Below are 71,175 nucleotides of genomic sequence, written 5' to 3' on the forward strand. Positions count from 1 at the left end.
TAAAAAAGAAGATTCATAATAAAACAAGACCTAATACATAAGTAGCAATGAGGAAAAGAAAGTATTTAACACTCAGTTTTTAGAGGAGTCACCTCTTGAACCTGCAGGGACATCATGTGCAAGGCAAACACATAACAAAAAACTTAACAAGTTTTAACAGGCTAAAGAACTCACAAGTTTAATGTGAATTCCCAGAACCACTGGCAACCTTTCCTGTCCTGAAAAGTTCTCTCCACTGTGTATAAGCCACTAACAGTGGCAGGAAGTCCAGCCTCATTCCCCCTCCCTAAGCCAAGAGCCCTCAAAGAAATAATTCTTATTTCTCAGAAAGCTTTTTAGCCGATGCAAGAACTGGACAGAAATAATGTGCATTTTTTTAACCTCTCACTGCATACTCCAGTTCTACCTTTGCAGTTCACATTTTTCAGGTTGCAGAACTAGCTACCTTTTGTGAATTTTTGGACAGTGACACAAACAAGAACAAAGTTACTTAAGAAGTAATTCATCATACTGAAACTTGCAAAAAAAAAATCACAAAAAGCAAAGACATTGACACTAGACAGGCGATACTATCTCCCCCCCCCCATTTTCTTTAGCTTGGCAGCTTTTTTTAAAAAAAAAGAAGTATGAAGGCTAGATTTGTTTTTTCTAATAAAAGATCAACTTACAGAAATTAATGACATCTGGCCACTAGAACCCATTTGTTTTAAAATTGCCTCTGAATATCAGCCACATAAGTACACACAAACTCCTCCTTATACATTTCATAATCTGAATAGAACAAGAGATCTTTGTACTCTCTTAACATTGACTGCTAAAATATTTGCTTTTTAATAGGGCTAATTGCTGGACAGACATATATTGATGACAGGGAGGAGGCTCCTGAGAGTAATCTACATTTGATTAACAATTTAACACCAGGCACAGTTTAATAGCAGAACACAATATAAAGTCAAACACTTTCTGTGAGACTTCTGTAACAGGCAGAGTCTCCTCTTCCCAGGTTACTCCCTTGCTGATGTACTGATGTTAAACAATAACATTTTTAACATACCATTTCACACAACACTCTGCAAACCTCAAATCGAGGATTTAGCACTGATACCAACACATTACTACAGCACTTGGCAGTGTATTTCACAAAAGCATTCTTAGACAGATGCCACTAGCCAATATCCTTGAAATTACACTTCGCAGCATACATGCTGTTTTCTCACGAACGTTAGCTCCCATTATTAGTGCGAGTGACTCATTGATTAACTATCTTCTTTATCGGTGCGAAACACTTGACTTTGAGAACAGCCTTCCAGTTATGCTGGTCTGCGTTTAAGCAAGCAGCGCAGTTTCTTCCACGGTGACAGTATGGGTGACGCTAGCCATCGAACACACCCCAGTGCCGGTCCTTCGCTCGATTCAGAGCGGGGTTTAGCTTGTGCTCTGTGCCGCCTACGAGACACGATTCCTGAGTATTAATAAAACAACAATTATAAAGCGTGAGCATGGAAGCTGGCGCCCCTTTCACCCCCCGCAGCTCCTCCACCCAGACGCTCACCCTGCCCCGCACCCTCCTCAGGGAGCCCAGCCCAACCGGGCTGGACCGACCTAAAAGCTAAGCCAGCCCCGACCACCCCAACCACGCCACAGAAGCTGCGGCCCCCCCGGAGCGACGAGCCGCCGAGCCTCACGGCCCTGACCGGACACCAACAGCCCCGCCCCCCCACCGCTGAGGGAGCGGCCTGCCCACCCCAGCGCGGCCGCCTTTATACCCGCCATTTCCCCACCCCGGGGGCGGTGCCGGCGCTGACGCTGACATGGCGGGGCCTGGAGAGTAACTCGGTCCTGGGTCACGTGGTGCTCTCGCCGCGCCGCGCGCGCGCTCCCTCCTCCCCCCCCCCCCCACTTCCCCCCCCCCCCCCCCCCTTCTCTCTCCTGTGGGTGGCGCGGGGCCGGGAGGCCTGTACGATCCCAGGGTGCTGTGCGCGGCGTGGGCTCCGCCATCCCGCTGGGAGAGACGGTCTGTGCCGGGGCCCTGCCAGCGAGACGCCGCACCGAACGAGCGAGCGAGCGAGCGAAGGAGAGGGGAGAGCGCGAGCCCCGCCACCGCTGAACGGCCATGTCCGCGCGCAGCCCCTGAGCGGGACCGGGCTGCCCCTCCTCCCCTCCCTCCCTCCCCCGCGCGGGCGCCCGCCCGCCTCAGCCGCCGCCGCCGCCAACATGGAGGCCGTGAACGCCTTCAACCAGGAGGTGGGAGCCGGGGAGCGGGGGGGAGGGGAACGCGGACTGGGGGGCCGCGGCGGGGCGGGGAGGGGGGGGGGGTGTCACGGTGGCTGCTATCGCTCCCCCCGTGTTACCCGTGCTCAGCTTCCGGCTCTGGGCCGCGCGGGCCCGGTGTGGCGGCGCCTGAGGCCTGCAGTGGGGAGGGCCCGGATAGGGCTCGGCTTGGCTCGGCCCGGGGCCTCCTGCCGGCCTGAGGGGCGGAGGGGGTGGGGGTGGGGGGAGATCGGGTCTCCTGAGTAAAATGGAGGCGAGCGGGGTCAGGCCCGCCGCGGCGGTTGCAGCGGCCTGGAGCGATCCTCGAGCGACGCCGCAGCCAGGGTTCCCACACGGGCCGGGGCGGGGGGGGCAGCGACATTGATGGGATCTTCGGGTCCCCCCCTCTGTGTCCCCTCCTCCCAGTTCCCTCCTCACCCCAGGGGAGAGCGTCCGAGCCGGGATCCCTGTTACAAGGCGTTCCCGCTGCGTGTGTGTTGTTAAGGAGGGGGAAGCCGCGTTTCAGGGCGCGGGGCACTTTTATTTCCTCGCAGCGGTTTGGCGAAAGAGCTGCCGTGTGAACAGGCGGCAAGTAGGATAGGCTGGAGGTTGGATAGAGAGGAGAGCTGCGATGGGAGCTTATCTCTGTATAGGAACGAAACCTGGGGATGGGACTAAGTTATCGACCCCAACATTAGGGACATAGGAGATAGGTTGGGAAGTGTAAGGCGTTCAGGCTGCTTTCACAGTACGCAGAAGGTCCCTGTCGCCTGATGATTTATTTTGGAATTGGAAACAAAATGGACCGTGATTGTTTTTTGCATAACGTATAACAAAATACTCTAGTCTCTACTTTATAAAGTTTTTCATGCATCACTTAAAACGATTCTTAGCTGAGATGATGCTCCTGCCTCAGTTTGACGATTTGACTTTTGCAGATCCTGTATGGACTATAGAACGTGCATATTCTTGTTACAGATAATCAGTTACAGCTAAGCTAGAACCTATTCCAGAATTTGTAATACCTTTTGAAGGTTAGGTTGCTGTGCATGTTTGCTGAACAGAAACAGGAAAAATGGCAGACTGCTCTCATGTGATGAAGTCATTCTGTGTAAAGTTCACTCCCTGCAACTGCTTGTCATAGACACACACAACAGAAAATCTATTTGTCCTTAAATTTATAGAAGTACGGAGTGAAAAGTAGGTAGCGTACGCCTCCTCCTGTTAGCGGTTTTATTTTTATTTATTTGCCCATGTTATGGGTGTATTGTGCTGCTTTGAATCAGTAGTATGGAACGGTAGAAAGCGGCTTTCCCAAATACGTTAAAATAGAATGGCACACATGCGGCATTTGTGATTTTTGTATAAACAGAGAACAGAAATACTTTTTTCCTGCCTAAATACAAACAGAAATTCTAGCAGATGATTGCTTTCATTTCATTTCAACATGTTGCTACCTGATAAAACTTAAGTGTACGGGTAGTGCTTAGTATTTCTCAAACAATAAAACCCACTTCTTTTGCTGATCTGGTGGTGAAAGTATGTGCGGCTTTAGAGTGAAAGCAGTGTTTCTTGGTATTCTGTGACTAATCTCTGTTTTAGAAATGGGCATGTTTTATTTCGTACATCTTCCTCAGATGTAGTAAAAGTGTGATGATTTTGTTTGATACAGTCAGAAATACGAGTGCAATTCTGATGGCTGGCTGCTGAAAGGTAGTGAACCACTGGATTTCATTTGAACATCAGTTATGGGGAAGTTTTATACTTGCTAAAATCCCTGTTCTGCAATCATTTGTATGTATGACTGGTTCCATAGGACTACTTATGCATAAAGCTAGCATGTTAATAAATCTGTATTTATTTTTTGTTTTGTGTATTTTTTTTTTTTTGTTTGTGTAATTACTATCCTGATCTCGGAAGATGTGTTCATGATACTAGCTAAGAACATAGAGTACAGTTCTCAAACTGTTCTCTTAACTTTCCAGCATGTGTTGGCATGAAGCTGTGCATGCAAAACAATACGTACTAACATGAAATGTGAAACATTTTGAACTTTTTTGATGAGGGTAAGATTTACAGTCAGATATTGTTCCATTTCTGGGCTTTTTCAGAGAAAATGAAGAAAGTGAAAGAGCTGTTTTACAAAAGGTTTCAATGTTATTCACAGAATGGTGGGAATAACGCAGGCGAGTGAGCACGTGAGAACTCATTTTGTCTGTAAGACTGTCTTATAATGCGTAGAGTTGCGAGGACTGCAGTCTCTGTTCACTGAATAGTTAATCATTTTTTTGAGAGTGGAATAGCTTCAACAGCGAAGATTGAGTATCTACAGAATACCCTGTAGGTCAAGAATTCCTGAACTTGCTGGCTGTACAATACCATTGTAGACAGAGAATTGTGGTTTTGTAATGGCAACTTTAACTGCAGCAGCCATGAGCTTAGTGCTGGACTTCCCATGTATGCTGGAGGTGGTGTGCTTCCAGCTTTACTGTCTCTTCTGTGGAGGTGGCAGCTGTCAGCTCTTTGCCAGTCTACATGAAGGAGGTGATGCCACTTATTGCTTCAGGTGATACGATCATTTGGGATTTTTTGGGGTGGGTTTGGCGATTACAGCAATTTCTTGAATGGTGAGAGATCCAAGTTCAAATCATGGCTGCAAATTTGGCATCCTCTAAGCTATTAAGTTGGTGTCTTCTTCTCGGACAGAAGAGCTTAGGGAGGAAGAGAAAAGCACCAGCAACACTTCTGTTTACGCAATTTGAAGTGTTTTGTTTTGGCTGAAGCTGTTAATCCAGTCCAGTAGAAACCATTAGTAGTTTTGGCTGACTTTAAGCTGCAGTTCTACTCGGAAGTTCAGTTTCTACCCTTTGGGTTATAGGCTTCTGACAGTATGTATGTGGATGATTATGTTGCAGTGAAGTAACAAGTTTCTGCCTGTCAGCTAGTTGTGATAAGTATGTGATCTTAACTGCCCATCTGAATTGTGAGGTAAAGCTCAAGTGTAGAGGTTTGAGCTAGCACGTTGCACTTAGCAATTGTGGCAATCTAGGAAAGAGCACTGAGAGCCAGTTAGTTTGGCTCTGGCAATGGGTGGTAACTTACACAGGTTGCGTAATTTGATCATGTTTGGTTACGTTCCCATTCCCTTAGTCTTGTCCTTTGTACCTGTATTTTGAATGCAAGTTTACCAGTAAATATGCTTCTTAAAAATTCTCATTTTTCTGCAGGAGCAAGCACACTTTTTGTATTGACAAAACATGTTTGCTGCTTTATTTTTTTCCAGCTGTACTCTGAGCAGGTATTACCAACTCAATAGGTGGGATTTGACAGTAATGTAGTATAGTGTATTTTCCTAGAGGAAATTAGTTCAAACTGTATCCTGGAAGAGTGAGTTAGAATTCATGTATTGTTAGGTGTGTATGTTGTGTTAAATTAATAGTACGGTCCGAGTAAATCACAAAAGGTAGCTGGATAATGGTACAAAACTTTGTAATGTTTTTAAGAAAACAAGTAAACATTTTTCAAAAAAAAAATCCCAAACCGAAAGTACTCTTCTGCCGTGTTTTATAAAGGTTCTAGTCCTTGTCATGTTTTTAATTTAGGGGATATGTTTAGTTTTCTTTAATCTGAAAAACTTGAGGGATAGTTTACTGGTTGTAAAAGTTAGAAATAGAGATTTCTTCACAGTCTTGCTGCTGGAAGTAGAATAAAGTCAGATTTTCTATTTTGTAATCTTATATTTGTATTGAGTAATTCAGTATGTTCACTTAATTGTGTGTGTCAGGTTGGTAATAGTTAATCTGTACCACTGAAACAACTGATATCCAAGTGAAGCGTGCCTGGATCACTAACAGGATTGATATTTGTTGGCTGTTTCTTTAAAAGTCGGAGCTGCAGCTTTCTTCTTTGCTATTTATTCATATTCAGTGAACTGGACAGCTGTGTTTTTGATCTAGTGTAGCTATCTTATGCTAATGGTAAGACATCATTTTTCATGTTCTGTTACAATCTGTTGCTCCATGTTCTTCCCCTCCCCAGGTCCTATAAATAGAGGTTAGCAGGATATCCCTTGCAGTGGTTCTTAGCAGTTACTGGAACTCGTGAACCCCAGTTAGATTCCCTCTATTGAATGGCAACGCAGCAAGGACACACCTACCAGTATTAGTGGTTGGAGGAAAGATGAATGTAGTCTTGTTTGCGTTTTTGCACCCTTTGTCTCTTTAAGAAAACAGTGACAGCTGCTACCTGTTGTAGCTGTCTAAAGTGATTCCCATATTCTAGTAGGTGCAGTAGGCTGTATTTTTAAGTTGATGCTGCCTCCCACGTGTCCTGGGAGAGTGCTTAAGCAGCAGTTCGAATGCTGTTTGGATGGGGTAGAGGCAGGGAAAGATAGGAGAGTGCTGCTAGGGTTTGAGTGATTTTAGTCCCATTTTTCACACTGTGAGACACCGCCTGAAATTACTGCAAAAGCAGCGTGCAGCCCTTTTGGGGTGGAAGTTGCTTTGTTGCTTTTATGACTGTGTCATGGTAATTGAATGGTCATCATCGCTGTGATCGTGAAAGAGCTGTGTCTGTTGCTTCAGTCTCTGGACTGAACTGTTTCCAGGAATATTGAAAGCTGTGGCATTTGAGTATAGATTCTTGGTAAGAGAAGAAATGAGATGAACAGCTTTTCAGGAGACACGCTGGACTTAGGAGCCCAGCAGTGATCCTAAGAGGCAGATAAGTTGCAAAAACATTTGTGTAGAAAAAAATATTCTTCTGTGTACTTCTATGATGTAATTTTCATTTGAGCATCTTTTGTGAAGGTGTTTCTCCTCAGTGATTCAGAATTTGTGAATGGTCTTTCTAGGCCACAGAAATAGCTTAGTTGATTGAGTACTATTTAGGTTCATTGCCCGGGGTTCATATCCGGTCAAATTTAAATCTCACTTCATTTTCCAAAGAGTGTAGCCTGACAGCTGTGATTTTTACAGTCATCTCTTACCTTCATCGGCAGCTAATACTTGGTATGCTTCACAGGATGGTCAAGAATTTAAAACTTGCGTTAGTCCTCTGAGACATAGCTTAGCGACAGAAGTTTAGTAGACATCATTATCTTTCTCCTTTTCTTAGTAGTTCAAGGAAGAAACGGGACCTGAAGAGGAAAGTAAGCAGTGAGTTTTACAGGGGTAGGAAAATGTACGTGGCTAACAGATTTTCTTTGGACCCATGTATATTTTTTAAAACATCTGACCTTTTAAAGATCCGATCATGCATTAATAGTAATGGTGTGCTTGTTAGTCACATCTTCCATAAGCCTTTTTTTTTTTTTCTGTAGGCACATAAACAAATAACTACAATTATATGTCTATAGGTGACTTGTAGTTTGACTGTATTGGGTGGTTTCCAAAGGCATAAATAAAATATATTAAAAAAAATTAAGAATGAATGTAGAGAGTACTGACTGTGTCATATGTGTGTATGGAGCCTGCTTAGAGAAATGTTCTTGGACACATGAGACTTGATGAAATTGTTGAGGGTGTGTTAGACTGCTCAGTGAAAACTGGAGGAGAGCAGATTGAACGAGCGTATTGTTACAGTGACCTGAGTGCTTGATACCCACTGATCGCTAAACGCTATGTGTTTCTTTCAGTAGATCATGCTTCACATGCTGCTTCTTTTCTGTGGATTTTATTTAGTATGTATATAAAACAGAGTCATACCTCTTTATTTGTAAATAAGAGGACCTTCTTATGGCAAAGAAACTTCAGCAAGAGAACAAATCCAGGGAAGTCAGTTCAAGTCTTAAAAGGTTTTTTTACCTTCCTACTATGTTATCTTGGGCTTAAAACAGATAAATAGACTTAAGATCATGCATCAGGCTCGAGATACCCCAAAGGTGATAAGCCTGATCTTTTTCCTTCTGTGCCAATGGGGAAAGTCTCACTGGATGACACTGTCTCACTTCTTTCCTTGTAGTTTCAGGTTTGGAAAGTGAGTATGAGCTGCCTTTTTTCCTCTGACCATGCATCTTATGTTTTTCCCTTGGCACCTCTGTTCCTTCTCTACTAGCACGCACACATCACTGTCTGGTTTTGCTCTTCTTGTAATGAATTCAGTGACGAAGTGAAGCTGATAATGTTCCTACATTTCAACTTGCTCTTGTTCTGAAGACAGGCTGTGCCCAGACACGCTGTCTTTGTAGGTTTCTAAGGTAAGGCTGTGGGTAAATTTGAAAATAGTGATTCTCTGCTTTGCTTCAAAACCCCATAGTTCTCAGGTTTCTGTATAAAATAGACCCTTAAAGGACGTTAATTGTAGAGTGGCACAAATTAATAATTTGCTGCTTGAAAGACTGAAAACTAAAGGTAATCATCCTGTTCCTTCTTCCATTACCCACCCCTCCTAGTACACCTCACACAGGGCTCATGAACTGGAGCAGGTTCTACAGTTTGAGTTGAAAGGCCGCCTTAGTTGCTCCTGCCACGTGTTTTCTATAGTACTTCTGTACTTTACACTGAATTTTAATTTGGGGTGGTTACTAGCTTGCTCTTTAAATAGCAGGCAATATGGTTAGTCTTCCTTTTGCTATCTGCTGTGATTTAATGAGTGGCTTATCTGAAAATGAACAGGTGATTTTTCTGCCTTTGAGGTTCTTTGCTTTATAGATAATTTATTCTGTACTTCCGTACTGTTGTGAAAAGTAGGCAGAAATACTCTTGAATCAATGTTTTGTATTGTGGCTTGAGTTTAGTAGGCTTTTTAATGCCTCCACTTTTTTGTAGTGCATGGGTTGATACAGAGTGAGAAAGAAATGATTCGTTTTAAAACCATGAGCAGCTACAGTGCACAAATTTTCAAATATAGGGAGGCAAGTTCCAGAAATGTTTGGAAATTCTTAAGTTGAAATTGTATCCTAAGCTAGAGCTTGTGTAAAACAAGTGTGGGTTTTTTCATACTACTTTCAACAGGTGAGACTATTATAACTGAAGTAGGAAGGTTTTTCTTGTGACCTTTGCCTTAATGATTTTGATAATCTTTCTACTAGTTTTTCTACATTAGTTTTTCTTTGTGTGCAAAAGAATCCATGCAGACAGCAGGAGACGATCCTTCTTAAACTATTGACATTGTCAAAACTGTATAAAGATACGAGTCTTGAATAGTCCTTGGATTAATTGGTTCTTAAAGTTTCATTTCTTTTCCCCTGCTGTCTCTTGCACTATGGTACCCCCCATCCTAGTGGACAGGGTAGCCTGGGTGGTTTTCGTTGCCACATGAATGGATTGGGGGCAGTGGGCAGTAGAAATAGAGACACAGCTAAACTCCTGCTTTTTTTCTTAGCCAGTGGTGTCACTATATGGGGAAGGAAGCAGAAACAACTAGTAGCTGTTTTTTTTCTCCAAACATCTAGTTACAGTCAGTAAAAGCAGCAAGTCATTTCTAGCAGGTCAGGCTTTACAGGGCAGAGCATTCCGGGGACAGGCTCCTGTTATGAGGCAGTACATTTGGAACACTCTCAAGCTGCAAATTATTTTTGCCTTTGTTACATCCATCACATTTCTTTTATTTTTTAAATAAAGTGTAAGTTTTTGTGTCTAGGTTGTTTCTTGAGCTGATCATGGTGCCCTTTGAGGAATTAGATGGATTACTGGAAGGACAGTCTTCTGAAACTAGGGTTTGATTTTCATGCATTGATTTGGGAAATGTGTATGAAAGAAGATTCAAGTCTAATTGAACAAGCGCAAATGTAAAGTACATGGGCGTCTTACTGAACAGTTTCCCCTTCTAACAGTGAAAATCCATGTGGAACTAGTAAGGCTGGTAAGTTTTAGATTTGCCTGTCTTTAAAACGTGGTTTTGACACATGTAACTATGATACCGAAAATTATATAAAAAACAGCTTTTAAATAGTCATTTGGTATTCTAAAACCTTATGAAAATTTAAAAAGGCAACAAAGTTTTGATGCACTATTCCAAGAGATAGTGATGGAGGTGTGTGTGAAAGAGGGCAGAAAATGCATGTAATATATATGCATATACATATATGTGTATCTATATGTATGTGTGCATATATATTAAAAATATTTGCATCTCAATTTGATGCATGTTTCAGCTGTAGTTCATCCTGAGCTGGAAATATCTGTGTGTACTGACCTCACTGCTTTTACTGTGTTTTTGTTGCTATTGCAGAGAGTGCTGTCTGTAACAGCAGAGGAACAACTCACAGTGATCTGCTCGATCTTCTTCCAAACCTCTTGTTTATTCTTGCCTTATTAACCTGAGTTTCAGCCTCTCGTGTCCTGTAATTAATGACTTCTCCAAGCTACCATATTCTTTACTGCATCCTCCCTGGCTACTTCAGCGCATCTAGCTGATTTTGCTTTTTCCTGCCCTCTGGCAGTTTCTTTCTCCTCGGAATTTTTTTTTATTTTTCCTCAAATTGCAGCTTCGTTCTTGGGATGCCTTTTAAGACACTTTTTATTTTTTTTGCTGCCACTTGTTTATTGTCGTCTTCTGTCCTGCTATGAGCTCTTCCAGTTTCCTGGTTCTCTCTGGTTGTGTTCCTGAAATACGAAAGCTGAAGTGCTGCTTTCACACTGGCTTCTTTGTTCTTGTTATGTGGGACTGGCTCCTTTTTCTGGAGGACTTGTTGCTTCTTGGTATGTAAAGTAAAGGATATGGAGTGCCTATCTTAATATTGCCTCCTCTTTTCCTCCGTCATCTAATTTTTTGAGCCTTCCGGTGGTTTTTTTGTGAGTATTGGGTTTTGGAAATTGTTTGGGTTTTTTTTTTTTTTTTAATCTTTCATTACCTCTTAAAACCAGCTTTTCCTGAGTTTTAATGATAGGACTGACTTTGTTCATCAAGAGTCTTTGCACTTATTCTCAAGAAATGTAATTTGAAATTGAAATGAAGCTTTTTTAAAAAGTCAACTCACAGACACCTCTCTCCTTCTGTCTTTTATCTGACAGTTTTTATTTGTACTGTGATTTCTCAGCAAGTGGGGATGTTAGCTGAAGTATGTCTTACAGCTTGAATGGCTTTAAAAATCAAACATTCTGGCACTAGAACTTGCCTTTTGTGGAGATTAGTAATGAAAAGTCATAGTCTTGACTTGGTGTTGGAAAAGGTATCTGGCTACCAGTGTCTTGAAGGACAATTTTTCTTCTTTCATGTTTCCTGGAATAGGAATCAAATTAAGAAAGGAAATACCTTCTTGCCTACTCTTTGTATTTTGTTGGAGTAAGGCTTAAATTTTGTATTGCTGAAAGTCTAGTTATCACTTTGCACGCCTTTAAAGATTTGGCCTTTTTTTTTTTTTTATCTTCTGTGTTGTTTTCTTCCTTAACTGGGAAAGTGGATAGATCTGTGTAAGTTGGTCACTTCACAAGTATCTTGGAACTTTAAAGTAATAGAAAAATAAGAGGTAAATTTTCAAATGACATCTTACTTTCCATTACACTGTCAAATGAAGGTACTTTTATTCTTCTATTTTGCTTTGTGGCAAACAATTGATTACGTTTTTGGCTTGTATTCAAGGGCTCTATTTTTTCTTTATTGTGAAGAGCAAAATCAAATTATGTAACGCAAAACCATTTTTACTATGATTTGTGGGGGATATTTCAAGGTAAAAATGATTATGTGAGTGTAGGAAATGTTGAAGATCTCCATGGTTTTTTGCACTATATAAATCATGACAATATAATGATTCTATCTTTAGTAAGCCAGAGTTTAAACAGGAAGTTAAATTTATGGAAAGAATAGAAAATAATACTTAGTGAAGCAGAGTACCTAATTGTGTGCTGTGATGTAAAAGGAGGAATTAAAAGTAGTAGAAAGTAGTACTGGGATATCCTGGCTTCTCTTCCTGCTTGGAAGACAGGAAGGAAGATTGGAGAAGAGAGAATGAATGGTCCTGACAAGTCAATGTGGATTGTGCTTCCAGGTCTAGTGACTAGTAGTACAGAAGTGTGCAGAGTACCCGTAAAACTTACCATTGCATACGGTGTGGTTTTTGCAATTGGTTATTTTATGATGTGAAATTACAATAGCAGCTCACAGAGTATCTAGAATTCACTGTAGTTCCAGAGTAGGCAGAGCGGCCTAGAAGGTGGTGACATATGCATTGAATTTTGGCGTCTTCTGGTGTGTCTGCTTGCATGCTTATGAGTGCCAGACTGTAGGCCTGTTATCTAAAAACAAACCTCCTCAAATCCTTTATTCTACTATTCTCTTAAAATGCTCTACAGGGAGTAAAGTAGAGTAAGAATGTCATGCTGTTCAGGTGATGCAGGGGTTCTGAGGAAGATGTAGCTCTCTTCCCTCAGCTTTCTGTGTTCAGCCCTTCATGGATGTTTCATCAGCTCTGACAGTTCCATGTGCAAGTTTTAGTTTCTCTCAATTTCTGAATGTGAAGCTAATACTTGTTCTTGGGGTTATGGTCAATACTGGAAGACAAAGTGGTGTCTTTTCTGAATGCCTAGGTTCATGGCTTTTTGAAAGTGTTTTGTAACAAGTTTCCACACATGTGAGATGTAAAGTCATGGTGATGCTAGTTACCAAATGAAGTTTGGGTTTTTTTTGTTTAGAGTCACACTTTCACATTTGAAGAGCTGAACATCCTACCTGTATCCTACATGTTTTGAATATAGGATATGCCTCCTGTAAATTCAGACTTAAAAAAAGAGTATTTAGATCTGGCACTGCAGAATCCCTTTTTGTGCTTAATGGTCTTAACAGAGTGACATTAGTATGGAGAATAGTGCCGAGGATCCTCCAAAACAGTTGGTGTAATTAATTTTAGTAAGTATATGGTATGGTCATAGCAAGCGAAATGGTAAACATCTCAACTAAAGACATTGGCAATGCCTGTGTAGAGTGGCATAATTTGAAAACTTAGTATTGATTTGATCACCTTGATGGATGAAAATTGTCATAGTTTTATGCACATTCTTTTAAGATTTTAGGATTATGTCAGTCTAGCTATCTGTAGGGCTGTCCTCATATTTCTGTTTGGTAAGCAGATACTCAGGGTAATTGAAATCAAGCTGCAGTCATTTCTATTTTATATTGGTTTTGTAAAATAGCAAGTTCCCATACTGTAAGTTGTCAGTGCCTATACCATAAGTTAACAAATACTAATTTTTAGACACAAATGGAACTTTGACAGCAGCCTTATCAAAATCTGGTAAATCGGTGAATACAGGTTAATTCACAAGAAAGATAGCTTTGAACATTGCCTGGAAAGGTCTGCCTGTTAGTCTGTTTGTTTCAAGGGCCAGCTAGCATCCTGGTGATAAATAGTGTGGAATGTCAGTAATCGATCAGTTGTCTGAAATGTTGTCTTTTTGGTTAACTGCTTAAATTTAAGAATACATTCTTAATACTTGTTTTCTCTGTTTAGCTCTTTTCACTGATGGAGATGAAACCTCCTATTTCCCGAGCAAAAATGATTCTCATCACAAAGGCTGCCATTAAAGCTATTAAGGTAAGGTGCAATAGAACAAACATGAAACTGTAACAGCAGCAATGTTTTATTATTTTACTTCTAAGTAAATGCATCTCTGGATTTCCCAGTCTTAGCTTCATGGATGTTTTATTCTAGTTGGCATGAAGAATGTTATCTAGAAACAAGTGGGTGGTGAATATCATCTCTTGGTTTCAGACTAGTAGCATAATGTCAGCTTGATTTTTTTTGAATCCTTGCTTTTTTAATGCTACGCCTACTAGGGTGTTTTGATTTCTGTATAATAAAATTTTAAATGTTGCAGGATGCAAATGCACCTTAGCATATTAAAACAGAGCGGACTTGCTTAGAAAGTAAATCCAGAAAACTCTCACTAATACTCGAGAAGCAGTATGTCTTTTGTGTACACACTGACACACTTCTGACAGAAAGGATGGCTTGTTTCTCTCTGTCCCCCCCATGAAATCTTTTTCTCTGTGCTTGATTAGCTTAGCTTGATAACGTATTTCTTTTTAGAATGTGATTACAATATTTTATAGTCTTTCCTACATAGTAGTAAGCACAAAGAGTTTAAAAACTTCCCAAATTATATGCCACTGTCGAGTAGATGGTAAATTAATTTATGTATTTATTTTCCAGCTCTACAAGCATGTTGTCCAGATTGTAGAGAAGTTTATCAAAAAGGTAAAAAATAAAAAATTACTGATAAAGATATTGTCTGCATCCATTACTAGATATTATTAATAATGCTAGTAAATAATCAAAATGGCTTCTGTTCCTCAGGGATTGAGGGAGGAAATTCTGTTTTGTTAGGATTTTGTAAATTTTGATATCTCTTTGCCTATATAACCTCCTCACTTTAGTTTTCTGTGGTACATTAAGAAGGAGAGAAAAAAAATTGTGAAATTCTTCCTTTGTCCTCTACCCAGCAACTGGGGAGGAAACTGGAGGTACTGAACTTCAAATTAATTTTCCCTGGTTAAGATAATACATATTTTCAGAAAATACAGTCTTCATGTTAGCCTAGGCATGTAGAACAAGCTAGAATGTAATGCTCACTAAAACAAAACTGTCATGCTGCCCAAAGTAAGTTCTCTTGAGTGAACAGGAAAAATACCCGTTTTCATTCAGAGTCCGTCAGAGACCTCCAAAGAGAAGGACTTTGCATTAAATTCTGGAGAACAGAGTTGGTGGAAGTAGTTCAGTGCACTGAGTGTGTGGTAGCCTGATGGCAGAGTTGTGACAGTCTGTACTATAATGTGATAGACTTGTTGCGGTCACATGTTGTCAAGCTAAAGGTACTTTAAAAGCAGTGACTGAGCTGATAAAGACTGCTTGAAGCTATCCAAGTGTATTTAGTCTGTCCCATGCATGAAACCGTGTTTTTCTCCTTTCTTTTCCATTTCTATAAACAAAACAAAAGTAAAGCACTAAGAGAATTCTTCATAAAACAAATGAAAACAAATTAACTTTTTTTTTTTCCTGCCCAGGTATACAGAGTATAGATTTTGTGTAAGGATCTAAGGTGAATGCATGTTACCTTGCTAGTGTCACTGCATAATGAAAATTTTTTTTTTGTTTTCAGTGCAAACCGGAATACAAAGTCCCTGGATTGTATGTTATTGACTCTATTGTTCGTCAGTCCCGTCACCAGTTTGGAACAGACAAAGATGTTTTTGGGCCAAGATTCTCTAAAAATATTACTGCCACATTCCAGTATTTGTATCTCTGTCCATCTGAAGACAAGGTACAACTATAATTTCTCAAGTGTTGTTGTGGTAACAGTGCTCCCTTGGTGTTTCCACTTATGTGAAAGCTGATTCGATGACTCTCTGTGTCTGTGGCAGTGAATGTTATTATATGAAATGGTAAAACATACTGAGAAAGATTATCAAAGTTAAATGAAGGTTCTCATTAAAATGTTTATTTTGCCTAAATTCATCAGTTTTGTTTTGCCTATGTAGACACTTCAACAGCATGTGTGACTTTTCCAAAACCTTTCTTCTTGAGGCTCCTTCAGCAAAACTTAGTGTGGAAGGTGGTGTCTCCTACAAAGAGAAAGTGTAATAGGAGAAGCTCTGGTGTTGTAGGCAGTGAAGGTTCTGCTCCCAAATATTTTCTAAGAAAGTCATAATCTTGATTCCTTTAGGCTTTACAAATCCCACACGTGAGATTTTCATGCTCTCCTTTGTCAAGACTGTTTTTAGGCCTTTGTTTTCTTAGTTTTACTGTACTTGCTGATAGACAGAGGCTCAGAAAGCATCCTGATTTCATGATGGTCCAGGTTGCTACCAACAGAAGATGGCTTTCATGCCCTCTGTCAGAGTCCCAAGATAAGTGTGGTTTAGAAGTTGCCAACTGGTTTCAAGAAGATGACCTACTTGCTCTTTTTCTTAATTGTAGTACTGCAAGAGCAAAATACTCTTTTTCTAACTGACTTTTTCCCTAACTTTCTAACTAAGCTTTTGAAAGGCTCTGACGCTCTGTAGCTTTCTAATGTGGAACGTTTAGACCTTTAGGCCTTGAATCTGATATTCTAGAACTTCTGGGTTAATACCCTGGTGAAATAGAGCAGTCCCTTCTTCTTTCTGTCTTTGTGGTTACCGTTTTGTTCATCTAAATGAATTAGACTATCCATCCCCATTATGGAACTACCTGATATCTCACTGCTAAAATAATTAAGGTGCTTTCCATGATGCTGTTTATAACGTGCTTGCTTTGATAAATCTGATCTGCGGTTACACAACAGCTGTGATTGATATCCAAAGAGAATGATCCTACTTTTATTTTTTTTTAAAAAACAGCCTTTCTGTAAGATTAATATGTCAGTGAAAACAAGACGATTAAATTTATTCATTTTTTGGCCTTCATATTATTTTCAGGTATCCTGGAGAGAGAGAGAATACCCAAAGCCAAAAATGCTGCTGTTTTAGAGTTAACTGGTTTTCAGGCCAAAAATCTTATTTAAAAATAGCCATTTCAGGTTTCTTTCTAACGATCATATTGTAGAAAACATTTTGTAAAATTCTTTAGTTGCTTAACTTAGGAAAGTATAGGTGGATTTGCATGGGTGTATATAACTGAGTCACAGTAAGGCATTTTATTATTGAAACAAGAAGGAACAGAATCGGTTCATTCTTAGCAGCTACAGTAGAAGTAAAAAGTACTTAAAACGTGTATGTGTGCCAGCCAGATGACTAAGTGTACAAAAAGGACAAGTATGTCAGTATAACGTGTGTTCTGACTCTTACCTGTTCGCATGTTCCAACTCTAGTTAGATGTTACTGTTTAATACTAGGCCAAAGAAGGACTAATTTTCAGCTTGTTCCTGAAAGCTTCATTGTTCTTAATGTTAAAAAAAGAAACAAGCTTAAAATAACAGCTGACAAGCAGAGGTTCTAATTTAATCTTTCTGCAGTGATCAGTTAGAATGTTTTCCACTTGCTTTCCTCATCTTTTAAATAATGAGGCAGATGGGTTTTCTGGTGTCAACATAGAGTTGGTTGGGTTGGTAGAAAAAAATTCAAGCAAACAATCTTCTCTCTAACTTTAAAGTTTTGTTCTAATGTTTTATGGTCTAACTGTTCCTCTCTTCATTAGGGTTTTCCATCTCATCTTCTCTATTTTTCTTGTCTCATTTGTTGTTTGTTTAACCCTTTTATGACCATCTGAAGAAACGGTGGGGCTGATGTGACTTCCTCTATTGTAAACCAAACCTGGATTTTCTGACTGGCCAGAACAGTTTTAGAAAAACAGCACAAGTCGCTTTTTATTAAGGCAGATAGTAAAATGAACCTGGCAGTTTTTATCTTTGCCATGTGAAAGGTGTTGCTGGACCTATGTGTCAACATAGGGGTTGTTAAATAGGTGTGCCTGATTGTGTTGAATATACTGTTGAAACCTTTCCTCTCAATGTATGGAAGAGAAGTTTGGAGTTTGTGCATTAGGAAAGCTGTATTTAGTGTTGATATTTGCTTTTGTTTCAACAGAGTAAAATAGTGCGTGTCCTGAACCTTTGGCAGAAAAATGGAGTATTTAAAATTGAAATAATTCAGCCTCTTCTGGATATGGCAGCAGGAACTAGTGCCACAGCACCAATGACAGAAAATGCTACTAATAATGAAGGTATGAATGACATTATGAGCTCTTCTTTTAAAAGGGTGAATGGTAGTAGCTTACTTGCTTTCACGTTGAAGTGCCTACTATGAGTTTCAGCAGTAGCATAAACGCAACTTTGTCATAGTGATTATGTGGAGCAGCTGAACTCATTCTAAATAAATGCTGATACCATACTTGAGAAATTATCAGAATGTGAACACTTACTTGGAAAATAAATTTCTATCATGTGTATGCATATATATGTACATATGCACATGCTTTATTTACAGGTGACTTCAATGTCCCCTCTTAAAAAAAAAAAGTATTTTATTTTTCTTTTGGTTGGAAATATTTTTCTGTTGTTTCTCAATTTTATAATTTTGATGTCATCTTTTTAGTGTTAGAATCTGAATAAGTAAAGCGTGATCTTATATCTTAAGAGCTTCATCTTTCCTTGAATCAACTTAGTATCTGAAAGCAACAGCTGTCGGTCTCTTTCAGTATGCAGCCCTGAAACATTTTAACCGGTGTTTCAAATCAAAATTTTTGAACAGTAAGTTGTGCCTGGCAGCAGGCTTTTACACGGGCTACTGGTTGAAAATCACTGACCTAAAGAGTAAAGTAATGACGGCCTGCCCACAGTATTTTCACTGACCTATTTTATGCCACATGAAAAGCTGGAAGTGAGGTTACGGAATTGTGGCTGCGAATATGCATACCACAATTCTGTCTTTCTCTGGAGGGCCTTCTTTTTGAGTTTCCAGTCTGTATTTCAGACTTAGCTTTGGTGACCTCCTTATTTATTGCATTCATGTATGTTGGAGTAGAATTGGCAAAGAAATGTACTGGGGTGAGTGAGGTGTGACAGACAACAAAATAATGATGCACAAGAGCATAAGTGAAATGGTTTCCAGCAGCGTTTAGGAAAGCGTATGCTATTGGCATGTTTTATAAACGTGGCAGGGCAGGGGGAGGGAATGTCTTAGCATCTGAGCTTGGGTGCAGACTGGTAGCTGTACAATTTCATTCTGATCTGAGAGGTGAGTGGCACTTTTTTTTCTATCTTTGTCTCATTGGTAGTAGCCAACAGATTGGTTGCTGTCTGCATAGATTTTTCATGTGCAGAGTTACTGATTTCAGTGAGATTATTCAGATGCAGCAGGGGGGATAATTTGGCCCTGAAATAAATATGTTAATGAATAATAATAAATATATTAATGCATTATGTGAAATAGAATCTGTTTAGCTCATAATGCTACAAAGTTTGTTTAGCCAAAAACAGAGAGAGACATGCAAATTTTCTCCCATGAGCAAGCAAATATCCTTCTGAATATACACAGGAAATCATTCGGGAGTTAATTTATATCTAAAAACAATCACATAACTTTTTGCAGTATTTTTATGTAGCATCTGACTTCTGGGAAAATATTATTCAACACGTTTGTCTCTGCTTGCTGCATATCAGCACTGCAGTTATTTAAACTGCAAACAGATGAGTGGCTTTAAAGTCGTTGGTATTGTGAAGCAAACATATTTGCTTAGTGTCTCAAATGAAAAAATAGTTCCATCTGTGGGTTTTTTTAGCTGTCTCCCTCGTACAGTTTTATAGTAGTCCGTTGAAATGTATCTGCTAAAGAATAGTTACTTGCTCACAGCATGTAGGGATTGATGGTATTACTGGTAATTTACTTTGCCTTAGCAAAATGTTTATTAGAAAAAAGGCACTGTAATCTGAAGCAAAGAGAGTGGGAAAGCTGCACATGTAGACAAAACTAATAGCATGTCTTAAAATGTGGTCTCAGCTTTAGTAAAGCTCAGTGGAAATGGGACCCTTTTCCTGGAAGAATTAGTAAAAATTAATTTTATGGTAGGAGGATTTATCTATCAGATGCAGATTTGGCTTCTGCCTGTGTAAAAGTGGCATGTGAGCAAACCTTAAGAAAGAAAGAATTGCATGTGAAATAGTTTTAAAAAACCTTTAATTATTACCAGACATTTCAGATGAAGTTCAGTTAGTGCTAGAAGACAGAAAATATTAAGAGAAACTCAGTAGCTCTTAAAATGAACATTTAGATGATTGCTTTGAAATATTCATCCAGAAGAATGAGTCCAGAACTTTGTAACCAGAACTGACATTTTGAATGTATTGATACGCATTGCTTAACACTGAGTAATAGGTTTTTTTTTTCTTAACTCTTCCAAAATTGCACAAACATTGTGATCTAAAATACCATGCTGGACTAGCTGTCAGGCCATTTTTCTTCATTTTCTTTCTTAGTGTATATAATGCACAGATGTGAGCAGTGAATGGAGCAGTTAAAGGCAAAATGAATAGAATATGCAATTGGGGTAGTTCAGATAAAACTTTTTGGGTGAAGTAGAGTTTTGTAGATGGACGCTTGTTTTGAGGAGGTAAATGTATGCACTGAAGAGTAAGATGCATGTTTTCGAGTAACATAGCGCTTTCTTAATTCCTATGAAACTCTCAGGCTCGCCGCCCCCTCCAGCGAAGGTTCCTTCAGAGCCCCCTCAAGTTACTGCTAACTCAGTACCTACTGTGCCACAGTTGCCCAGTTCTGATGCCTTTGCAGCTGTAGCTCAGTTGTTTCAAACAACGCAAGGACAACAGGTAACCTGTTTATATTTGGTTCCCTTCTCACTTCATTTTTTATGTTGAGTGGGGGGCGGGGGGGAAATGATGGAAGTGGTGTCCTTGATTTGAAGCAAACCAAAAAGCCTCCCAAAGGTCTTCACTGGAAAACTTGTAATAGGTAAAGTCAGTATTGGAATGATCTGTGACCCTTCTATGCGGTAATTGTGGAACTTGAGGAAAATTCATATATGTTCCTAAATAATTAGTTCTGAATTGATGCAGTTACAAAGTTTTGAGAACAGGTGGAATATATCAAATAAAATGTTGAGTTTTATTGTTCGGTCCATTTAAAAGGTTTGCAGTGTTGAAAGGCCTGAATACTGAAATCTTGGGATCTGATTAATTTTGACACTGAAGTATTTAAAAAGTGACTTTTGGTCTTGCTGAAAGTTCTCTGTAGTTCAGTCAGGCTGTTGTGGTGTTCATCCTGTGCTATAGTCTGGTTTGATGTTGTATCCTACAACTCTTTCAATACTATGTGTTTATATAAGAATATATACTTACTACTGTATGTTTTTGTAGCTTCAACAAATTCTTCAGACTTTTCAACAGCCTCAAAAACCCCAGTCACCTGTCATAGATAACACTGTGATGGCTCAGGTTCAAGCTATTACTGCTCAGTTGAAAACTACAGCAGCACAACCGCCAGAACAAAAAGCTGCTTTCCCACCACCTGAGCAAAAAACATCGTTTGACAAAGTAAGTCTTCATTTGTTCTTTGTTCTTTTAACTTTTTCAGTTCAGCAGAAGACTTTGATGGATGCCTTAATGTCCTCCATTTGTTAGGAGAAAAATGAGGCAAATTTTGTTTCTTCTCTTTCTGTTTGGAGGTTGGCTTCCTGCTTTTATATAGCCTTTGCCTTTTCTGAAGCTGAGTAAAACTGGTTTTGGACAGATTCTGTTTCTGTATTAGAATATAGATTTTTTTTTTTTTTTTTTATTCTAATCTTGTCTTTAATTCCAGAGCTGTTAGATATATAGTAAGACTTTGATAGGATATTTTGGCTGCCAATTATATAAGATACAGAAGAAATAGTTGGCTCAATGTAATTTGTTTCAGAAGCTGCTAGATCGGTTTGACTATGATGATGAGCCGGAAGCAGTAGAAGATTCAAAGAAAGAAGATTCAGCTCCTTCTCCTTCAGTTTCGCAGCCAGCTTTGTAAGTTTTCTGTCGTAATAAAATTAACAAATCTTTGTACTAAAAAATTTTCAGGTTAGAAAGCTGATTAAAATTCCAAGTTACTTCAGTGCTTAACTGAATAGTCTGAAGTTAAAATGCTGTTAACAGCTTCTGGTGGTTTGGAGTTTTTTTGTCTTTTTATTTTGGTGATTCAGTGTAGGTTTGGCATGTGGCATCATTGATTGAGGAACGTGTTCTGTAGAGAAAAGCTCAGTTTTGGTTTCAAGATGAGTTCCATGTTTTTATTGCACAGGGCATTCTTAATAATCATCTGGATTGCTTTGCTGTCTGGGGAAAAGCAGCTATTCCAAACATCGTGGTAGTTTTAACTATTTAAAAATTAGAATTGGCTTTGCAACTTTACGTTCTCAAACATTAAATACCCACGCAAACTAACTCAGACTCCTGCTTCCCTTTTGATGTGCATTATGATAAAGTCTTAAATTAAATGATCACATACTAGTTTTTTCCACAGGACCTCTCTTTCATTCAGTGCACAGGCTGGATGGTGCTCAATACCTGGGTTAGTCAATATTTCTTTTTTCCCTGCTTCAGTATGTGGCCCCATGTCTAACTTTCTGTATATGCCATCCAAACCCTGCTCTCAAAAACAGAATCACTAACTTTGTCATGAGCTTTCTTACTGTGTTTATCACCTCAAGCACTTTAATGTTCCATAAGTATTAGTTAATTAAAATGCCTTTTAAGTAAGCTGGCAGTATTTTCCCTATAATACAGATGGAACTCTGGAGTACAGAAAGATGAGGTAGGTCAAATATAAGCTTGTGTATGCCCAACTAGAGATCATTGGACTCGGCTTTTCAGCATGTTTTATGTTCTGTTTGTAGCACTTCAAAGCCTCTGTCCTTATTACCTTATGGTTGTATAAGATGCCTCTGAAGATTGGCTTCCAGTAGTCTCATTTTGGGCATGTAAAATCAGTAATTCTCTTTATGAAAAACTGCTCCCTCCAGACTCATCTAAGAATTGTATGTCACCTGTGTCTTACAATACTACAAAGTTCCATTTTGCATCACCATGAAATTCCGTTATCTTCCTGAAATCCTGTTTGGTTTCTTACACAAATCCGTGTAAACGGATTCTATTAACTGCACAGACTTCATTAATTCCCTGAGCACTGTCCATTCTGTGTGTTGAATCAGGAAGTGAATGGCATTACTGTAATCCTTGTGTGATGTACATATCCCTTTCTCCTCTGCCCTAAATTCCTCCTAAACTAAAGGTTATTTTCCAGAAAGAGTATGGACAATTTATTTTCCTTGAGGAAGAGACTTACTACTTTTGTTCCCAAAAGAGGAGCTGGAATGAAATGGAAGAAAGTTAGCCTAAGGCAGACAACCTTCACGAAAAATTTCCATAGACGGAGATGTTTAGCAAGATCGTATAAGTACAGGGGAAAGAGAAGCTTAAATCTTTATGTAGCATTTCTTTAAATGCTGAAGGGCTACTCTTACGGTGGAGAAAAGATAACGCAGCCACTCTTTCTCCCTTTTTTTGTTTTCACTTTTTAGAGAGGAAATGGGATCATAATGAAGATAATTTTTCTGTCTAATCTTAAATCAAGATTGTGTAAATATACATAGAAATATGTAAAATAAAGGCAAAAAAATCCGTGTCTACTCACTTGTCTCACCAAAATATTACTGGTTTTAGTGGATTTCCAGGAGAAGCTATACAACAGCCAGTATTTCCTCAGCTTCCAAATATGGATCCTTTTCAACAGCGGATGATGGGAATACAACAGGATCAAATGCGTCACCAGGTAACTTGTTCTGCTGTTGTGTTATGTTTTCTGTCTTTTGTTGTTTTCTTTGGTGCAGAGGTATGGAAATGGTGTTCGTGTTCGTGAATGTGGCTTACCCTCCAGCTTTCCCAGGAAACATAGTTTTGTTCTCTGTTCTAGTCAAGCTTTGAAGAACATGATTTTTATTTTATACATCTGAACGCTTGACCTACTTCGTCCTTCTCGGGCTTCTGGTCTTTTATTGTGACTTTGGAGCAGAGATAACAATTATTCTTTAGCAAACTGGGAAAGCTAATGTAGGGGTTTTTTCCTAGCTGGAAGTTTTCATGTTTTTTCTCCTTCAAAGGTTCCGCTTCCTCCTAATGGACAAATGCCAGGTTTTGGTCTCCTGCCTACTCCGCAGTTTCCACCTATAGCTCAGCCTGTGATTCCACCAACAGCACCTGTGCAGCAAACTTTTCAGTCTCCTTTTCCAGTACAGAGTGAATCACACATGCAAAAACCACATCAGCAGGTGAGGAATCCTTGCAGTAAATGAACTAACTTCAGTGCTCTGATACATGTCTTTCTCAAATGTGTATAGTTTGTTCAGGAGAGGAAGTTTCATGATAACCACGGACAGAGGTGGCTGTGAGGGTAGCTCATCTGAGAGAAAGTTGGATAGCTGCAGCGTTACATGACAAGTCTGGTGTTTCAGAAGTCTAGCAAAACCAGCATGTGTCTGCTTTATGCCTCGTTTTGTGAAAGACTTTGAATTGCATGTTGCCCTTCCACTTCTCACTTTCCCTCATCCTCCTGTTCCTGTCCCCATTGTGCTTCAGGAATATTTTGTTCCGTGCAATTCTAACAATGCAATCTCTGGAGAGAAACTATCTGGAAAAGTTATTTTTTAAAGGCCTGGTAAATCACTAATAAAGTGGAAAGGGACTCAGAAGTCTGTAAAGGTTTTTAAAAAAATCCAAGTGCGTGTAAACACCTCTGTCTTGTTCCTGAGGTTTTGGAGGGTATTTTTGGTTTGGTAACTGGCTGCTGTTAAGAAGAAATCAAAGAACAGGTGTACTTATGAGCCTGTATTTAAAAAAAAAAAAAAAAATTAATATATTTGATTCTTTTGTTCCAAGAAAAGGAAATCCTAAAATGAGAAATAGAGATGATACCAAGCTGTCTTTATGTGGTGACCTGCGATGTCACAGATTCTAGAAATAAGTTCCTGCTTTCCACTTGGACTAAAGGGACAATTCTGAAGAGTGTCTTTGTAATTAGCTTTTTAGTCTTGAATTCTATTGAATCGGTACATTATGAGAAGATTGCTTGTTTGGCTATTCCCTGCCAGGGTCGCATCATGATGACTAATTAAAGTTTAGGCAGGACACAGTATGTTCTGGCGTGGGAAGCTGTAGAGAATTCGCGGTAGGAAGGAAGAGCTATGTTGAACCTAATGGTTTTTTTTTTTTTTTGAGCAGGTTCTTGCATTTTATGTATTGTTTTGATGACTTACTGCTTTGTTCTTCAGATTTACTGTACTGTAATTTGCTTATATATATGGCTTAAAGTAGTTCCCTATAACATCTTGGAGAAAAGTTTTCTGGTAGACAGTCCTTTGCCTGTAATTTGTTGACAGAGCAAGATCCACTGACTGGACTTTAAGGAATATAATCATATTCTGTGTAGATACATCTGGTGCTGAAATTAACTAAAATGGGAAAAACAATAACTTGCAAATCAAAAATGAGAATTTTGTGTAAATTATTTTTGTTATGTTTTTGCGGTAGTTGTATTAAGTTAATTTAATGCTGGACTTCTCCCTATTAGTGACTACAAAGTAGTGGTGAAGCTTCTGAGAAGAGTTGCATTACATTTTAATTTCACATGTGTGAATATTCAGTATAATTCTAGTGCTGCTAAGTAATTTAGTCTAGGCATAAAATGAAAGAAAATGCTTGCGCTACTCACCAGCCAACTTAATATTTTAGGATATGGAAGTGGAACAGCCACCTATTCAAGAGGGAAAACGGCATGTTTCTGACAACAGAAAGTCAAGATCTAGATCTGCGTCAAGGTAAATCAGTGAAAGTTCTTTCAGTGAGGGTATATAGTATATGAAGCATTGGATTGTAACATGGGGAACTTAAGTGTGTCATGTCCGAAGACTTGAAAATGTTTTACTAATTGTGTCCGAGTACTGAGGGGAGTTATGCTGATTATCTGGAGCTCGGAGAGCCTGGCGCTGTGCTGCCAGATCTGCCGTGGGGGTGGTAACTTCCGAGATGACAATACATAGCTGAGAGGTGAGCTAACTCCTTGAATGATTGATGAAGTTCATTTTCAATGCCTTAGGACATGGGCCTGTTACCTGTATTTCGAGTTGGCTTCTTGGGTCTCCCTCTCAGCTTCCTTTGAGGTCATTTCTTGTAAGTGCCCAGTTGTGCTGTACAAGTTGGATTCTATGACTAGATGCCAAAAGAGACATTTAGCAAAAGAGTCCATTTCAGTATAATCTAAGGATTAAATACAAGAATTTACTGTCTGTTCGTTATTCTCTGTATGGACAACACTAGTGAAATTTCTTGGTCAAGTCAAAACTGTTGAGGGCTTTATATCAATTCCCTTTCTCGAGGAGATTAAAAAAGAGACCCTTTCAATCTCTTAACTCTGAGGGGAGCTGTGTATAAATGCAGCTAAATGTTGTGTGTACTTCAGTGCAGTGGTAATGAGAAACAGATCAGTGAGTCTTAAGACTTGTGAACCTGTGAAAGTCATCTACCCTGTAAGGAGAATTTGGTATCTATGCAGTTCTCTTTTACTGGTAGAGAGGAACTTCCATGCCTGTCAATATTGAGTAAATTTTAGGGAAGCAGAATATGACAGTTTAATTTTGTCTGTGCTCTAGAGATGCTTTTCTTGTGAAAAAACCTGCGGTCCAGTGTGCTGTGGGACTTGGCCAGTCACAGAGGGAGTATTTCACGTGTCTCAGCTGACCTAACAAATCTGGCTCCAGGATTAAAGAAAAGCTCTCTACTTAGTTATGAGTCTTCTCCTTTGCCAAGTTTTATAGGACTTCTTTGAAGGTTTACTCTGTCTTCCAGACCTTGGGTGGTTTAGAACTTGAACATGATATAAAATACCATTATACTGGCAGAATTTATTTTTAATCTCTTTTTTTAGTCCTCCTTCTGTAAAAGGAATAAGCATTTTCCTCATGTAAGCAGTTGCAATTTTTTTCTATGTTAACGTGGACATAGTTTTGATAGTCAACTTCAATACAAAATTAATAGAAGGTAAGAAATTGAAAAATAATAAACTGTTCAGCTGGAGTGCATTGATAAGCCACTGTAATAATTTATTCTAGTTCTAAATGCATGTGAATGAACTTGGATTTATTTATTTTTTTGTTGACTGAACGCTTGCCTGGTGATTTAAATAGATACCTGAAGGAAGTAGTTATCTGTCTGTCAGTGTCTGGGTCAGAAAGGTTGAACATGAATGGTTGTTGGTTTAAACTAGGTCACCTAAAAGGAGACGTTCAAGATCTGGCTCTCGATCTCGAAGGTCACGTCATCGTCGATCTCGATCTCGGTCCAGGGATAGACGCCGACACTCTCCTAAGTCTCGGTCACAAGAAAGACGTGAACGTGAGAGGGAGAGAGAACGCAGGTCAAAAGGTCTTCCTCAGATCAAGTCAGAAACTGTTAGTGGTACGTTTATTCTTTCTCTCTGATGTAACTCTGCAGATTCTTGTAATACCATTTTTCGGATGCTGAACATCTTCCTGGTTTGTGTATGGAACTTTTTTGTCTGTGCCCAGTATTTTCTTTAATGAGTTTCAGAGTTCTGTGAAGTTGAAGGTATTACAGTAGCTACTACACCAATGTAAAATGGAATACTAAGATGACAAACAGGTATTTTAGAAAAACTGTAAATGTTAAAAAAATACACTTCTTGTATCTATTGGACTTTTTAAAAAAAATTAATGTTGACAAGTCCACTCACCTTCATTATATGATACTTGCTTAGAGAATCCCAGAAGACAAATCTTAATCTGATGTGTGTTATTTTTAAAATTGTTTTGTTCCTTTTTCTTGAGTTGAATGCTTTTTGGTGTGGGTTCCAAGACTCATCCAAACAGAATAAAAGTAAACTGTACTGTGTTTTGTTTTCTGAACTGTTGTAAAGCTGGTAAGAATTAAATTCACCACACGTCTCTGTACTTCCTTTGCTCATAGCAGACAATTTGGCATTTTTGGAATATCTCCAAGTCGGAAATAATTTGCCTGTAAAATGAGGAAAGAAAAAGCTGAAACACCATGTTTTTCTTTTCCTTCCTTCAAGACATATAAAGTAAGGCAGGTTGAGCAACAAGAAGTTGAGCACATTATGATGATTTTTCTAGTGATTCGATGTTGTGTGTGTCTCAAACCTGGAGGGGAGCTTTGACCTGGAAAGCACACAGGCTAATGTTTGGATTTCTGAAATAATCCTGGCTTTGTCTGTGCTTGTAGACAAAATGTAGTAGTTGTCTTCTGAATATTCCTGAGGAGTGTGGACTCTTCTCTGGAGTCATCAAGTAAAATGAGAGCATTTGTTTTTATGTAAGAGGGACAAAACCTAAAGTTTTAATTGGCCAACACCTTGAGAATGACAATACCGTTAGATTAAAAGGACTGCAAAGACTTACTTAGCGGTTCATTAAAAAACTCACTGGCAGTGGTGCAGGATACCCTTTTGCCAACATCACTCCCAGATGATGCTTTTTGGGTTTACAGTTTTATATGACTTAGTGGTGAAAACGTAGATGAGTATGAAATGTTGCTCTAGTAGTCTTCAGCTCATCTGCTGTTTTATTACCTTCAAGCATGAAGTGAGATAAACACGTTGCTTACTCTTTCCTGAAAGAAAAAGCTTGTGTCAATAATTTTTCACTTAACCGTAGAAAGAAATGGCACTGAGTAGGCCACTAAAGAGGTTAAAAGTTTGGTTGCTCGTTGTAGTTGAATTGTCACCGCATTCTGGAGAAACATCTTCCTAGTAGTGGGTTTGTCGCCATAAACAATCTAATTATCTTGCCAGTGAGTACCATCCATAAATTGCAATAGTGGCCTGTAGCTTGGATTTCATACTGAGCAGAGTGAGTTACCTTGTAGTGAAATATCCACTGTATGCGTTGGGTACTTCATGGAGCGTTGTTAGCAGCAAAGCATATTTTTCCTCTTTATGATGATTTGCAGAGCTCATGATCATCAGAACTTGCAGGTCACTTCAGTAGTAGTTGACTAGAGCGCTTCTTAGTGATTGCATTCTGACAGTGATTATGATGTAGTTGTGGCAGTTAACACTGCTCCAGGCAGGCAAGAAAAAGAGGTTTCTGTCAAACACTCCTAAAGATTAAAATATATATTTTAATATTAGGTGTTTTTTTTTTTCATTTGAATAACTGACTTTTAAAATTACTATATTGACATTTTGGCTTGTGAAATGTGTATTTCCAAGTGCTCTTACAATCTGTGTTAACTCTTTGATTGTAGTTTGTAGTACTACACTCTGGGTAGGACAACTTGACAAAAGGACAACTCAACAAGATGTTGGAAGTCTTTTGGAGGAGTTTGGCCCAATTGAATCAATAAATGTAAGTATAAATGGTGCAGTGTAAGCTACTTCAATATGCTTTGGTTACAAAAAGTCTTTTCAGACTGTTTTAAGACAGCTTTACTAAAGTCAAGGGCTCTCATTTCCTATATGGTTTTGTTTTCTAACATGTAAACTCAATTCATTTGGCTGCTTTGTAGAAAAACAGGAAGGCAGTTGCATTGGTTTCTTGCAATTTAAAAATGCTCTTGGGGATAATACAGAGGATTATCCCGTTTTCATAAAAAGTCAGGCTTTCTCTGGAGAGAACTGAATAAGAAAGGGCTATTGAGGAGATGGGTACAGAATTAACGTACTGTACTACAGAGTTCCTTGTCTGCTCTGGGTTTTTTTGATTATAGAAATGTGGACTACGAGTGGGTGTTCCTGTTTCTTTTGCTTGTTTCTCTTCTGTTATTTTAGTCATAAACATGGAGAACTATTGTTATGCTTTGCTGTATTTAAGGATATTTTTATATATAAATGATAGCTGTTCCAGTAGCTATAAAATTTCATTTAAACAAACAAGCAAAAAGAAGTGACTGTAATTTTCTTCCTATTCCCAATTTTTGTAAAACAACATAGGAGTTTTTTCTCAAATGCATTACAAATAATAAAAATTATTACAAAACTGCAGATAAAACTGACTGTGGAGGTACAGCTAGCAACTTGTGGTATATGGAATGAAGTGGGGTATTAGCGTGATTGTTTCTTCCAACAAAGTAGCTAATTGCCGAACCACCGCGTTTACATGAAGACTACCGTTGAACAGTTTTGAAGGATTAAATATACAAGAGTCATCCGTATTCTCACACAGAATAGAGTTTCAAAGTTTCCATATAAGAAGTTGTTTTTAATTTACTAGGAATTTGTACTTCCAGAAGATACTGGCTATCTTAGCCTCTTAAACTAACATCCTCTTTTGTACTACTGTAGTCCTTTCTGAAACTCTTGCCGATGTTCCAGCTTACTGTAATTGAACACTTGTATGTTGTTCATTACTTTGTTAATGTAGTAGCAAAATTATTTTTTTTCCCTTAAAATACCAACAGATGATACCGCCTCGAGGATGTGCCTATATTGTAATGGTTCACAGACAAGATGCATACCGTGCCCTACAAAAACTGAGCCGAGGAAACTTCAAAGTCAATCAGAAATCTATAAAGGTACTTCTTGGAAAATGTCAAGCTGTTCTAAAGTTACTGTAATTACCATGATCCTTCTTCATCTGTTCTAGACTTTTGGGTATTTTAAACTGTTAGGTATTCTGGATATGGTATTCTGTAAATTTATGTGAATGGACTGCTTTTTTTTTTTCCTGGTAAGTATTCTTCCTGTTCTGTGATGTGGCTAGGGGAACTTGTGTCAGTTTCCTGGAAAGATTGCCAATAATTGCCTATTCAACCAACAGAAGTGGTGTACTTTTAGTCATAAACTGTAACTATGTTTTTCTTGTGGCTGGTTATTTATATTAGAACCGAGTTTAATTATGTAAATCGTACAAAGACTACTAATAAATAAGGAAGAATGCATTCAGTAATGAAGATCTTCCTTTTGTAGACCATCATATTAGAGTGCGACACTGTCCTCTGAAGCAAAATAGAATTATTGTTAGTGACTGGGGAACGTTTGAAGAAACTGCCTTTATGCATTTTTACAAATTGTGTGCAAGAGTCAAGCCAAGAAATAAGAACTAAATCTGCTTTTAAAAAACCTCCTATTTCAGAGTTTTGTAACTAACCTATTTTTCCTGCTGTTCCAGAGTATTCTTTTTGCTTTTTAGCCTCAAATGGTTATGCTGTTTTGTAAGAACTAAATATTAAATCCATTAAAGTGGAAACATTTTGCTGAGTACATGTTATTTTTTTTTTTCCCCCCCAAGATTGCATGGGCTTTGAATAAAGGAATAAAGCCAGATTACAAGCAGTATTGGGATGTAGAATTAGGTGTTACTTACATACCATGGGACAAAGTGAAACCTGAAGACCTTGAAAGTTTCTGTGAAGGAGGAATGTTGGACAATGAAACTCTTAGTCCAGGTAAAGTATTGCTACATCTTTAAACGCTTTTAAAAAATTGTCCTTTGTGCTGGTGTCCTGAAGTTGATGTGGCTGATTAATGACTGTGAGGTGCATATAAAATCTGTGAAATGGCTGAAAAGTGCAGCACGTGTAACCCATAGACTGGAGAGAGTTTGTAAGCAGTTAAAGACAGTCCCTTATCAGGAGTTGTGCAGTTGTGTTAGGAGAGGCTGAACTAAAAGTGCAGGTGGCTACCAGCTGATCTGTCAGCTGCACTGGTGTTTGCCCTTGGTGGTCATGCACGATGCAAATGTGTTGTACTCATTAGTCCCAGAGCCAGCTTGCTGTGTCCCCCCTCCCTGGTTTGTGCGAGGCACCCCTACCGAAGGAGCCTGCCTTTGGAGTGCTTGTGTCGCAACTGAGCTGACGGCAACTTTAGAATTTCTAAAACAGGTTCCTATCGTTTTCACACTTAGGACATTTTCAGTTCCTTTAGCAAGTCTTGTATTTATAGGGAGCTGATAGAATTCTTACTATTTTGCGTGTAAGCAGTGAAAATATCAGACTTCTATGGTTGTATTAAGAAAATGTCACCTGATATAATCGGCAGCTTCAAATCAATTACAGGCTTCAAATCGGTATAGAGTTGATAGTGTGCTGGCTGTTGTGATTTTAAAACTAATATTAAATGAATGCAGTACTTAAAAGTTGAAATTGCCTTACGTTCTTTGAATTGGTACTTTTTTAGCCGTTGTGTGGTGTGCTGTCTAGTTATTGAAACATTATTTCAGGGTTTTGTCCAATTTGCCCTAATTAGGTGGTGGTTATTCTAAATAGTAGCATCTCTTAGTGGTAAATACACAAAAATAAGTTAAGGATGTGTTTTAAATGAAACTCTAACGAATAATAAACATAACCTCAATGTGTTCCAGACTTCTCAGTGCTTTTCTCTTTCCCATAATGCTTCTTCACTGATCACTTTTTTCTGCTTAGCTGTCTTTTCCCAGGAAGTTCTCGCAACTAATAGGAGCATATTTCTTCTGTAAAATGAGTTTAAAGCTATATTTAATGTTTCTCTTATTTTGTTGTGATTCTGTATTGTTGTATTCATCTTTTCCTTGTTCAAGACTTGAAAATGTTTTTTTCAGAAATTACTTCTCGAATTAGTGAGAAAGCTGCTGCCTTCCTGCTCGAGAGCAATGGAATGAATCTGTTGAAAGCTTGTCCCAAAACAGCCTTACAGTTTTTGTTACAGACAATGTGTTTCAGAGTCCTAGACATGTATAAATGCTGTCAGTGCAAAGAATTGTTAAATGACTAATGAAGGCGGGAAATTTACTTGCTATGTTTCAGTGATTTGCTGTAATGGGTTTAATTTGGAATTTTCATTGTCAGAAATATGTTTAAATGCTTCTTGGCTCTGTGCTTCTCCTTATCTGAATATTTTCAGTTATGTCATTTTGGTCAACATCACAAAGTGTAGTAGTTTTACATGGCAGTACGTGACTGCTTGTCTGCTTCTACTGAGCTGATATGTGTGTGGGGTGTTTTTTTGTATAGAGTGGAAGGGGATTCCCAAGAAGTCTGAAAATGAAGTAGCTCAAAATGGAGGTGCAGAAGCTACACATAATGAACCAGTGTCGCCTATACCTAAAGCTTTACCTGTTCCAATTCCCGTTCCCATGCCTGCGCCAATAACAGTACCTCCTCCCCAGGTGAGAGTCGCTTCTCATTTGCTATGGATATCTAAACAAAAACTTGCTTTAAATAATAGTTCAGTATGGCAAAACGTAAGTTAGAGAGAAGAAGGGAATACGATGAATGGTGACTAGGTGATTTTGTGTGTGTGTGTTTGTCATGTTGTTGTCCCTGGTTAAAACCACTTTCGTTAGCAGACTGGCTATGCTGTCAATTTAGGAAGATAACTTTTCTGTGTCGTAAACTGAGTATGCACTTGGAATCCATTATTTGAGCTTCTTCATGTGGAAGGGCAGTCTCGTAGAAGAACATTCATTTTCTGCAAAGTCATAGTGGCCATGGAAGACTTGGAAAAAACCCAAACCCGTTAGGGTTTGGAGCATGTTTTGTGCCCAGCAGGAGCAGAGCATCTGGTTTGATTTCCCTGAAAAGGGATGTAGTTTGCATGTGCCGGAACTGCCCTGGGAACTGAGTCAGCACGGGGTTAGTGGGAATGGTGGAGGATTTGCTCCAAAACGTCAGTGCTGCCCTAATGCTGATGTAGACAGAGTGTGTGTGTGTGTGTGTGTCTGCCAGATCTTTACTTGACGTATTGTAGGACTGTGCTTCTAATATCCATTCTTTCAGTCATGGATAAATTATTGCAGTAGATTCTTTCTAAAAATGGGCTGAATTGCACCCTCTTGGTTTTATGATTTCATTATTTTTCTGTTTTCTAACTGATTTTTCTCACTGTTGGCTTAAATAAGCTTATAGACATTCTAAAATGTGCACGCTGCTTTCATGTTTGTTCATATTGTGTATACTCTCTTTGAACAGCCTTTGGGAATTTAATATAAAAATTTCCCTAGTCTTCCTTTGTTGTTATAATGGTTCTTCAGTCACAGCTGATGTTGTATGTTCATTCGCTAAAAGCACACTCTGAAATTTTACCATTAGTTTAAGTAGTGTGTAATAACAACTCCCTCCAGTGTTTTACAATCTGTATTTCTTTTAGCTTGACTTATTGACAGATGCGTTACTACTTTTGTAGTAATAGTTTCTTTTTTGTCACTGTTAATATAGTAGTATACCTTTTCCCAAATGGAAGGAGGGGTGAATTAACGCTATTTTACATCTTGAGAAAATGTGATTTATCAACATATGCGAGACACTCAGAAGAGATCAAGAGCTCAAATTATTTGAAGACACATATAATTTAGCCAATTATGTGATTTGAGGACATAGTATGTTGAATTTTGTGGTGTTTTGACATGGAATTCCTGAAATGCTATAAGATATTATTAGTAAATGAACATGTAAGTGAAATTTCTAATGTCAGAGAGTTTTAATAGCCGTTAACTGTATTAAATAGTAGTTATTTTGTTTTTTTTTCCCTTGAATCCATGCTGAAAGACAGTGTAAAGAAAAAAACAACTGGTTTCAGAATACATTGAATGTGCTGATTGCTTGTCTTAGCCTCATCAGCTTAAGTTTTTTACTATGGCAAAGAAGATTGTGTCTTCGCAAATTCAGGCCAGGATCAGAGAACTGTATTGAGTCTTCATCTTTGATTTCACCATTAACTTTCTTACGCTGTCTTATACTTGACCAATTCAGCTGTCTTCTCTGGCCATAACATTACAATAGCTTAGTAATTTGTAAATAGTTCTTAAGACTTAGAAATTAAGTTCAGCTGTGATGATGTTAGTGGTGTTAGTAGTAAAAGTAACATGCAAGTGTGACCTAGAGGAAAAAGCTCTTTATATTCCACTTCTTTTGTTTAAATAACTGTATAGAATAGTACCATTGCATTTTAAATAGCTGATGTATTTTGGTCGTCTGATACGAGTGGAACTGCTTTCACTTGCGTTTGGCTTCAGTGTTTGGGACTGTAAGAGGTGGGGAGGTTGTTACGAGTGCTGGGTAGCTGCTGGTGCTGTCCAGCCTGGAATGGGCAGCAGTACGGTGACGCCAGGTTGCTCGATCCATCCGTCTGGCTGGCTCCCCTGTTAGCCATGGAAAGCGCCCCGCCCACCCTGGTCCCTCTGACTGGAGAAGCAGGTTTGGTGCGTGTGTTGTGTCAGAACAGGCTTTGTGCATTGTCCTGGTGCAGGCTGCAGTGATCAAGGATAGGGCTGCCTGACAGATAACCCCGAACAGTTTTGACTGCATGATTCCCATAACTTAATCTCTCTTTTCTTGCTTCTTGACCTTCCTTTTTGTTGTGCTTTCTCCTCCCTTTCTCCACTCCAGTCTCCTCCCAAGTAAACAACTCTCTCTGAATTATTTTTTCCGTTGGTCCCTATTTTGCTGTATCCCTACCCAGATTTGCTATTTATGATGCTGTTACCTAAGTAATAATTGTCCTTATGTGGTGTTCTTGGATGTGGTTACTTATGCGCTGTTGGCCTCACAGGGAAGGTCCTTTTCCCCTTAAGATCATAAGTGCTCCTTTCTGGTTGTCTGTGAAGTTTGGCTGTTCACGTTAACCACCCCTCAACCACCTGCAGAATGCAGCCATCCCTCGTGGTGCTGTCTGTAAATTCTGTCAGCGTCTCAACGTTGTTTTCTGTCATGTCTGGCAATTTCTCCTGCTACATCCAGTAGTTCCTCACATCCTACTCAGTTACCTTAACTTCAGATCAGGGCCTAATCAGCAGGTTATTATAAACCAATAAATAACCAATTTAAACATAAAAAATAAAAACAGGTGGTCTACACTAAAGCCTATTGTAGTTAATTGATTTCAAAATTCCAATAGTACAAGTTTTAATGTGCCTCAGCTCACTAACCTAGCCATTGGTAAAGACCTTGGAACAGAAGTTTGAAGTGGTATCAGGTGCTTGGTGGCTTTAGCATCTTCTCCAGGTTTAAGAATAATATTTTGCTTACTTCGGTCTAATGCCACTTCTTTCAGTTCCAAGAATAAAACAGTAAAGGCTTTTCCTTCTTTACTCTAGAAATATAAAATGAGTTTTGAAGGATCTTGGTGTAGTAGTTCTGAAATTTTGAGGTGAGTCAGTTATGATACTTGAGTATGCAGCTCTCCTTTGCTTTAATAAATCAATTTTAAACACAGAGCATATTTTGATTCCCACACATTTAATGTAGCCTTTAGAGTAAACTTATAAATATGAGTCTAAGGACTAAACTTAATTTAAATCAGTTTTCATTCAGAGCTTGATATAAATCAGAATTAAAAAAATAAATTAATAAGGAAACAATAGTCACTCTAATGTAATACACAAACTCAGGTAGCGAAAAAGGAAAAAGAAAATGTTTTTATTGCTTCAAAGTCGTGTGCATTATAGCGTGTCATGCTGGATGGTAAAATTAATTCCAGCTACTGTGTAAAGGGTGTATTTAGATGAGTTACCAGCATGCCCTAATATCAGTTTACCACAGAGAAGAATTTTTTTCTGTTCAAGAACAAAGGCAAATAAGATCAATGTTGATATTTTAAGTTGCAGGAGTTCTTTGACTGCTAGTTAGGTCAGTTATCTAAGTCACCTTGTTGCAGAGTAATTTAAGGTAGCTTAAATTTTCTTGTTGTGACGGCTAAAGCACAGAAGGCAGCGGTCCACAGCTGAACAACAAATAATCCGTTCAGTCTTGAGGTAACATGTTTTTCCCCTTCCTTTTTCTTAGGTTCCACCGCATCCATCAGGTCCTCCGGTGGTTGGTGCACTCCAACCACCAGCTTTCACGGCACCTTTAGGAATCCCACCTCCTGGATTTGCTCCTGGAGTGCCACCACCGCCGCCGCCTCCATTTTTACGACCTGGGTTCAACCCAATGCATTTACCCCCAGGTATATTCATATATTTTTAGGAATATTAAGTCCTTTTTTTAACCATATAGCAAATAAAAGCAGCTGCCATATAAACTGCACAAGTATGTTTCGGTAAAGTGATGATACTCACTGTTAATATATACTTTTTCGTAGGCTTTCTTCCTCCTGGACCACCACCACCTATAACTCCTCCAGTATCTGTTCCTCACACTCCGGCAGTAAACATCCCAAATTGTAAGTGTTTGAGTCTTGGGCAAGCAGCAGGAGAAGGAAGGTACCGTGTGAGCAGGAGAAAAACCCCTTTTTTGTAATATGTCAATGCATTGTTTCTTAGCTACAGCAACTGGTGTGAATGAAGACACTACGAAAGATTCGTCTGTAGGAAATCCCATCCCAACAGTGGTTTCTGGATCCAGAGGGAATGCTGAAACTACTGATAGTTCCAAAATATATGGGACTGTTCCACCTCCTGTAGCACCTACTAATGTTCCTGCTCCTGTCACCCAAGCTATTCCACTTCTTGGTAAGTTCAGTTTTGTATATATTCTTCAGTTTATTGTTCCATGAATTTAAAATACGATTTTGGTTTTGCTACTGACTTAAAGTTCGTGGGAAAACAAAGCAGGTTTTTTCTAAACTTGTTGAAAATTCTGCCCTTCTGTTGCCTTTTAAACAATTTTTGGAGTCTTGATGTTGCACAGAAGGAGCAGTAAATTATTTTTGTTATTGAAGATCTGGTTTCTGAAGAGACAAAAAAGCCTTAACGTTTAAGTTACAAATTCAGGACAGAAAAAAATTCAATACTTTTAACAAGTTGAGGTTTATACCATATAGAAAATTAACTTACAATGAAATATCTGTATGACAAATGAACTACGTTTTAGACTCATCTGTTACATGTATAAAATTAACTTACAGAGAAACAGTGGTTTTTTTAAGTGCGTTTTTCTAATCTGTGAAAACATGGTATACTTTTTATGTATGGAATAAATTATTTTAATAAAATTAAACCCCAAAAGGTTTTATTCAGCAATATTATAGGTTTTGAAACTTTTTAAACAATGTATTACCTTCTTTAAACATTACAAAATGGTATTTTGACTAGCAAAACGAAGCTAACTTTGGATATCTTACATAAATTACTTTTTATGATATGATACTAACTTGGTCAGACTTTTAAAGAGAGTGTGTACTGCTTGATGTTCCAGAGGTCTGCTAAATATTTATTTTAGGATGGCCTTGTATGGGTCAGTATCAAGAACATACCCAAGAGACAAATTTTAGTAGGATTATTACATTTATGGGATGTCAGACCTTTAAATCTAACTGTTTAACAGTTGGACTGAATGATCTTAAAGGTCTTTTCTAACCTAAACAATTCTATGATAAATGAGAGCCTAACAAGTGAATGAAAAAGATAATTTTATTCTAGTGTCTGTGTGCCCAGAACTTAACAGTGTGCACTGAAAAACCCCCTGATTGCTTACTGCTCTGTCGGATTTGACGGGTAAATTTTCCAGCCGTGACTGGTGATTTTTGGATCCTTTATGTTGGAAACTCGAAATAAGACCCTTTTCAAAGGCTTTTTTCAAGAAGTGAAGAGCTGCTTCTCTCTAAAAATCAGTCTGCTTTTTAAGATCTGTCAAAGCAGATATGCAAAACCAGCAGGTAATTGTTTTACAGTGTCTTGGACGCTTGGCAAACAGAGAAAAGCTTAAAAGAAATCCTGTGGTGACACCATGGATTGAGAGAATTTAGTAGTGATAGGGATTATCCAACTATAAGTTTAAGACATTCACATCTTCATGATGAAGTGACACTTCTTGTAATTGTAATACAGTTTTACCAGGTTTTTAAAGTTTTGTGGTACTGTCTTGTACAGCGTAACTTGAACTTTTCATTCCAAGCCTTTGGAGTGTATTAAGTTACTCTGCAGTTTGCTGTATCGCTATGCAGATAAGAAAGAGGTTTTACAAAATTAAGATCAGACCCTGTATACCCACGTTAGTTACTTGGACGGTAGGGTTTTTTATTCTTACGAATTCGAGGAAGCTGAATTGGAGAAATCTGAAGATCAAGAACTTGTCTTTTTTTTTTTTTTAATTAACTGATTTACTGAATAGTTGAGGCAGATAAAGTTGTCCATGTGGTCAGAGTGACTTCTCTCATCGTTCAGTCTCATCAACAAAGGGGTAGGAGAGGTTTTTTCTTTTTGTAAGATTGCATGTATAAGCTTACAGAGTCGTCCTGAAGTAATAGCTCAGAGATCTGTGTGTTTACTTAAGTAATAACATTTTTATGTGGATGAGAGTCTTATTTGAAGAAGTTATTTATAATCAAGGAGCTATGTAAAACCCTTCCATTCTGACATTTTGGAGTTAAGGGGGACTGTTCACAATCTGATTAAAGATCCAAGAAAACTAGAAGAAATAAATTATAATATTTTACATGATTAAAGATAAAAGATTACTGTCAGTTGTCTTGCTTTTAAAACTTTTCAGTAAGTGAACACAAATTAAATGTTCTTCTTAAAAGCAGTTTGACTGACTTACCAATTGAGCTTAGCTCTGCGTGTGAGAGTCCAGGTCTGGTCTCTCCGTAGGCTGGAAGAAAAACATGAACGAGGTGATGTTTTGCACCACTCACGCTGATCTAGGTAGCAAAGAAGTGTCCCTTGAAGTCTTGCCCTTCTCATCCTCTGAGTTCGAGAGCTGGCCAGGCTGCATCGTCACTCCTTCCTTTTCATTCTGTGTGTCAGGTTTCTCTCCTAGGGAAACCAAAGCATGGGAAACGGAGGTGCGAGCTACGTATGCATCCCGGTCGCGGAGCCCAGAAGTACTTGCAGGCTTGAGAGTTTAAGTGTAGCCTTAGTGTCTGACCTGCAGTCTTGTACGGGTCAGAGGCAGATGACCTGGACAAAGGAAATGAGTAGGTACAGGGTCACCCTCCGTTAGCCCTGGGAAAGGGCAGACGAGGGAAGTCAAGTGCTTCAGACCCAAGGGCCTCACGTTCACAAGTAGCAGTTTGAATAGATGACTGTGATCATGTGACCGGTTTCTGACAAAGTCCTCAAACTGGACTGGTTTGCCATTCCCATGATGTGGCTCTCCAAGCTGAGATAAGAAGGTGGAAGAAAGATTTGTTTGACAGCGTCATCAAGTATGTCATGAGGACTCTGCTTGGGGAAATAGGGCTGAAGGGGCTTCGGTAGTGTAACATGAAGACTGAAGACATGTTCTTCGGATATTTGGGCAGGATAGAAGAACTTAACTTCAGCAGGCTGAAGTCAAGCAAAGAAGATTGCTCTGAAGAGACTGTCATAGAAATCTAAACTTAACCTCGCTTGAGAGCACCTTATGTAGTCTGCACCAACGCAGGAGCTCTCTTCTGGTTTTTGTAACTTCAGAATGAAGTTTATCTATCTGTTCTGGTTTTATATGGAAGAAATGTTACAAAGTTAATTCTAAATTGATTATTGTAAGATTTCATATGCTTTCTTAGTAATGTAAGTTACGTTCTGTTTCATCTCCACTAATTTCATTCGTTCCTCCAATGTAATTCTTTCATGACTTCCAACAAAGACATGTTTGTGCTCCAGAGGACTGATCCTCGTGGACGTTGTGTCTGAATTTTTTTTTTGTGCTTATTTCTAAAAACCACACTCAGGTTGTTTTGATCTAGTTGTATCCTTGATCATATTTGCTGCTGTTACAACTTCTTGTTCTTAATTTGAACAAGATTATCCAGACTGTAACTGGTTTTGTGAGTGTGTGCTCATAAGCCATTTTTTAAATGATCTGCAAAGCAGATATTTTTAGAGTCCTTTTACGTGTGCATGTTGCAGAAAGTGACAGGCTTTTAGATAATTTTTGATTTGCCAACTTGTTCTTAATGTTGAGCAAATGCTGTAATTTGGGCCAGTAATAAACTGCTGTTGCAGATGCTGTGTTTCGAATACCCAGATTCTGTGATCTATTACCTTGATTAAATACACCATATTGCAGTTCGTGGGTTCTGGTCCAGTGCTCTTTTTACCAAAATGCCCACAATGATAATTACGTATTCTCAAAGATAATTATAATGTAGTTCTCATCGAACTTGGTATTCATTTCCTGTTCATGCATGCTGAATTCTTACTCTTTTCTCTCTTGCTGGTTTGTTCTTAAACAACTATGTGGTCTTTTTGTAATCTGCATTAAATTATAAAAGACAGACTGTGATACTCTGTGAGCTCATCAGAGTATTGCTCTATTATAAAGTGGACACTTCCTTCACGGGAAGGGCGAGCTCTTTGCCAGTACAGGATACGAACAGTGATAAACCTAATACATGGCCAGATTTCTTGTGCTAGCCCTTTTAACAAGCATAACAAACACTGCATGTTTGCTGATTGTATTTATGACTCTCGCTTTCATAATACCACTGAATGAGAACTCGGAGGTAAGGGAACAGGAACTCTCAAGCACCATTCATGTTTTTGACATGACACACAGGAATTCAGTTTTGCCTTGATGATTCCTTTGACCTGGATCAGTTTAGTGTTTCTGTTCTGTAAAGCAGGAATGGTAGAAGTCTTAATACCAGTAAGCAACACTGTACACAACAACGAAGTTCGACTCTTAATGCTTGTTTAAGCATCTTACACGAATAGGAGCAAGCTCCTGCTGGCTTCAGGGACGAACACTGACTAACCTGAAAAATGTTGGTATTTGTAGCACTTTGTTTTTAAGCTGTGAATCAGTGTTTAGGCTCTGAGTCTTGGCCTGGTCTAAAGGATTCTGTATCAAACTGCAGAAAAATCCAGAAGACTTAGAACATTTTCCCTCTTTCGAGAATTTCCCGGTAGTATTTAATGCTCTGCTTTTAAGATGCAACATTCCCCACTGGAGAACGATAGAATTAACGTGACATGCTAAATGTTGCAGAACATCAGCATCAAACTCAGAGTGTCAACCCTTAGCCCGTTCTGCTGGAATCTTAAACTTTGACTTCTTGTTCTCATGTGTATTTCCATCAGATGTGCAAAAGAGGTGTGTTTGAAGCTGTGTCAGATACAGCAAACACCTCTCCTCCACTTGCTTTCTTGTACCAGCACAGCTGAGGAGTAATTTAATGGATTATAACAGACACTGTAATCACTTACTGATCAGAGTTCAGTTAAAAGAGAAGATCAGATGCCACGCTTCTCGGTTATGTTAGCGTTTGTAATGCTGATGATTATCACAAGGGAACATGGGGGTTGTCCAGCCAGAGGAGAAGATGATCAGAAATAGAATTACAGTGGCACAGAAATCTGGCTTTTTACCTAATTTATCAAAGCAGTAAGGATGCCTCCTGTGACCTCTCTGGATAGAAGATGCTTCTGCAGGACAGCTATAGCGTTTTGGGCTGTGTCTTACAAGTAAAGTGAAATTGTGAAACTTTTGGCACTGTGTGATTGTTCTTGCACCTCTGAAGCACCACCCGTGGTTGGCGATGGGCTTTCCCAGTACGCTGGCCTCTGCGTTCTTCATCGTAAACGCTCTTCGCAAGTTCTGAGGCCCTGTCGCTGTGCGTCACTGATGAAAGTTACAAATAAAAATAAGTTGTGAAAGCAATCTATGTTTTTACACGTTGGACCAGAGCAACATACTAGGTGTGAGGTCTGAGGATTCGATGTCCAGAATTAAAAGCCATGTCTTGTAATAAGAGCCGTGTCTCGAGCCAAGTGATGCAGAACAAGCAGCTGGTGAAAGGGGTGGTTGTACTTCATGCCCATAAGCAAGAAGAAAAGGTTAGCTGCCTCAAAAAGGCTTACAGTTACGAACGAGTGAATAAAGTACAGCCTGGGGCAGATGACTTCCATCACTCCTCTGCACTGGTATGAGATGGTCACTAAGTCCCTTTATTGTTTCTCTAGGAGCTCTGATGCTTCTTTTCACGTTTGACAAACTACTTCAATTTTACATACTGTCTCTCCCTATGTAAGAGAACAAAGGGCTTTAAATTTCCCTAGACGTTCCCCGTGCAATCTGTACCACTGATTTTACTGAGCGTTTTTGGTAAAGGTGGGTGTTTCTGGACAGCTCTTTGCGAGTAAGTTTTTAATTGGTGCCTGATTTGTCGGCACAGAGAGGGAGCTCTAGTAGTTCTTTCTGCAGTGTACTTCAGCCTTAAAGTTTCAGTGGGCTGATGTGAAATAAAAGGTGTTCAGCTACCTTGCTGATGCAGTCCAGATTGAAAGAGAAGGAGTTTGAGATACCGTTACGGTGCTGCTGCTGTGCTGCATTTTGCGTAGAAATAAGGTGGAGAAATTGACTCGTACTTTCCACGCTTGCCTCGTGTTGGTGCTGTTGTAACCCACATCTGCTCTGCTGCTGTCGAGCAGGAGTGTATGCTTGCCCTCTTCGGCTCACTAGATCTCCTTTATTCTTTTCTGCTACATTTTTCATCTGTGGAAGAATTCGGTTATCAACAAAAATATCCCCAGACCTCAGGATTCAGCAAAATAACATTCTTGGAAGACATTAGCCGTATGTCTGTCTCGTCAGATCGGCAGTACGAACTCATGGGAGGAGTTTAAAGTGGGTGACTTACAGCCCTGGTTATGAACAGGAGGAGGGGGAAGGCTGTGCATATTAAAGTTAAAAAGAAAGAAAAAATAAATAAATAGAAAAAATACACTGTTGCTGCCGGAACGTTTCTTTCAAAGAGCGTGACCTATCAACCCGTGTCTTAGAAGTGTCTCCTTGGAGGGGAAGGTAAGGTGATACCGTGGACTGGAAGAATATCCCCATCTTTGTTAACCTGAGTTCTGCTGATTGGCAAAACACAATTTCCTTCTAATAACGAATATAAAGAGCGCTCAGATAACCAGGTTTCTGTTAGAGGTGATCTTCGGCGTAAGAAGTGGTGGTGTGAAAGGGCAATGTGCTCTTCAGAAGGCTCCGGCATATTTGGGGTAGAAATGCTAAACAAATCGGATGGGGGAAGAGGGAAGCTACCGATGGCTGAAGGGAAGGTTATCTGGGGGGTCTGCTCCACCGTGCTCATCAGGCGCCATTGTCACTGACAGCCCTGCCAAGTATTTTAATTCTAGTGTTACCTTACATCGCTATTTCTCAGCCTAGTTTTGCCCAGGGCAGAAGTTGCAAAATTTTACGTAACCTGCATTCTTAACTTTCATTTTTATTAATGTATGTGGAAATAAAACATTATTTATAGTGTCAACACCTTTGTAACGGAGCACAAGATGGATTAGCAGAGGTTTGTGCTTGCTCTGCTGGCAGCTGCTGATGCCTTTAAATTTCGGTTTGGGAGTTTAAAAAACACCACATGCTCTCTCAGATGCGGAGCTCGCTTTCAGCTGGGGAGCAGAGTGAGCAGACAGATCCAGTGTGATGGCTCCAGGGACAGTGGTGTTACCAGTTCAAACAAAAGGAGGCACGAGAGCTAAGCTGGCATACGCTTGTTGGTGTGAACTCCTCACCTGGAGCTCGGTAATCTCATTTGTTTTGGCTCACTGTGTTGATGTCAGCAAGCTTTGGGCTGAGCTTTCTCAAACGGTGTGTTTTGAGAGTTAATTTTTTTTTCCTTTTATGAAGACCATGCCAAAACCGAGAGTCCAGGAATAAAAATGGAGAATAGTTGCTGTTGGATATGTGCTATAAAGGATGGAAACCCGTGTTTTTTTTAAAAAAAAAAAAAATCCAAAAATTACCTGTTGCATTCCTTTTAGTATACATTGCAGGGTTCATTCTACTCAAATTAAACTTTGTTGTACCCTTTTCTCTGGAAGGGGAAACGAAACTGCCTGTGATTCCCTGCTCCTACTTCAGCCCTGTCCTGCCCTGCCTCTCCCTTCGCAGCTTACTGTATCCGCCGCCTCGTCTGCGCCTTGGACATGTCGTTGGTGGCCAGTTCAGATCTGAAGCATTTTAGCCAGATACGGTTTCGCTGATGTTTGTAAATAGAGGAGAAGTGTTTTGAAGCTGACTGAAGGAGATGGGGTGTCTGTAGTTGGGAGCCTGGGAGGCTTAATAACCGATGGGGAAGGTGTTCTGCCAGCACTCAGCTGACGAAGCCAGACGCTGAGCTGGAGGTGGGGAAGAGCTCTGACCTGCAGAGAGGCAACGGCTTCTTCACAAAAGGAAGCCTTTAGGGCAAGGGATTAGTTACTGCTGTTGCAGTGTTGACGACTCCTAGCTCGACAAACGGCTGTTTAAAGGCGATGCTCTCTTGGCAGCGTGTAAACCAGCACAGCAGGCCGTGCGGGCTGCTTCCCCCCCCCCCCCAGTTCTGGCGTTAACTCATTTCATGACATAATTTCAGAGCGGTTTTGAAATTACAGAAGTGCTTTTATTTTTCCCCTCCTGAGAGCCTCTGATTTCACTCTGTGTGTGTGTTTGTTTGTTCCAGGCACTCAAGGAGTCGCGCCGCCCCCGCCGGCCCCTGTTGTTGGGTTGCAGACTCCGTCCACTGGCCTCTTAGGTGCCCGGCCTGGTTTGATACCACTCCAGCGACCGCCAGGAATGCCACCCCCGCCGCTGCAGCGGTTTCCCTTGATGCCGCCGCGACACATGCCTCCCCACATGATGCACAGAGGGCCCCCGCCGGGGCCAGGGAGCTTTGGGATGCCTCCCCCCCACGGAATGAAAACCCCCTTCCCGCCTCCAGGTCACTTTGTGAGACCGGGGGGGATGCCGGGAAGCGGGGGGCCAGGCGGACCCGAGGATACCAGAGACGGGAGGCAGTTCAGGAATGACAGGCAGACGTTCACGCCTAACAGAGACCAGGAGAGGTTTGGAAGGAGGTCTTTTGGAAATCGGGTAGAGAACGATCGCGAGCGCTACGGTAACCGCAACGATGACAGAGATCACGAGCGGCTGGGTAATCGCGACAGGCGAGACTGGGGACGAAGAAGCCCCGAACGCGATAGACACAGAGACTTGGAGGACAGAAACAGGCGGTCCAGTGGCCACCGAGACAGAGATTCGAGAGATAGGGAGTCCCGTAGAGACAAGGAAGAGAGTCGAGGAAAGGAGAAAGCGGAGATGACAGACAGGGCCGATGGCGACAAAAACCACGAGTCTCACAGCGGCAAAATGGAAGACGCAGACGTTGTTTCAGAACTTGCTGCGGGAGAGTCTGACCCTACGGGCGTAAAACCTGTTGAAGAGTTAACATCCGAGGCTACCTCATCTGTGGAACAGGCGGACAAGGAGATGGGCTCAGTGGCGGAGGCTCCTCGCTAGCGACTGGAAGTCGTCGAAAGATGACAGTGACATTTGTTGGAGTGTAGAGCTTTAGAGTTGTACAGTCTGCTGTATGATATTTGCTTCTGCTTCTATCACAGCCCCGCAGTAGTTGGTGGGGAATTGTAAGCAATTTGATTGCTTCCCTTCTATTTAAAATAGCCACAACATAACATGAAATACTGAAGATATGATTAAAATATTACCCATTTTTGCTGTAACTTTTTTAAAGTTTTGACTTTAAAAAGTTTACAAATCAGAAGTAGAAGTGCTTTCTATTTTTTTTTTTTTAATTTAAGAAAAGGTAACGGTGAAAGCTCCTCAAAACAATAGGGATGTGTTTTTAATAAACTCTATTTTCGTAACAAACTTTAACGTGTGCTATTCTTCCTACGCTGCACTGAAGTGGAAAAGGAGTGTTCAACATCTTAAAGTTTGAACTGTTGATGCTGTACTGGAGTCTAAATTAGACTGTTTTGTTTATATTTGTTAAAAAAAAATACATCCGTTTGTGTAGCTATTCACAGAAGCAAATTTTTATTTGTAATAGTCATCTTGATTTTTAGATTGCTGCATTTTAATGATCTACTTGACCATACTAGGTAGAAGTTAGTGGTTTTAAAATGTTAATTAATTGAAGAGTTAACTGCTTAGTGTTTGCAATGCAATCAATTTTTAATTTTTTTTTTTTTCCCTCCCCCCCACCCCCCCACTCCAGTTGGTTCTGTGGTAAATGAAACGTTGCCCTGCTTAGCCTTTCTTTAAAAAGTGGACACCGTCAGACACACTCGGTCTGCTCTGCTTGTGATGTTGTAAAATGACTGTGTGCGGCGGGCGGGGAAGCACGCCGGGTCAGCAGCTTCTGTACCTGTTCGTCATCATTGATGCTTCTCGGGAAGTGGGCTGGAAGAGCAAGCGAGGACGCCGGAACCCGATACAAAATGCCAACCTATTTTTTTAAAACGGGGCTGGGAAAAGGGAGGGAGGCGGGCGGGCGGGCGCGCGGGGAGTTTAAAATGCCGCCTCTTCACTCCGCTCCGGGCTGCTGCCCTTGTCCGCGCTAACGCTGTCTGCCGCCTCTGGTCCCGCAAGAGGTAGGTGCTCAGTTTTTACCCACCTCGCGTTGTACCTGTGGGGCCGAGGGACGAAGAGCGTGCGCACGCTCTCGCGTTTGTCTTTAAGTTCTACCATCCTGTCTCCGTACCACTTGGTGACTTTTGTCAGATTTTTAAGAGGGCAAATGCTGGTTCTTGGTGGTCGGCCCTTGAGTTTTGAAAGACAGCAGCGCTGCCCTGAGCGGGCAGAGCCCGGGCAGTCCCGCCCTGAACACGCTCAGCCGCACACCAGGCCTTTGCCCAGAGCTTGTTTAACTCCAGAAGTGTAGCGGGAAAATTGTATGAATCCTGTGCATATTTAATAGTTTTATTTTTTTTCTCCTTGATATAGGTGTGTTCTACTTTTAAAGTCGGGATTTTCCCCCTAAGCGAAGGGCAGCTGCTTTCTTACAGCAGTACTTTTTCATAGCTGCTCTGCGGCAGAGGGAATTTTTTCTGGGGGAGGGAGGGGGGTGGGAAGCAAACGTGGAGTGGCGGACCGGGGAGAGGACATATATTTTTATGTTCTTGCAACAGCAGAATAAAGAGAGAAAAAAAACCTGTTTACATACTTGTAGTGAACTCAGCTTCCATATGTTAAAACTTGTGTCCTTAATGGTTGTTTCATGCTGGGCCAGTGGAACTAACTTTTCATACAAAGCCAGACATTTATGTCTTATGTTTAAGACTTGTCTTAGTAAAAACTGCCATAATGCTGTAAGGAGGTAGGATATTTTTTTTAATGAGTACACTTTATTAAAAGATTTGAAGACAAGAACGAAAGAGACAGAAGGCTCCTCTGTTCACACAAACACCACCTCACATGCTCTCCATTTCCCTCATTAGGAAGTTGCAAACAAAGCCCAGGGACACGTTGGACGGCCTTTGCGGAATGATTCCTTGCTGCCTCCTGACCGACCAGCGTCGCACCACCAGTGTAACTGCCTTGCCCTTCTACAAAACTGCCAAATGTCTGGCTTTAAAAGAAGCCAACCCAGAAAGTTGTACGTAAAGATCGATTAGCTCAGTGCAAGTGTCCCTTACTGGTGATAATTAGCAACTAAGACCTTGGTTACGGAGCCCCTGCCTGCCAGATCCAGCAATTTGTATGTAAACCGAGCATTACTTCTACAGCCTTCAATGCAGCATCAGCTTCTAGCGTGCCGTCAGCTAACCCGACACGAGGAAGCAGGTTTGGGAGGCGAGATCTGCACGTACCAGGCTCTCACGCAGCAAAGCTCAGCGCTGAGAACGGCTGGGAGAGGAGCCACCCGATAGGCAGAGCTGCCAGAGCTCCCGCTCCACCACAGCTCGGCCTGCAGTTGTCCAGCGCTTGCTGGTTTCCCCCCTTTGGGAAAGGGGAGATGACACAACTGGCCTCTGAACTTCAGCAACAGGCAGAGGTGATGCTGGTCGTTGGGGGTGCTCAGTGTTGGGCACCCCTGGGAGGGAGGCAGAAGGTGCAGTCACTGCCTTGATTCTGCTGCAGCAGCTGAGCCGGAGCAGAGGCTGACCCCAGGGAAGGGGCACAGGTGGGTAGTGCCTGCACACACCACTGTTCACCACCTGCAACAGATGCAAGTTTGAAGGGCTTTTGCACTATTCTTGCTGTACAGCCACAGCCATCCCCTTCGTAACAGGCTACTCTGCAATCTGGGTGTCCAGAGCCACAGCCAACTACTTCCGTGAATCTCTTCTGTACAAGATAAAGGAACATTGATACAAGTCTTCATTAAAATTAGCCATTTTCTCTATTAGAACTTGGAAGTCTGTGTTTCAGAGATGTACCAGAAAACAATGCAAGCCGGCACTAGTACACAGCAATTACACTGCTGAACAGCTTTATGAAATTAAATATGGAACTCCTGGCTACACTCATCCTTTTTAAGGAGAGACCTGTTCCATGCTAAACACCCACACAGCTTGGAGATAGCTGTCATCTTCACCCCGACTGCATGCCAGCCCCAGCAACCCAACCCACACAGCCCAAGGGGTGGATGAGGCCCAAGGACAGAGGCTGGAGTCGGACCGTTTCATGTGCTTAAGGCCTCCCCACTGCACACACACATGCTGCAGTCACACATGAGCACCACCAGTGTCACATACAGTCACATTTTACCAAAAGAAGGTATTTCTGCAGAGCAGCAATTGCCCTCAGGTACACAAACCCCCTGGCTGTAACATGCAGAGGGTGTCAGGTTATTACCGCAGAACATGGAATTCTGTCACAGGGAAACACACAACACCACCAACAGCACCACTGGGGTGAGGACTGAGCTCAGGTCTGCCTTGTCCCAGGGTGACTGGCTGGAAGCAACTCATTGGGTGCTGTTGGTGCCTACCAAGTTCACCACCAAGACAAGGAAGCCCAGGCCTACTTGCCCCTGTTAGCAAGTTGGCAGGTAAGGGTTTGGTGGTGGGTTTTTAGACACCAGGACCAAGGTGTATTTGCCCAGCAAGTTTATTATGCAAGTTTGAAACCTACAAATGCTGCAAACTTTGCCAGGAGGAAGCCCTGATACACACAGCGCCCACTGCTCTTGGGTGAGGAGCCTTGCCCAAGCTCCCAAGGCCCATCCTCTGCATCACACGGTGTTCCAGAAGTGTTGGTGTTCAGGGTGTGACCTCCACCACGCATCTCCCACTACACAGAACAGGGCTCCAGCTCCTGAAGTTACTATACTTAATGGTTACAGCAGGTGCTTTAGCAGAAGACTACAGAGACATTCCATCAGGGTCACTTTAATTGCAATATACATCATACAAAATTAAGTCAGTCTTCCCCAGCTTAAGTGGTACTCGGAACACAGAGTAGTAATGAGATTAAGTGATAAATCTTTTGCTTGCACAAGGAAGGGCAAGTACAGCGTTTGCAATGAAATACAGCCCATTTGTCACTGTCACCTTACACACCTCAGGTACAATACTTAGCTCTTCGCTATCCCAATTACACCACAAGCTAAGCGAGGGCCAGCATTTCCAGTTAATTTGCTCTCGTTATCTCCCCCTCTACCCAGGTCATCGCATTTTTCATGGACCTAAAAGAGAATTGAAAAATGTCTTAATTCATGTTATTGCGTAACTGATCAACATTTTTCACTACTCGCAGCAGTAGCAGCGGTGACAAGCAACATCACCAGCAGGGTCTGTTACACAACAGAGAACACAGTGTAACACTGAATGCCAAACCAATACTCATACTAAAAACTTAAGCCTAGACTTGTCCAAAAAGATAACCTGCCTTCAGCTGAATTTGAACAGGAAGTCACCAAACCCCCATGTTTCAAAGAGTTACTGCCAGTCCAAGAGCAAGCTCGGACTCCACATCAAGGCCGCCCTGACAGCACAAGGCTGATGGCTGCGCTGCGGGTGCCGTGCCGTGGCCACGCCATCCCAAGTGCCACTCCACCCAGCTCCCCCTGTGCCGTGGCCGTCAGCCCAAGCCCCTGTTGCACGGGAGCACAGGGGTCTCGGCACACACCGGAGCTGCAAGGGAAACAAGCCTGACAATGCTGATGGGCAGCACAGGTTGAGGCAGCAGCTACCAGACCAGGACTAGTGAACGGTGTCCTGAAGCGCCCGCTGCCATAACTTTCAGCAACGGCATTTGTGCCGGACCACCAGTTCCTTCCTCCAGTCAGGTTGCTTTAGTCACTCACAGCTAGAAGCAGCAAAGTTAAATGGAGAGGAACATCTTCGGAAGGCAGGCATCTCACAGCAATGAAGTGCCACCCTAATACGCAGAGGACTTCCAGGCAGGGCTTCAAAGAACTCCCCACACTGGAAATCTTGCACTGCCAGTTCTATAACAAACACCAGAGACTGGCCTCCAGCATCAAGGAGTCTCCACTCATTGGCAAGACTGCTCCAGAGTCCCTGTAAAGCACCCAAGTAAGCACCAAGACACTTACCACCATGGTACGTCCGATGATGCTATATGGTCCACTCAGAGAAATGATGGAATCTTCTATTTCCACTTCTGCTACACCTCCTTTAGCAGTCACATTGCCAAGGTCTCCCACGTGCCTACACAAAGACACAGAAAAACTCATAGAAAATCGGTTGAATTGAAAGCTCTAAGTGATGGCCTGGACAACACAATACACATAGCTACTACACCAAAGTACTCTATCTTATCCTACAGGGCACACGTGTCCTCATTTACCACCACCAGTCAATCTCGAACACTTTAACTATTTTAACTCCTTTAGTTCAAGGGATGATTAAAATTCAGTCCTAGGTAGAATGTGAAACCAGAATCAGCTTTGGGGAAAGGAATACCACCACTCCCTAACAAGCCAAGCCACGAGCGCACAACTCTTATAGCCAAGAATTCCTCCATGCTGATGGCATCTCTCTCTGCTCAAAGAAAGTCTCTCAAATTAGGTGAAATAACCTTTCCTGCACATACACAGTTTGCTGTACATACCGCCACTATTCTTAAGAGCTTTTAATGTCTATCACAAATCAGCTGTTCCACCAGCAGCTGCAGGCTTTCAGTTTAAATAGGATTAGTAGAAGCAGTTTGTCAAGCAACAGGTCAAAGGGGGTGCACTAAGTGCTGCCCAAGTTCTCACTGGTATCAGGGATGACTCTTGAGTATCCTTGGCATTTTCCCCACACATTTGGCATTATACCCTACCACACAGCTTTTATCAGAGCTAGACCTCTGCCAGGACTTCCCCTAAGAATTAAGCCTCAAGCATTCAGTTTTCACTTAACTTCTGGACATTCCAACATATTGTTTCCTACACATCTGCCCCAAATAAACAATTCGGTCAAAAGACAAGGTGGTGTTCTGCAAGACTCTGCCATCCAGATTCAGACCCTTGAGTACTAATGTCTAACACTCTCCATGCACACAGGGTGGCCAGCTCAGCTCACCAAATGCTGACTACCAGCTCCTTCGACAGCATAGCACCAATTTCGTATTTTTAACCAAGTCCTATAACATCAGGTCAAGGTCAGTTTTCCCTTTGGGAATTTGTTTGCTTCCAGGAAGCTTCAGTCCAATTGTTTCAACTCTACACTAATAAAAGCATGATCTAGTTCTTATACCCTCCTAAGGAATCCCCCAGCCTACAGCTGCCTCAGTAGGCAGGTCAGTCCCACCAGAAGCAGGATTCGACACAGCAGAACCAGCACAAGCCATATGTTCATGCAGTTTTGACCTTTAGCACTGGAGCAGTCGGCTGCCAGTGAAGCCCTTGAGCACACCATTTCATGCTGCTCCGTCATCCGGACAGCTGGCTAGCAGCCAGCTTGCTCGGTCTGGCATGCAACTGATCACTCAGGTATGAGCTGATCACAGAAGGTGCAGTTATGCAATGTGAGCACCCGAAGGCTAACCACAATGCCAAGTTGGTCCCAGTGCTAGTCCAGACCCTACCTGTGCAAGACCAGCCCATCTTTTACACTTGTTCCCAGTTCCACTCACTACCACAGTGGCCTTCAGCTCTTGTGCAGTCTCCAAACAAGGCCAGTATACTATTTAAACCGCTTGCTCAGACACCAGGTCTCAAACATGTAAGGGTTCCCTGAAGGTAACTGGACTATGAAAACTGCTTCCAGGGGAAAAACCAGGTCCCAGCTCCCACTGAGGTACTCAGATACTCAGCACAAGCATCAGGCCCTGTACTGACACACAGCCCCCAAGGAGTACATGCTGTAGGTAGTACAGTACCTAACAGGCTAAGAACAGCCCAGCACACCCCATAAAAAGCCACCATGCCCAGGCACACACAGTTTTGTGTTCATCTTGCAGTCTCATCTAAAGCCTCAGCACCTTCCACTGATAATCCTGATCTGCCATATGAAAAGCCTGCATACGGCTCAACAACTGACAGTTCAGGGCCTCTGTTAACAAAAGCTGGCCCCAAAACAGAAGCGAAGCAAATCACCGCTGACCAAATAAAGCTCTAACAAACACATGAATCCCCTATACTCGCATCCTGTGGAACCTTCACTCAGTAACAGCCTTTATTTCCTCCTCTCCCCAAGCTATGAAAAAGCAAAGAATATGTCCCAATGACATTTCACCCATGCTCTTGCAGTCAAGGTGTCTAACAAATCGCTTGCTCAGTTATCAGAGCCTTTGTTAAAGGACCCTAGAAGCCCTGCAGAAGTTAGCTGTTTTCTCCTGGTATCGCCCTAGCATTATTCACAAACTGGCCTCCCAAGCACAAAGTAGTACCAACACGGCTGCCGCACAGAGCAGCTACCCAGTAAGAGGCCAGGCGCATTGAACTCACCTTTCTGCATCCTTTGGTCCACCATGCTGCTTGCCTTCAGGATTGAAGTGAGAACCTGCACTGGTACACCCTGAAACAGAACACAGCCATTAAAAGATTTTTTTTTTCCCAGTAGCCAGTTTAAATCTGTCGCTTATACATTACACCAAGGTAGTCCTCCTATAGCCAGAGGAAGTGAAGTCACTAACAATGAAGCAGGTACTCTGCTGTTAGATGTTCCACTAATCCTCCACAAGTAAATAACCTACTACAGACCTACAATTTCAATAAAGTAAGATTACTCATTCTAAAACTGTGGCTGAGTTCAAAGCTTCCTTATTTCTTAACACTAGGTTATCATGTATTTAAGCTAGTCCTTGATATGTCAGACCTTGACCACCAGCCTAATCATGTTCAAAGTATTAAATGGGAGGCAATTCCTTAGGAAATGTCATCATTTCTTAACACAGATTTGCAGTCACAAGACCCAAGTATGCTTAATACTAGTTGCTGCTGCAACGCTAGAGAAGCTCTTTAAAGCTGAGTAATCACATTACAGCCGTAACTCAAAAGCCTGGTCAGACATCTTACCATTTGTATTGTCCCCAAATTCATGGACATGGAAGCCATGATCTCCATCAGTCAAGCCACTGATTCTTCCAGTAACTTTCACTGGTCCATTACCCTTTAACGAAAAGAATTTATTACCACAATGACTATGGCATTAAATAGCCTTGCGTTAAATGGAGCTGCCTAGTCAACAGAAAGCACTAGAGACTCCACTGCAAGTTCAGCTACCAAGACACGAACAATCGCATTAACTGATTCTATATGGCAACACAGTATTTCACAGAACGCCCGTGTTTATTTAGCCACTTAAAATAGACTCTTCCTATTATGCATCAACAAGCAAAAGGAATGCCTTTTATCAGATGGCTTGCTTTTGAGACTGATTCTGTACTTCCATTCAGAAGCACAAGCAACCCTGACCTCGTTCCTCCTCTACAGATATAGTTTCGCCTGTATGCAGCCCCAACTTCTTCACCGAGTGTAAATGACTGACTGTTAAAAGGGCTCTGGCCACTCGGCAAGTAAAGCTCCCTTAAGCCCCACCCTGACAGGGGTAAACAACCTCCGCAGGAAGACCGAGGCCGGCTCCAGCACCGACCTCGGCCGCACACCCCGAGCAGGGCAGAAGCCACACGCTCCCCGCCCCGCCCCCCCCCCCCCCCCCCCCCGCGCTGCGCTGGGGCTGGCGGAGCGCCACACGGTGCCCGGGGCGCCCCGACGCGCCCAGCCTCACCGGGAGGCACCCAGGGCCGCAAGAGCAACAACCCCGCTCCCTCCCATCGCCGCAGCGGCCACGGCCCAGGCCAAGCCCGCCCGGCGCAGCCGGCGGGGAGGAGGGGAAGGGAGCACCGCGCCACAGCCCCGCACCAGTGACTCAGCACTGCGGCCGGGCGAGCCCCCGGGGGAGGGGCAGAGCGACAGGGTCGCGCCCGCCGCCGCCAGCCCTTGCCTGCTGATGGAAGTGGATGACGCCCTCCACGGGGCCGGTCCCCTTCATCACGCACACGGCCTTCAGCGCCGCCATGTTCCCGGCGGAGAGCGGCGTATAACGCACCCTACGGCAACCCGCGCCCGAAGACGAGGGGTCCGCCCCTCCCGCCGCCTTTATATAGCGCGGCCCGTCAGCGCCGCGGCCAATCGCGGTGCGCTCGCGGGTCCCCTCGAGCAATTGCTACGCGGGGTTCGGCCAATCGGGGGGGACGGATGGCGGCAGCGCGCGGGCGCCCCGCCAATCAGCGTCAACCGCCTCTGAGCCAGGGGCGGGCGGGGCCGCCCCCTCGCGGCGGGGCGCGTTGTGTAACGGCGGTGGCGGCGGTACCTGAGGGCGCTGCAGGCGGCGGCGGCGCCGCGGGCGAAGCGGCCGGGGCGAAGCGGGGCCTCCTGGGTCTGTGGCCAAGCGGTGGCCGGGCCTGGGCAAGCCGGGCAGCGGAGGAGGAGGAGGAGGGGCCAGACCCCTCGCTTTGGCCTGCTCGGCGTTTTCTCGAGAGCCTGAGGGAGTTGCTCCTGCGTTTCCCATCGTGGTGGCATTGGGGCCCTGCGGAGGCCCTGTGCTTGAAGGAGTCGCACTTCAAAGCTTTCTCTCTCGAATCATCGAGGTGCAGTGTCTTGGTATTATAATGTTATGGTTTCACCCAGGGATAAACCTTTTCCTTTAGGTATGCCCTAAAGTAGTGACACGGGGAGCAGCAGCAACCATGTTGTTTTCCTCTTCAGCAAACATTTTTCTTTTAGTATCTTTGCATCTTTTTCCCTCCCCCGGAGCTGTTTTCTGGTGTTACTGACGGAGGTGTGTTGCACCGTCAACTCTCATCTAAAATTGAATGCAGTTTTGAAGTTGCTTCTGAGTAGCTTTGCATTTCAAAATAGTTGCCCTGCCCAGAAGATGTTTTGTGCAGAAACCATCCAAGCTACGATCTGAAGCTGGTGTTGCTCAGCTGCTGACCTTTCTTAGAGACACCTTTGCACATAGGCTACCCACAGCAACAGGCTGGCTGCACCGTATGCAGCTCAGAGCTCTGCTTAAAATGCAAAGTGTCTTGGTGTAGCCGTGGATCTCTCCTGTGATAAATAATTTTGTCCCAGACCAGGTTTTTAAACAAAGTTTCCAATTTATTAAGTGAATAGAGATAAGCAAACAGTGCTGGGTGGGCCAGGAGTCTCTGCTCTACCAGGACGCACACCATGAAAAACAAAGCAACTTCTTTTATAGACTAGCATTAATTACATATTCATAATAGGCGTGTTCTTTTGCAACGGGCTAGCAAGACACATCGGTTCATATACACAAAAATCACACACATTAATCAGAACTCCTGAGAAGGGCAGTCCCACGGTGATAAGTTCCCGGGATTCACCCACACCTCTGGTGATTGGTGATAAGTTCCCGGGATTCATTTACACCTCCGGTGATCGCTCTTAATCTTCCTTGCATTAGTTGAATCTTCCTCCCTGAGCACAAGCCAGGGCCCCTTTTCTGATGCAAATTCCTCTTGTAAGGAGCAATCCTGTAGATGTGTCCTGGGCGTGTAGATGTGTTTCCTTGATATCTGGAGCTTTGTCTCCTCGGTGGAGGATGTAATAGATGTTATCTATTTACCAATTTTGATCATCAAATAGCTAAAACATCCTTGTGGGGGAAGGAAAACTCAGGGGAACAAAGACGAACACGAATCAGATAAGCACATTTCACAACTCCATATCTGAGGGATGTGTAGGGCAGAGATGACAAAATAGGTTCTTTCCATGCTGGTAACGCTGGCAAATCTTAAGACTCCCAGCGAAGGTTAACACCAGAGTTGGGAAGCATACAGCCCTGCCGCTCTGTTCAAAGATCTGCAGCTTTTGAGCATTTTACGAATGAAAAGTTGCATTTAATTAATTCCTTTGGCAAAACCACATTGCTTGTTTTTCTGCTGCGTTACTGATGGAGAAATTAAGGCAGAAGCACAAAATGATTTTACCATACCTGGGACTTCAGGTAATCTGTATACAACTGAGGTATAAATGACTTAAAGCCCAGGTGGTTTTAAGTCACATGGCTGAGAATGCCATATGATCAGGGAAGGACACACAGGGTTTGTTTCACACATCAGACTCAGCCATGACACTTGAGTCATGGCTCAGGTGACATGACAAACAAACAGGGATTTGTTTGTTTGAATGGCATGTTTCTCTGCTTGAGAAAGAAGCAGCAGGGGAGAAACCCCACAAAAATACCCATGTATCTGAGAGACAGATAAAGATTTGTAGTTTAATCCCAGAAAGAAGCTAAGAGAGAAGGAGAGCTGGGCAACTTCCTATCTAGAAGGCATTTTGACACTGTGAGTAAAACTCCCTAGAGTTTCATTCCTGGTGGTGTGACTGGAGAGAAAAGGCTTTGTAAACGACTTGTGAGCAAAAAGGTCTGTGCTCATGGCACAGCATGGAGCACCCTGAGTGCCTGCTAGATCGAGAGGATTCATAGAATCATAAAATAGTTTGGGTTGGAAGGGACCTTTGAAGATCATCTAGTCCAACACCCCTGCAGTGAACAGGGACATCTTCAACTAGATCAGGTTGCTCAAAACCCTATCCAACTTTGAATGTTTCCAAGGATGGACCTTCTACCACCTCTCTGGGCAGCATGTTCCAGTGTTTCACCACCTTCCTTATAAAAAATTTCTTCCTTATATGTAGTCTAAATCTGCCCACTTTTAATTTAAAACCATTACCCCTTGTCCTATTGCAACAGGCCCTGCTAAAAAGATTTTCCCTGTCTTATAGGCCCCCTTTAATTACTGGAAGGCCACTAGAAGGTCTCCCCAGAGCCTTCTCTTCTCCAGCCTGAACAGACCCAGCTCTCTCAGCCTGTCCTCATAGGGGAGGTGCTCCAGCCCCCTGATAATTTTTGTGGCCCTCCTCTGGACTTGCTCCAACAGGTCCGTGTCTTTCCTGTGCTGAGGACTGCAGAGCTGAACACAGTGGTCCAGGTGGAGTGTCACCAGAGCTGAGCAGAGGGGCAGAATCACCTCCCTCAACCTGCTGGCCACACTGCTTTTGATGCAGCCCAGGATGCAATTGGCCTTGTGGGCTGCGAGTGCACATTGCCGGGTCATGTCCAGGTTTTTGTCCACGAGTACCTCCAAGTCCTTCTCCTCAGGGCTTCTTTTGATCCCTTCATCCCCCAGCCTGTATTGAACTGGGGATTGCCCCGACCCAGGTGCAGGACCTTGCACTTGGCCTTGTTGAACCTCATGACATTCACATGGGGCCCACTTCTTGATGGTGAGGTCCCTATGGATGGCATCCCATTCCTTAGGTGTGTTAACCATGCCACTCAGCTTGATGTTGTCTGCAAACTTGCTGAGGGTGCACTTGATCCCACTGTCCATGTCATTGATGAAGATACTAAACAGCACTGGTCCCAGTACGGACCATGAGGGACACCACTCGTCACCGATCTCCATCTGGACATTGAGCCGTTGACCACTACCCTCTGGTTGTGACCATCCAACCAATTCCTCACCCACTGAACAGTCCACTCATCAAACCCATATCTCTCCGATTTAGAGAGAAGGATGTTGTCGGGGACCATGTCAAAGGACTTACAGTAGTTCAGATAGATGACATCCATAGCTCTTCCCTTGTGCACAGATGTAGTGACTCCATCACAGAAGGCCACTAGGTTGGTCGAGCAGGACTTGCCCTTGCTGAAGCCATGCTGGCTGTCTCGAATCAACTCCCTGTCCTCCGTGTGCCCTGGCATAGCTTCTGGGAGGATCTGTTCCATGATCTTCGCAGGCACAGAGGGGAGGCTGAGAGGTCGGTAACTCCCAGAGTCCTCCTTTCCACCTTTCTTAAAAATGAGTGCAATGTTTCCCTTTTTCCAGTCACCAGGGACTTCACTGACTGCCACATGACGTTTCAAATATCCTGGGGAGTGGCTTGGCAACTACATCAACCAATTCCCTCAGGACTCTGGGATGCATCTTGTCAGGTCCCATAGAGTTATATATGTTCAGGTTCCTCAGGTGGTTATGAACCTCATCTTGCCTGACAGTGAGAAGGACTTTGCCCCCCCAGTCCCTGCCTTACTGCCCATCCAGTTGAGAGCTGTGGGAAGAGAGGTTGCTGGTGAAGACTGAGGCAAAAAAGTTGTTGAGTACCTCAGCCTTCTCCTCATCCGTTCTCACCAGCTCACCAGTCTTGCTCATGAGGGGGACTGTGCTTTCTTTGACCTTCCTTTTCGGGCTGACATACTCGTGGAAGCTTTTCTCGCTATTCTTTGCATCCCTTCCCAAGTTCAGCTCCAGCTGCACCTTGGCCTTTCTGACCCCATCCCTACACAACTGGGCAGTGGCCCTTGAGGTGAATCTTGTTTGGTTTAAAATGGTTTGTAAACTTGGAGGGATAGTGACTCATTTCACTTTCAGTTATCTTTGGCTTCCTGTGTCACTATCTTTACTTGTCAGTGCCCTTTCATAAAGAGGAGCATCTTGAGTGCTGCGTTACGGTGCTTTCTCTTACTTGGCGTTATGGTGCTTTCTCTTACTTGTAGGCCTATCTCCAAATCTGCCGATGTTTTTATCAGACAGGTTTATTCCTTCCTTCCTGAAAGTAAGTTTTCAAGATCTGCCCTTCTTCATGCCTCTACATGAATGTAGGGCAAACAGATGGATAAGGGCCAGATGTGTCAGGCTTCTTAACACATGAAGTGAAATAATCTGAAGTAATGATTTCAGAGATTTATCGCATTAGGCATCAATGTCAGGTTACCTGTGAAAATACCCTGAGGTGCCCAGTGCCTAAGTTAGGCAGAATGCAGGTAACAAAGCTGACGTGCTAAGAGACGCCATGGTAAAGAGATCAGCAGTAGGAGGGTAAATGAGTGATGCGAATTTCAAGGACTAATATACAAGAGTTTGTGTGGTGCATGCAGAAGGAGATCAGTAATTTTATAAAGGTCATGGCCTCACCCTTTAGAGTGTTTCCTATTATTCTTTTCTTTCACAGGTACAATAGAAATACAAAAGTATTAGTTTACAGGTGTACTGTTTCACATAAGTCTTATACAGGAAGCCAGGGAAAGGTCTTTGTTTTGTTTTCTCCCACATACTTCCTTTTAACTCAGTTATTTTCTTAAATCTTACCAGTATGTGAAAAATTCCACCCTGGAGAAGCTGAACAGGGTGTTTGTAGCAATACCTTATTTTGTTATTTGGAGTACCAGAGTCAAAGAGGAGAGGAAAGAAGTGCAAGGTGGCATTACAAACTTTGAGAGTAGGAACTACAGTAGGACAGAGGATCTGGCAGGCATGAGAAAGAATGGCATCTCTTGCAACTGTGGCACCTCTTGTTTGACGTCCCCCTTTGCCCCATACCCTGGTTCTGCCATCCCACCTTGGAAGAAGCCTGGGGCTTGGGCCTAGCCGTACCTTTATAGGTAAACTGGTGAGAAAGTGGGCTGATCTGGAGCCCAAAGGGTTGAAAGGAATATGGGAGGGACAAACTTAGGGCTGGGTGGACACACAGCTTAGACTGTTCACCTTGTTCTGTAGTTGCCTGCAAAGCATATCCATTGTAGCAGGGCAGCGAAGCAGTTTCTAGTGTTGATCAAAAGGGTCGCTCTCAGCGTGGAGGGGCAGACGGACAGGGGTCTCTGAAGAGCTAGGATTCGAGGTGGTCTTGGTTACTTCCTGATTTGCCAACTTGGAGGGCAAATGAAATAATTGCTGTGTGATGTAGGTTAACGGAAGTCTAGTCTATGTAGACAGAAGCTAATAAACTTCTAAGCAAAATGTACAAAAGTACCAAAAACTCCCAAACCCTTATGTGCTGTAAAAAATATGGCATATATCAAGCATAAAGCCCGTGTAGCACATCAACATGCTTTCTGACTGAGATTTTATATGGATTAAAAAATTAGAGAGTATTTTTAGGGTTGTGGTTCCCATGGCAACGGTACCTCTGGTGCCTTGTGCAAATATATAGTATTTTCTACTTGTGATGACTCTTCTGGAAAAATACAGAGTGAAACTAAGACTGCAATGGTAAACATCACTCCAGATTGCCTGAGCTTGGGTGTGCTCACTCAACCCCTGTGCATGGGTGCTCACTCAACAAGATCACTGTCCACAAATCTGCATTAGTGTAATTTTTTATGCTTATTCTCTTAGAACAAGAAAAGCAAACAGAAACAACATGAGTTTTGAATAATAATCCTTCCTGTAGGCCCATTATGTCCTTGGATGTGTCTCTGGAGGGGAGACTGCTGGTGAGATAAGTACAGGTGTGCTCCTTCCGGCATGAAGGAAAGCAGACAAATGTCTCTTCTCTGCAACCTTGTGCTCTTGTGACTGAGAATCCCACTGGGGCTGGATCAGAGCAGTCCTCCTTCCTGCTCCTGGAGCAGATCTTTGGATGTTCTTAACCCATTTTTCCAGCTCAGTGGCTGAGTAACCCCTGTTACATGAAGGTGATGAGCAGTGGCTTGGTTGCATGGTCTTCCCATCTAGATCTTCTCTGTGGAAAGGTGGAAGCTGCATTTCCAATGTCAGCTGTGGCACCGCGGAAGATGTTGCATTTGAGAGTCACCTAATGCACAGAGAATGCAATGCACACGTGTTTGTTCAGGCTTGCTCAGTATGGAGAGTGCCGCACCACAGGTGGATTATTATTCGGCATTTTGAGTGGTCTGGAAGAGGCTTGTGGTTTGGTTCTTTTTCTTTGGGATCCCACAGTCTAGATGCAGGAATCTCCTGGTGTCTAATGCTTTGTCACTGGACTCAGCTGTACACATCAGTGTCTAGCACCATCTTGACAGGACAAGAGGTAATGGGCACAAACTTGAACCTAGGTGGCTCCATCTAAACATGGGGAGGAACTTCTTTACTCTGAAGGTGACAAGAGCACTGGAAGAGGCTTCCCAGGGAGGCTGTGGAGTCTCCTTCCCTGGAGACGTTCAAACCCATCTGGATGTGATCCTGTGTGATCTGCTGTAGGTGAACCTGCTCTGGCAGGGGGGTTGGCCTAGAGGATCTCCAGAGGTCCCTTCCAGCCGCCACTGTTCTGTGATTCTGTGATTCTGTGATCGGAGATGCTCCAGGCTATCTCCTCTGGCCTCTAGCTGCTGCAGAAGGAGCTGCTGTTCCCTACCTGCCAGCTCCCTGTGTATCCCTGAAGGACTCTACAGCATCTCAAAGAGAACTAGACACCTATGCTGAGAAACTAAAACAAACCCCAAGCCTTTGTGTTGTCTGGGTGAGATGTCATGTGTCATGTTAAAATCTTCCCCTTTGATTACACGTGGGTGATGACACTTTCCTGCCTCGAAGGGATGCTGGGAGAGGTAATTAATGGAGTTTATGTTTATGTAGCATTTCGAAGATGAAATGTGCTGTGGAAATTATTAAGTCTTATTTCACTAGAAACTTTGTGACGGTGACTCCCTAGTGGAAAGCCTGCTGTTCCACTTACGGGGTGGTGGTGGTGATAACCAGAGTATTCATGTAATTAACACAGCGTCTGCTGAAAAGCCTTTACATGGAACATATAAGATTAAAAACAACATTCACTTTTAACAGCAGAACTGAGCTAATCTGTCTGCTGCAAGTCCCTCATCCTCCATTGCTTGACAAGCTGAGTAAACTTGAAATACGAGACTCAAAGGAGAGATTGTGTAAATGTTGATGAAGACCTTTGTACCCAGCATGGGACTTGCAGCTGCAAGTTACTACAACCCTTCTATGGCACTGCTGCTATTCAAGGTCTGTCCACTGATTTTTTAAAATTCTTTTTTTGCTTGTTAACATTCACCAAGGGCTGAACTTTAAATATTTCATGCAGTACCAAAGCCTGTGCTTGTTATTCCAATGTGTCTTTCTAGGGAATTCAATGGATCGTACAGACCCCCTGCTGAACCACATGTGGAAGTCAAACACGGGTGGTTTGTGAAAGCAGTGCGAAACTGATGCTCAACGTCCCCGCTCGTCCATGCACCCCTGTATGGGCATGCTCTGAAGGAACTGGGTGGTGGGGTAGGAGCAGTCGAAGGAGAGGGTGCTCCTGGCAGTGCCTGCTGCCAGGGGGATTTCAGACCAGGTTCCTAGCAGCTGCCAGCGCCGTGCTAAATTGCTGGAAGTTTTTTAATTGTATGAGTAAGGCTATGATACTGTTTACCTCCGTCTCCCTGAAAGAGCAGAAGAAGCTTGTAAGAGAAACCGTAGCCCTCTGTTTCTGCTCAGAAGGCTGTGTGACCTTTGGCTAAAAAAAATCCCGATAAAACGAGGAGTTCCTGCCAGCGCGGCCAGTCCTGCAGCGCCCCGCTCAGAGCTCACAGGCCAGAGCTCCCGCAGCCGTTGAGCGAGTGTCCCCATCGAAACAGCCCAACAGGCTTAAATTGGGAGCACAAAGCAGCTAACAGTGACTGACAGGACTGGTGCACAAGACAGGATGGATGCACACATGGATTTGGGGGATTCTCTGGTGTATGCAGAAAAAATAATTCACTGAGGTCTTTACGGGAGCTGGCGCTATAGCGCAAAGTGATGACTGCAGTCAGACTGGATGGCAGGGAAACAGCGGAAGTTTAAAATGGCTTTTAAACTATGAACTAGATTTTTTTTTTTTACTGGGCTTGAATAGTTTATAAAAAAATCAAGAGTATTTTGGTTAAAGTAATGAAAATTGTAGTTTGAGGCCTTATTCTCCTGTACCTATCTATTTTAAGCTGGCGTCGCTCCATCAGCCTCAGTGCATACCCTCCCCAACTCCTGCCGCTTCGGGAGAGTGGGGCAGAAGGCTGTGGGCAAGCCCTGGGGCTGCATGCTGCAGCTACAGTCACCGGGGCAAATCAGGCCCAGAAGGTTTGGGTTTCTGCTCTCACGGGAACACAGGGCTGTTGGCATGGCCTGCGTAGGACAGACCAAAGTCCTGTGAGTCCTTCACCCTGTTTCGAGCAAACAGGCACCTCTTGAGGCTGCGCCAGCAGAGCTCACTGGCGCGACACCAAGCTCTGGGCTGGCCCCACGCCAAGCCCAGGAGCAGCGGAGCAGGTGGTGCTCGAGCTCTGGCGTTGCAGGCGGTGCTTATCGGGCATTTGCACTCTCGGGAGGGAAACGCGTACGCGTGCGTTGGAAGGTACTTGGTGGTGTCTGGCAAGGCTGCGTCTGCCAGGGAGCAGAACCAGGACTGCAGAGCAAAGCACACTTCAGGTTACCGGTGATTAAAGTTTTTGTCATGAAAAAGTGAAAACATTACCTTTGAAACTCATCAAAGACAGAACACCGTCCAGAAGAGTCATCTGAAAGAAGTTTTTTTTAAATTAGGGACTGTCAAAATGTTTATGCATTCAGGAATGTTATTTTGTCCACTGAAAGGCTCCAGACACCTAAATGGATGCAACTAAAACATTCTGCATCTATATGGGTATAAATATATATTAGGAAAATATATTTAAAATATCAACTAGGATAAAAATCAATAAAGTCCAATGAAAGCCTGTACCTTTTCATATTGTTGAGTCATAGAATCAGAAAATGGTTTGAGTTGGAAGAGACCAATGGGTAACGATCACGTAGTTCCAACCCCCCTGCCATGGGCAGGGACACCTCCCACCAGACCAGGTTGCTCAAAGCCCCATCCAGCCTGGCCTGGAACACTGCCAGGGAGGGGGCAGCCACAGCTTCTCTGGGCAACCTGTGCCAGTGCCTCACCGCCCTCACAGGAAAGAATTTCTTCCTAATATCTAATCTAAATCTACCCCCTTTCAGTTTGAAACCGTAACACCTCGTCCTATCACCACACTCCCTGATCAAGAGTCCCTCCCCACCTTTCCTGCAGGCCCCCTTTAAGCACTGGAAGGCCGCTATAAGGTCTCCCCCGAGCCTTCCCTTCTCCAGGCTGAACCACCCCAGCTCTCTCAGCCTGTCCTCACAGGGGAGGTGCTCCAGCCCCCTGGTCATGTTCGTGGCCCAACTCTGGACCCACTCGAGCAGTGTCTTTCTTACACTGGGGGCCCCAGAGCTGGACACAGAACTGCAGGTGGGGTCTCAGGAGAGCAGAGTAGAGGGGGAGAATCACCTCCCTCAACCTGCTGGCCAGGTTCTTTTGATGCAGCCCAGGATGCTATTGGCTTTCTGGGCTGAGAGTGCATATTGCTGGGTCATACTCAGTTTTTCATCCACCAACACCCCCAAGTCCTTCTCCGCAGGGCTGCCCTTGATCCACTCATCACCCAGCCTGTATTCATGCTTGGGATTACCCCGACCCAGGTGCAGGACCTTGCACTTGGCTTGGTTGGACTTCAGGAGGTTTGCATCGGCCCACCTCTCCAGCCTGTCAAGGTTCCTCTGGATGGCATTATAGCGTATTAATGTATATGTTATACATATTTTATATATAATGACCTACTAAGGATTTAATTCACAGTGTAGAAAAAGAAAAGCTTATTCTTAGATTTTCAGTTAGGATTTTATTTGTAAAAGTCCTTATAGTTTTAGCTAAACTCTTCATGTCACTTAATACATAAGTTGCTTTGCAAATCCCAACCCACATAAGCATATGCCAGAGGTAACTTCCCGTGCGGTTTCATTTGAATATACATTTCATCACTCTCTGACACAAACTGCTTTGCACTCTCTCTCCAATATTTACCATATTTCATTTTAGTAGTACAGCAGGTGTCGGTACACCAAAGGATGAGGTGGTGTGCATTTTTTTTTTTTTCCTAAGTCAGCTGTGTTGGGTAATCCTGGAGATGCAGTTGTTTATTTCAGTACAAAACCACACTGAAAATGCTGATTAGCATGTAATTAGAACACACCTAAATGATACAACAGCGTAGACTGTCCCATTCCTGCAGTGGGAAATCAAGACTGCCAAACAGGATACATTTAGGCAGGTCTCCAGAATGACAAAGATGTGCTTTTATTTGGATTTTTAAACATGTGATTTCTTCTCTGGGGATACTGGGTGGTTGGGGAGCAGCTGAATTCTTTCATGAGCAAGAAGCAGAACTCAGCTTGGGTTTGTACAGCTGTCAGTGAAACGAGCCTTCTGGGTGCTGTTTTAATATAAGCAATGAATAAGTGGGGATGCAGCTGTGAAATGCATTAGCCAGGTATTGTAATACAATTTCCACAGTACCGCATAATTAATATTTATGTGACCACTTGGCGTCTGTTGGGATTTTTTTTCCGTAGGTCAGCAGACATCTCCAGCCTTGCCAAAAGGATGAAGTGCACTGGAGGAGAAAGCTTGCAGACTTTGTACCAGCGTGCACGCTGGGTGCCATCGTCCCTCTGGGTTTGTGTGATCTGGAATGCCTTCGTAAACTGTGGCCAGAGCAGATATATGCAAGTAGCCAGTTGGGACTCCGGCACTGTGACTCTTGGTTTTGGTGGAAGAAGAAGAAAAAATCCCTTCCACGTTCACTCATAAGCGTCAAGAGACTTTTCAAAGCCTGCCTGTAGGCCTCTGCCGGGACCAAGCTTTGTTGCTGTTTGGAACAGGCTGCGGCAACCACCGAAACCTGTCTGCAACCATGATCAGCCCTGTCAGCACGCTCCCCAGCTTGTGGGCACCGGAGACTCTGAATGGGCACGTGGGCCCGGCAGGACAGTCCCCGTACCTTTCCAGAACCGATGTAATTTAAACCTCCAAACAGTCCCTGCCTGGCGGCCCATGGTGTCACAGGCCTGCGAACTGCTCGGCTATGCTGGGCCATCCGCAACTGTGGAGGAAGCCGAGGTTACAGCACCCAGCTGCTGGAGAGCAGCACCACTTCGTGACTCCATGCGTAGTTATTCCCTCCTCTGGTCCTGTCACTGTGATCCAGGCTAATTTGCCCACTTCTGACAGGAGGGATTTTCTACCTGCGATCGCTCTGACATAACGTGGTTAAGGAGCAGCTCCACCTGCAATTATGCTGGGGGTCTGAAGGACAATAGCAACCTTTGCTCAGGGCAGACGGAATGAAGGAGGTGCTTGGCATGGGTGGGTGCAATGCAGCCCCTGCCACGGAGTGCCAGACACCTCTCCAGACCCAAATCCTCACCTTGAATGTTCATTGCAGCCTCAGTTGGCACCCCTCTGTTGAACAACTGGGCCAGCCAGCTTCCACAAAGTAATCCTCGTGCCTTTTTTACAGCGAGTCCCAGCTGCCACCAGTGAGCGCTGGCTGTGGCATTGGGATCTGGGCACGCACCTTGTAGGAACATGCTATCCTGCAGAGGTGTAACAATCAACAACAGCCCATTCGCTTCAGGACGTGGAAGGCCATTTCCACAGCACTAGCTTTGGATGTGCAGTTCTCATTCTCTCTGGGCCCCTCTCTCATATCAGCAATGGGTGGGCATTGCCCTCTGGCACACCGCCAGCGCCTGCCACTCACCGAGAAGGGTTACCGCAGCTCGGAGCTGGCAAGGACCTTGAAGCGACTGCCATCAGGAGGGGTGCAAGGCTGTCTGTTCCCTAGTTTCCCCTGGAGCTGTTGGCTTTTCGTGACATCCTGAGCATCGTGACTGTATCCTGGAGAAAGAGCCACCACAGCAGCTATTCCTGGGTCACTGTGGCGACACATGTCTTCACCCTGCCATCTGTGGGAGCAGCAATCACTGCCACCGTGGTGGGTTTGCTCCACTATGGGAACTTGCAGCAGAGGCAATTCGTGCACAACCACGTCAGCCGCGTCACCTATGTGCACAATGCCCTCGTGTTTCTGATCAACATCCCTGCCATGACCTTGCTTATGACTGATCTCTGTGCTGGAGACAAGCACCCGTGCAGCGGTTTCAGGTTATATATCCTGGTTGTGCCTGGCTCTGAGTAGCGGAGGGCTTGTGGGTGGTACCTCTGAGTTGGTTTGTTGCTAGCACAGAAGACGTTATTTGGACGCCCAGGACCTGGTGTATGCCAGGGGGTAGCTGGAGAGCCTTTAGCCTCCCTGTTCAGGTCCATGTGTAGAGCATGGCCTCAGCCCCTAAGAGCTCCATCACAGAAGGATCCCCTCTGTGCTAGTCAGTGAGTCATGCCCCTTATCTCCCCAGACACCATCCTCGCTCTGGTTTGACTGTGGGACCCTCAGCTCCTCTCTCTTTTAAGCCATGACCCTGCTTCTTTACAGAGTTTTCTCATTGCTTTCACCGCAGCAACCTCTGCACACCAAACTCCTCCTCTGCACCCATGAGAGCAGGCAGCAGCCTACCTGTCCAGGCAGCCCAGGCCAGGACTCCTCACCCCTGTGGGGCGTGAAAAAAAATGAATTGCTTTCTGTCTGAAGGCAGAAGGAGAATTCTCCACACTGGACCACCTTTCTGCTTTCTTCTCTCACACTGAAAGCAGGGCATGGTGTCCTCTAGGGCTCTGCTAGAAGCCTGCTGGGAGTCCCTCCCACAAATGTAGATGCACAGACACATCCTGGCCAGGTTTTGTGATCCTGCTGCTCTGCCTGCTCTGTCTCATCAGAGGTGGGAGAGGAGCAGACCAGAGCAGGATGCAGATGACTGTGATTTGGCTGTGGTGGCAGTTAGCTAATTGGGTTTTTGGAGGGTGTAGCAGTAGGGGCCGGGCTAATCTCGCTAGTACAAGCCGTTTCACCTACAGCTTTCTCCTTGCCCCCTGCCAGCCAACACTGAGAGTTCCTGTTGCACCTAGCTGTTTTATAGGGGCTACATGAACTACGCAGGGGAACAGTGTGTGACTGTGTAACACACCGTCACAGAAACAAATAAACCAAAGTCAGTTTTGCTCTGTACCCCAAATTAACTTTAATACGTTTCCCCCATGGCTCTTTGGCTGGAGGTACTGTAAAAGGGCAGGTCAGCTTATTGCATCAGGCACGTGAAGAAAGATCAGATACAAACTCAGCAGCATGTGTGACATTTATGGGGATTACTTCACAGAGACTAAGCTCTAGATGATACTTTCTGAAGAAAACAGAGGTGGGAAAGGGAAAAATGTGCTTAAAACAAGCTAGATACAACACACGTGTGGTTTCTTACATTTTTTCATTATATTCCTGGGCTCTGATGGGACCAAGTCCGAAAAAACCCTGTGTGAATGATTGTAAACAGCATTGGGAGAAGAGTTTAAAGTTAATGTCTGTTCCAGTCAATTCAGGGTTTGTTAGCCTTGGCAAGTGTGTTAGTGTGTGCCAGCCACTGGGTGGCATTCGTGGTCCAGGTTTCATTTGACAGACTCTACCTCCACAGTACCACTCTTCATTTGCTAAAATACTAGAAAATTTGCAGTACGTAGAAAAAGAAGTAAGATAACCAGGCACGCTGGTTATTTCATACATACACACGACTGCCCCTGCCCTCTCTCATGTAAATATTACCATCTTCATCCTTCATTAGGAAACCAAGAGGTGAAAGGTGAAATTCCAGCTGTGCCTCACAAACCAGAACAACCACCAGCTTTTCTGAAACGGCCACTGACTCTCTGCTGCCCATCTCATCCCAGTTTTGGGCACTTGATCTTTAGCAGTGTTGGGTTGAGGCAGACTCTGCTTAGTTGAACCAGCAGCGTGCGAGTTGCTGGTGTCAGGCCCTGGCAGGTATTGAGGTCTTCAGAGAATGCCCTTTGTGGGGAACCACTGCACCTATCTGCCAGGCATTCAGATCTAGGGACTGTGAGAAACTGAAGCCCAGATGAGCCAAGCAAGGTTTTATAAGTCATGGTGCACAGATCAGTAAATAAGACCTAAAAGGAACATTTTGAGAAGACAGTCTTTGCTCCGTTAAACAAGAACTGTTGTGGTAGGCTCCTTATTGCCCCCCTGCCAGTATATCCCTTTAACCAGCCAACATGCTTCATGTCTAATCCCATTTTATACAGATTCCAGCTTCAGACCATCAGGCAAAAAGCAGGACTTGGCTACAACCTAGCAGTCTGTTGGATATGCTTGGTCGCATTAAGATTTGTGGGTGACAGGTCTGAGGAAGCAAAGGGAAAAAATGATGTAGGTTTATCAGCTCAACAAAAAAAAATTTGCCCTTTTAAAATTAGGTTTGTAGTTTGGAAACCTTGATGAGTCTTTGGCTGTATGACAATATAAACTGTGGGGGAAAAAATCCCATCTCCTTCCTTACCCCACAATGTCTGGAAAGGATAGCTGATAGTTTTCTGGAAGAGAGAATGTGTCTCACCAGGGTTGAAAACAAGTAGTCTGAAAAGAGATCAGAAAGCCTTTACGTTTGTGCAATGATTGCTCTAATTCCCCTGGGGACACAGAGGAGATCTTTATATAGCATCTTACATCAGACTGGAATAAAAACAAGGGGTATAAGGACTTGCTTGTGGGGGAAAAAAACCCCATCCATTGCAGAACATGGAACCAGTCTGTCATGTTCACATGACCTGTCTGGGAAAACAGGATTTTAAAGTGAATGGCACAGAGATACTTTGTGAGTGTTCTGACACTGCAATGTCAACAGCTTCAGTAAAAATGGCAGTATGCGATCTCTTGCCCTTTGGCAATACGTAGGACCTCGCCAGGACAGAAAGAAGTGAGGAACATAGCAACCCCATGTAACAGAAGCCCCTTTGTATGCATGAGGTGGGAATACCAATTTAGGCAACACCTGGCTCCTCTGAGATACCATTTCCTGATTATACAGAACACTAAATAATTCACCCTGCTTCAAAAATGAAAGCAAAATGCCAAGGACAAAGAGGAACTAATCCTATAACAGGATTTAGTAACGAAAGGGTGCAGGAGCAGTACTGGTACCCACTTAACATTGCAGGGGCTGAATTCCATGAGGAGCCTCCAAGGTTTTTGCCTCCTCCTCTCCCCTCGCTCAGCCAAACCCTTCAAGAGCAGTGCTTATGGCTGGTCATATGTACTACGCTCAGCACAGAGCCATTTTGTTCCCTCCACTTCCAGCACAGACACAGACCGTAGTTTGTCCATGTAGGCAGAAAACAAATGCACATCATGGAGAGGCCATTTGCTGGAAGCAGAGTAGAGTGACTTATTACTTGCATTAGCCTGACAGGGTTGAGTTATGGGAGGACAGCAAAAGCGCTTGTGTAAATAGAAATGATGGAACTAATAAACACAAATCAATAGGCACAAGCATTCAGCAACACCTAACACCCTCTGGTCCTCTCTGAGGTGGGATCTAACATCCATCAGAGCAGGCGAGGGCAAGATGGATGGGTATGCTCTCAGCGCAGCCCGTTCAAGACTCCTGAGCTGCCCAAGACTGCACCGTCAAATTGCCCACATCGAAGCACCGCAGAACTTTAGAGTTCAAGCAGAAAACGCAAAAAAGCCAGGATTCATAAAAGTCATGGGTTAGTTTAAAAATTTCTTGGAGGACACATCTCCAGAGAAACTAACTTGGAGTCTGGTTTCACCTGCCTTCTGCCTTTCCCCCCAAATTTTACAGCACATTTTCTGCCTTGTGAGAATTCTTGCAGGGTAGCACTTTTGTCCCTAGCTGCTCAAGAAGATGGAAGGTGCTGAGTATGGGGGGACCAGGGAGTAAATTCAAGCACCATATTCCTGATTATCTACACTGAGTAATTATTAGGTCAACGTTGTACATC

General features: G+C 42.8%; 2 protein-coding genes across 2 annotated transcripts; one reads left to right on the forward strand and one right to left on the reverse strand.

Moving 5' to 3' along the window:
• The first annotated feature begins 2,214 nt into the window (after nucleotides 1-2,214).
• Nucleotides 2,215-46,077, forward strand: SCAF4 (SR-related CTD associated factor 4). The gene is made up of 20 exons (XM_086482270.1): nucleotides 2,215-2,244; nucleotides 13,637-13,720; nucleotides 14,339-14,383; nucleotides 15,285-15,446; nucleotides 17,689-17,824; nucleotides 20,287-20,426; nucleotides 20,973-21,149; nucleotides 21,511-21,611; nucleotides 23,307-23,415; nucleotides 23,744-23,911; nucleotides 25,371-25,456; nucleotides 26,902-27,092; nucleotides 28,920-29,020; nucleotides 30,072-30,185; nucleotides 30,902-31,058; nucleotides 32,601-32,755; nucleotides 36,369-36,531; nucleotides 36,667-36,747; nucleotides 36,848-37,036; nucleotides 44,911-46,077. The coding sequence occupies exons 1-20, from the start codon at nucleotides 2,215-2,217 to the stop codon at nucleotides 45,744-45,746; spliced, it is 3,225 nt and encodes a 1,074-aa protein (XP_086338396.1). The 3' UTR covers nucleotides 45,747-46,077.
• A 3,206-nt stretch (nucleotides 46,078-49,283) lies between these two features.
• Nucleotides 49,284-54,708, reverse strand: SOD1 (superoxide dismutase 1). The gene is made up of 5 exons (XM_086462201.1): nucleotides 54,590-54,708; nucleotides 53,662-53,755; nucleotides 53,092-53,161; nucleotides 50,752-50,866; nucleotides 49,284-49,878 (listed from the first exon to the last, which is right to left on the reverse strand). Exons 1-5 carry the CDS (start codon nucleotides 54,662-54,664, stop codon nucleotides 49,768-49,770), a joined length of 465 nt encoding a protein of 154 aa, XP_086318327.1. The 5' UTR covers nucleotides 54,665-54,708; the 3' UTR covers nucleotides 49,284-49,767.
• Between the last annotated feature and the right edge of the window lie 16,467 nt (nucleotides 54,709-71,175).

The sequence above is a fragment of the Leptosomus discolor genome, chromosome 1 (assembly GCF_034619465.1).
Source record: "Leptosomus discolor isolate bLepDis1 chromosome 1, bLepDis1.hap2, whole genome shotgun sequence".
NCBI lineage: Eukaryota > Metazoa > Chordata > Aves > Leptosomiformes > Leptosomidae > Leptosomus > Leptosomus discolor.

Excerpts from the sequence above, each read along its gene's own strand:
- SCAF4 (XM_086482270.1), top strand. The coding sequence starts at position 2,215 with ATGGAGGCCGTGAACGCCTTCAACCAGGAG. Across the intron at positions 17,825-20,286 it reads AAATGCTACTAATAATGAAG|GCTCGCCGCCCCCTCCAGCG; the intron begins GTATGAATGACA and ends TGAAACTCTCAG. Across the intron at positions 30,186-30,901 it reads TCAATCAGAAATCTATAAAG|ATTGCATGGGCTTTGAATAA; the intron begins GTACTTCTTGGA and ends TTCCCCCCCAAG.
- SOD1 (XM_086462201.1), bottom strand. The coding sequence starts at position 54,664 with ATGGCGGCGCTGAAGGCCGTGTGCGTGATGAAGGGGACCGGCCCCGTG. Across the intron at positions 53,756-54,589 it reads TCATCCACTTCCATCAGCAG|GGTAATGGACCAGTGAAAGT; the intron begins GCAAGGGCTGGC and ends TTTTCGTTAAAG. Across the intron at positions 53,162-53,661 it reads ATTTGGGGACAATACAAATG|GGTGTACCAGTGCAGGTTCT; the intron begins GTAAGATGTCTG and ends GTTCTGTTTCAG.